This window comes from Osmerus mordax, chromosome 2 (genome assembly GCF_038355195.1).
Source record: "Osmerus mordax isolate fOsmMor3 chromosome 2, fOsmMor3.pri, whole genome shotgun sequence".
NCBI lineage: Eukaryota > Metazoa > Chordata > Actinopteri > Osmeriformes > Osmeridae > Osmerus > Osmerus mordax.
This window is the reverse complement of record NC_090051.1, coordinates 6,892,483-6,964,571: the sequence shown is the minus strand read 5'-3', so window position 1 is coordinate 6,964,571 and position 72,089 is coordinate 6,892,483. Positions and strand designations below refer to the sequence as shown.

Genomic DNA, 72,089 nt, shown 5'->3' with positions numbered 1-72,089 from the left:
TACCGCATGTTCACTTTCTGAAGAACTTGTTCAGTCACAAGGCTGACAGAGCCTTAGTACCTCAGGCTGAGACAATTATGAACCACAGGAAAAAAGGCCCTCTCCATGCAAAGTTTTCACTGGACTTCACCTTTAACTGTAATCTCTCTCTATATGTCTTTTTATAGCCACTGAGCACTTTATCACCAATTTCAGACACTTAAAAGTTCAAATAGAAAGGCACAAAAAGAACTTGATGAACACCAATCTGAAGAGCACAGGGTTGACTTGAACAATCATCCAGTAGGCTTGATAATTACAGAGGAGAATGTCCCCACCAATTTGGAGGACCAGAGAGAGGGGAGGGGGGAGGCCAGGAGCCAGCGGGCCCTTGTTGTCTACTCCCACAGTGGGCCTGATTACTCAGAATGGAGGGTGACCAGGGCAACTCCGGCAGATAGAGCCCAGAACGTGTACCCCCATGTCTGCTGGCTGGACCCAATCACAAGACAAAGACAGGGGGGCAGAGAAGGGCCCTTCTCATAAGGAAGGCATTGTTTCTCAAGGCCCCCTGAATCTCCAACTCTGTCTTTCAAGTCCTAGCAACCAGTTGTGTTCCGGTTCTTTGCATAACGGCATGACTCTCCGACAACAAAAAGATATTACTCTTCTAGAGACCCGTTAATCAAACGTATCATACAGATTTGGTCATTTCCCAGAAAAAGGTGCATTAAAATAAGCTTAGGGTTATGTGTTGAAGGGAAGCGCTTCTGTGGTCATATCATCGAGTGCATAACAGCCCCACTAGCCCACAATTCTACAATCCAAACTATTACTGTACACACACATGCTCACACTCGTTCGTGGCCTCATAAACAAGGTGGTGTGGGTGCAAATGAGGCGTCTGCATAACGTGTCAACATCCTCCTCAAGATTCAGGCCCTGGGCCCCGGCCCCATGTTTCTAAACAGATGGTTACCACCACCACAAGAAGTGGGAGAATGATTTTAGCAGCAGGCGACTGGAGCAATTAACAACTGGCGTGATGTGTTGATTAAAATCCACTCAGTCTCAATGAAGAGAGAAACTGTCTCATTTTCCACTTAGGCATCGACGCTGGCCAGCGTCTTGAAGAAGCGCCGGGCGTAGACCTAGGCGCTGGTGTCACAGCTGCTGTTTGTGAAGAGCAGGGGAGAACGACTGCTGCAGGCACAGCCTGCAAGACTTATGCTTACACAGAGCTCCTCTTCCAGAGGACAACAGTTGGTTCTGATTCAATCAGAGAGAAATCATAAACGACATTTTCCATTTTATTTAATCCATCAGATGCTTTCATCTAAAGGCACGTACAAATGGTGCATAAAGAAAGTACAGCAGAAGATCAAGGAACAGATCAAACCACATTTAAGTGGTCAAGGAACGGTTTGTATTGACTAGGTGTGATGCAAGCATCTCAGCTACCAGGCACAGTGAACAACTCAAATAAATATATCTAAACTACACTGCAACATTATCATCTCCCAACACAACAATCACTCGCACTATTACAGTAGTCCATTATACCGTGCAGAAAGAACAACTTCAAATATATAAAACTATTTGTGGGTGCAGTCACTTCCTGTATCGGTCAGCTGGGCTCTTCTGCAATTGACTCTGTACTTTGTGTGTCAAATGATGAAAATATCCCAGAGTGTTACTGTTGATGTGGTGAGGAAGAGGAGGATTCAGTCCCCAGTGTTGTGAATGATCTAGACGCTTCACACAGACAGGCTACTACCACCACAACAGAAGTTTGAATTAATCCACCTACCATGATTGCTTGTATTTAGAACAAGTAGTCTAAAAAGAAAGAATAGCTGCAAGTATCCATTGTTTGTGTGGGGTTAACTTCAGGTATTTCAACATGGTTTAATTATGTGATCATGACTTGTGATTATACACAAAGAAACAATGAACAGCCTCAACAATCAGCTTGATTGACAAACACTTAAGTCCAAAGAACAGTCTGGAAACTGGCACACAGTTAAAACCCCTTCACTTCTTCCCATTTTCATACAAGCATTTTATAAATGTATTATATTCAAAATGCCCATTGAATTCCCCTCACTTACTTGTTTCTTTGTGAAACCACTGAATAGTGGAAATGACTTCAAGGCCTTGTTCTCTCATCAGCTGTAGTCAATTGCCACCTCATTGGCCAGTGAGCACCTGATGAGATTGCACTTTGTCTTTGAGCCAGAAATCCTCATTTTCACTAAACACCTAATCAGTCCCATTCATCCTCCTCAGGTCCACCCCCCCCCCCTCCCCCCTTCTCTGCCTGGCACACCTGGCCTCTCCCTTCTTTAATTAGTCTGAAAAAAGCTCATTCTCTCAGATCTGAAGCTAGTGGAGGTGGTACAAGCAGTGTATTATAAAGGAAAATCACACAGGCTCCAACCAATTCAATTACCCGACAATCAGAGTTGAAAGGGTTCTAATTGCAGCAATGCAAGCGGGGAGTGCCGGCGTGGTTAGGAATAGCTGTGTGAGTCAGGCGCAGGGCACAAAGATGAACTGCAGGGGGTGCTAAGCTCAAGCTAATAAAGCACTCCAAAGATGTGGGGGAAGGGGGAGGAGGAGGAGGGAGGGAGGAAGGAGAGGGGGGGTGGATCAACACCCCGGCAGGTCACAGCAACCACGTGTCTCTCTGACGTTCACAGGGTATATTTCGTTTTTACTTTTCTGGTTCTGTCACTGTGCCATTATGAAAAAGTGGCCTGATATGCCGTAGAACTGCAGGCACGGAATTGTGTTTGCATGTGAGGGTGGATGATGGTCATCGTAAAAATGTGGAGTATTCAGACTGTAGATATACTGTGTGTAAGTAACACACAAGGTTTCATATTTGATTAAATCATATTTTAAATATGAAGCAAATTTTACGTACAGACAGTACATCCCACCATACCAAGCTGTTACAGTTGTACACACTGCAGTGCATTTTTATCGTCACCTTGGTGAAGTTCCATGCCTCAATGAAGTGTCTGATCTCATCTCCATCTGCCTCGGCCCTCACCACAACTCAGACATCAGGTCACGGCGTTCTGGGAGTTTTGTTTCCATCAATAGTGTCTTTGAAACAAACAAACAAACAAACGAACAGCACAACTACTAGACAAACAACACAGCACACTGCAAAGGTCAACCACAAGGTTTTTTTATTTTTTTTACGAGGTGTGTCATTCTTACCGACAGTCTGTCACTATGACAGACTGTCGTCCCCCCCGCCCCCAACTCAATAGGCATTCAAACAGGCCCCTGGTCCTGCACAGTAGATCAAAGATAGTCTTTTATCTCTGCCCCCCTCCCCCCAGCCCCCGCCCACATCCAACCGCCACCACCCACCCATGTTGAAATGGCAGCCGATTGTAATATATGTATCCGTCAAGCCCCCCTGCTGGGCCCGGACTAGTTGCTGACCGGACACAGGGGGGTGTGAAAGCATCCAGGTAGGCATGGAGCTGGGGCACACACGGAGGGTGGGGAAGAAGAGAAGGAGAGGGACATTGAGAGACAGAGAAAGAGAGAGGGGGGGGGGGGATTGAGAGACAGAGAGAGAGAAAGAGAGACAGAAAGACAAAGATACTCTTGATAGAGACAGAGACTGAGAGAGTAGGTGAGAGACAGAAAGATGGAGCCAGAGAGGAGGCTGCATAGAACTGAAAAAAAAACCCACTGGCTACAGAATGGGATAGTTTGAGAGAACTCAGGTGCAAACTTTGATTTTAAAATTTTCTTTTGAGATATATTTTTTCTTCTGGTTTGGGCCTTCTTCTGAAGTTTGGAGATTGAAAATATGCAAGAGCATGCACTTGTCATGGAGTTTGTTTAAAAACATGTCAACATTTGCTGTTTGGCAGTCACTACAATTCTCTTCTAGTCACTCCCCTCTTCAACACAGAATGAAGCACACACTACGCACACACAGAAAGAGACAGACACACAAGCAAACAGAATCAAACAAAGTCAGGAATGGGAACGGGTGCCCTTCATGCATGGTGTGCAGCTTCAGACTGATGTAGCTGGCTTGGCACAATCGCAGGCAGGGCTCAGAAAAATAACACAATGGAAGTGTTGAATAGCAATTTCACAGAGACAACACCACACCAGACACACACTCATCGCCATCCTCTCTCACAGGGATTCATGTGCACACTTATGCCAGCTGACCCATGTTGATTATAAGAAGAGAAGCAGGACTGGTAGAGATAGTGATGTATTGCCATGGTAACATGTCTACCTGCTCTTTGATAGACTTAGACACCTCTAGGTGACCTGCTGCAAATAGGCTGAGTTTGATTGGTTGAACTCACTCCTCAGAATAAATACCGGCCAGGCGCCCACCCATGCCATCAAATTGATTGGAATTTTTTTTATAAGTCAAATGGTCAGTTTCATGTGTGAATGAGAGGACCGGAGCTCTAATCCCAGAAAGGGCACTTTGTCTGAACTTTTTAATCCAACATTACAATTACAATTTTGAGATATTTTGCGGCACTGTATGTTGAAGCAGTGTGAAAGCACCGTTAACCAAGAGCCACGCCAGGGGACAAACTTGGGCCTGCAAATCCACCGCCTCCTGAATGGGAGCTAATGGCTCATACAGAAATCACTTGCCTCCTCAACTTGACAAATGACAAATGTCAGCCCCATATTCAATCTCCTGATAGGCATAATTTTGTGAAATGCAAAATATCAAAGGTCTCCTTAGGAGACAGTGAGGAAAGGTTAACCCAGACAGGGCCCAGAGCTGAGGGATGCACGGGCAGTGGAGCGTGAGAGGGAACACGCAATAAGAAGGGCTGCATTGGATGAGAAAGATCATGTTTATTTAAAAGCCGGGGACATGTCGAATAGCCTAATGGTGGGAGAGAGCGGGGGAAAGAGTAGTGGATAAACAGAGATGAAGTACATAAGGCCAGATTATTTTGCTCTTTTATTGGCTGAAGTCATTTGTTGATTTACTCATCCGTGTAGGGTCTTTATGTTTAATGCAGGCTTCCAGAGGGGGGAGAGAGAGACAGAGGGGAAAGGAGAGGGGGGCAATGGGGGGGGGGGGGGGGTTCTCACCCATTTTCAGCTCAGTTTTTGTTTAGGCGGGGCAAAACCCAACCTACTATCTCCATCAGATCACAGACGGTTTATATAACCTGCATTCTGTTACTCAGCTGGTACGATGCAAAGACAAAGTAATTAATACATAAAACACCCAGAGACTGCAGGTAGGTCTGTTCTGATATCTGCAATTGATTTAGCTTTTTTTTTTTTCAATCGAATTTGGATGGGTTGTTTTGTTAACAATTTTTCTGAGGTGTGATGAACTTAAAACTCATTTTCAGTTCTACTTTACAGCGTCTTTAAAGTCTTTAAAATCAGATGCAGTCTAATTATCAGTGGACCATGTAGCTGAACACGAGTTGTTGTAGTGGTTGCTTTGTACGCAGCTAAATGTTGTTTGGCCCCACCAAATCTCACTCCAAGATTTTTTTTTAAGTTGGCAGCCCTGGAACTTCCCTCTGTATGCCTGCGCCGTTATCCCTTACTTCAGTGTGAGAAATTGCCTACAAGCAGTAGTCCCTGTTACTAGTAGCAAAGAGTATAAAGCTCCGGGAGTTGACGTCACGCGATCCCAGCATGCACCGGTTATCGCCATTTTGGCAGGAAAGTGGAGAGCCAAGTGGAGCGCCAGAGTGTACATACACTTACATACATATTATACATAGTTTAATTTGCTGCCTATTTCAATAAACGTTTATTCAACATGGTGGATAGCTGCTGTGCGCCGGGATGCCTGAACCATCGGGGAAAAGATAGAGGGAGAGAATTTTATAGGATTCCTAAGATCCAGAGAGAAGAACCCCATAATTCCTGACAACCACCCATGGCTTCAACTGAGGATCATTCAGTCTCTTGGAATGACTTATCTGTAATAAATATGTAATAGCTAGCTATACAAGTTATAAAACTGACTGCATTAACGTTACACATAGCAATTTGTAGCCGGTAGACTTTAAAGCTGAATATTCATCACTAATCCAGCTGATTGCGTCCATTTATATCCCTCCAGCCTTTTGTAGGCTTTCAAAGACTCTCCAGAGTAGGACGAATGAAAGTTGATATAGAGTTGTAAATATCTGGATACAGAAGGTCAGGGAAGCCTTCCGTTTCACTCGTAAAGGTCGTAAAAATAACTCCGGGAGCATTATATGGATCACTGTTTAATCCATCAAGTTTTGCTTTATAGCTGCCTATGTCTTTTGAATTAAAGTGCGCAGTGAACTCGGACAGGTTGAAATCCGTGCTGGCGCCGTTCATTTTCGCCCCTACTTCCCTGCCAAAATGGCGACGTAAACAGTAAAGTCACGTGACGTCTCGAGCTCTATAGAAGACTGCTACCCTCTTTGCTACTATTCTGCTTACTCATCAGCGGACGGTTCATCAAGGAGAGCGGGAATTTTTTTCACCGTCAAGTAAGATTGAATTTCTCGAACAATAGGAAATCTAATTGACCGAAGATTCATTTTAATTAATTCAGAGTTGTATAAATGATAATAGTTTGTGTTGGCTAACGTTAAATGACTAACTGTAAGTGTAAACAGCAGCTGGTGCTGTAGTCAGCGCTAGCTTGCTAGCTAACCATTGCAAAGGTGGTTAGGTTTTGAGCCATGCCCATGATGAGGATCAATCGCCCACTGAATTGCATAGTAAACAAACATGAATGTAATACACATACTAATTGATGTCTGACTTCACAGAATAACAACATGAGTCCAACGTATTATATTACATAAAACTAAAACTAAATATTGTGAAAAAACAATTTCGAGTGTAGCCGGTGTATATCGGTTAAACTCCTCAGGCTACAGACCACCCGCGCCAGCGAAAAGCTAGTTCAACTAGAGAGGGTACAATTTCTGGGGAAATTGTAGGGTGTGCTTGCTTGCGTCGGTTGCACAGGGGTCTGTATATTTTATATAAAAATGCATCGGGCCTACTTATTATTTATAAAGATTACATAGATTTAAAAGCATCTTTTTTTTGCTGCTCATTTACAACTCAAAATACGAGTGAAGTGTCGAATGAAATATGATGTCTTCTCATTTCCCCTGCAAGAGGCAGCTAACAGGCTGAATCAAAACGAATACATTTGGCAGACCGGTGTAAAAATTGACCTAATCTCTATGACTTAAACGTCCTTTTAAGTTGTCCCTTCTCGTGATATTTTCAGGCATTTAGCCTACTCATATTGCATTCATTCATTAATAAAGAACCCCCTTTGAAGATTATTCTACCACGTTACCGGCAGAAGATAGAATCGCGATTCAAACAGTACCATCTGCTAACTGAAAATATGCCCCCAAAAACGTAAATAAGCTTGACATTTATTTAGTAGAAAATCGCTCATTCATAAAAAGCTCACTGGTAGCGATCATTGTCAGTAACAACGCAAAATGCGATATAGCCCTGTGTGGAGAAGCTGCCCCGGTAAATTATACTACTACAGTACAGTACTAGACTACTGCTGTGTTGGTCTTGGTAGCGATTGCGTTGGTTGAATTCGATTTAACGTTCCGTTGTACGGTTAAGGCTGAAATTAATTATTTTCATGAACAGATTGACAAAGTTTAGGCTGTGGCAATGAAGTTCAGGTTAGTAGTCAGATTGTTTCAACTATTGAAAGACTTTTGAGTAAGGGGAGTGCCGAACATGTTCTGTCACCGTTTGACTTGAACAGCTGAGGAGTTTTTGTTAGCTACTCACACTAGTGTCTCGGGTAGGCTACAGCGTTGCAGTGAGCTACACTGGTTTGAAACCACAGGTAATGGTAATTTCACCAACAAATCGTTTACTAATGTCAGAATAAATCATATAACGAAAATGTATATGTGAGGAATGTTTATTTTAACGATTGAAAACAGATACATCATAGACCACTGTAGTATGTGTTGCCCGGGCAACACAGGCTAATGTCATGATGCTAATACTTCAGTGAAATAGTAGACTACTGTTTCCGAAAGTAGATGTACTTCCTTAATAATATCAGCTTATATTGTACATTACACATCACAATTGTGTGTCATATCACAAAGTAAAATGAGTAAATAGTTATCACCCTGGCCTCTTTTCTTGTGGCGTTTCTGCAGCTGCCTTACAGTAAAGCTATAGTTAGCCTAGCTATCCCCCAAGTTAACAGATGCGAAACGAATGTTCTGCCAAAGGTAGTCACTCGTGTTTTCGTGACATTAGTGCAGACCGGTGTAAAAATTGACCTAATCTCTATGATTTAAACGTCATTTTAAGTTTTTCCCTTCTCATGATATTTTCAGGCATTTAGCCTACTCATATTGCATTCATTCATGAATAAACAACCCATTTGAAGATTATTCTACGACGTTACCAGGCAGTAGAAGATGGAATCGCGATTCACGGTACCATCTGCTAACTGAAAATATGCCCCCCAAAACGTAAATAAGCTTGACATTTATTTAGTGGAAAATCGCTCATTCATAAAAAGCTCACTGGTAGCGATCATTGTCAGTAAAAACGCAAAATGCGATATAGCCCTGTGTGGAGAAGCTGCCCCGGTAAATTGTACTACTACGGTACAGTACTGGACTACTGCTGTGTTCGTCTTGGTAGCGATTGCGTTGGTTGAATTGGATTTAACGTTCCGTTGTACGGTTTGGGCTGAAATTAATTATTTTCATGAACAGATTGACAACGTTTAGGCTGTGGCAATGAAGTTCAGGTTAGTAGTTAGATAGACTTTTGATTTAAGTACCGAACATTTTCTGTCGCCGTTTGACTTCCTAAACAGCTGTGTACTGTAGCTAGATGTTTTTGTAGTGTGTCTCGCGTAAGCTACAGCGTTGCAGTGAGCTACACTGGTTTGAAACCACAGGTAATGGTAATTTCACCAACAAATCGTTTTCTAATGTCAGAATAAATCCTACAACGAAAATGTATATGTGAGGAATGTTTATTTTAACGATTGAAAACAGATAACGCTACATCATAGACCACTGTAGTATGTGTTGCCCGGGAAACACAGGCTAATGTCATGATGCTAATACTTAAGTGAAATAGTAGACTACTGTTTCCGAAAGTAGATGTACTTCCTTAATAATATCAGCTTATATTGTACATTACACATCACAATTGTGTGTCATATCACAAAGTAAAATGAGTAAATAGTTATCACCCTGGCCTCTTTTCTTGTGGCGTTTCTGCAGCTGCCTTGCAGTAAAGCTATAGTTAGCCTAGCTATCCCCCAAGTTAACAGATGTGAAACGAATGTTCTGGCAAAGGTAGTCACGCGTGTTTTCGTGACGTTAGTGACGTAAGTAGCGTCATTGACTGTGGCTAGCAAATTAGCCACCGTTAGCTTCACTTTTCGCCACAAACACTTAATTTCCACTTAAACCATGCAACGGAACGTAAATTCCAATAGAAGCAACTCAATCGCTACCAAGACGAAACTTTTGACACCTACGTTGTCTATGTAGGCCAAATATTGACTGAGTTTTAGGGGGGCAAAAAGAATAAAAACTAGAGAGGATACAATTTCTGGGGAAATTGTAGGGTGTGCTTGCTTGCGTCGGTTGCACAGGGGTCTGTATATTTTATATAAAAATGCATCGGGCCTACTTATTATTTATAAAGATTACATAGATTTAAAAGCATCTTTTTTTTGCTGCTCATTTACAACTCAAAATACGAGTGAAGTGTAGAATGAAATATGATGTCTTCTCATTTCCCCTGCAAGAGGCAGCTGACAGGCTGAATCAAAACGAATACATTTGGCAGACCGGTGTACAAATGGACCTAATCTCTATGACTTAAACGTCCTTTTAAGTTGTCCCTTCTCGTGATATTTTCAGGCATTTAGCCTACTCATATTGCATTCATTCATTAATAAAGAACCCCCTTTGAAGATTATTCTACGACTTTACCGGCAGAAGATAGAATCGCGATTCAAACAGTACCATCTGCTAACTGAAAATATGCCCCCAAAAACGTAAATAAGCTTGACATTTATTTAGTGGAAAATAGCTCATTCATAAAAAGCTCACTGGTAGCGATCATTGTCAGTAACAACTCAAAATGCGATATAGCCCTGTGTGGAGAAGCTGCCCCGGTAAATTCTACTACTACAGTACAGTACTGTACTAGACTACTGCTGTGTTCGTCTTGATAGCGATTGCGTTGGTTGAATTCGATTAAACGTTCCGTTGAACGGTTTAGGCTGAAATTAATTATTTTCATGAACAGATTGACAAAGTTTAGGCTGTGGCAATGAAGTTCAGGTTAGTAGTCAGATAGTTTCCCTACTGAAAGACTTTTGAGTAAGGGGAGTGCCGAACATGTTCTGTTGCCGTTTGACTTAAACAGCTGAGGAGTTGTTGTTAGCTACTCACACTAGTTTCTCGGGTACAGTAGGCTACAGCGTTGCAGTGAGCTACACTGGTTTGAAACCACAGGTAATGGTAATTTCACCAACAAATCGTTTACTAATGTCAGAATAAATCCTACAACGAAAATGTATATGTGAGGAATGTTTATTTTAACGATTGAAAACAGATACATCATAGACCACTGTAGTATGTGTTGCCCGGGCAACGCAGGCTAATGTCATGATGCTAATATGTCAGTGAAATAGTAGACTACTGTTTCCGAAAGTAGATGTACTTCCTTAATAATATCAGCTTATATTGTACATTACACATCACAATTGTGTGTCATATCACAAAGTAAAATGAGTAAATATGTATCACCCTGGCCTCTTTGTTTGTGGCGTTTCTGCAGCTGCCTTGCAGTAAAGCTATAGTTAGCCTAGCTATCCCCCAAGTTAACAGATGCGAAACGAATGTTCTGCCAAAGGTAGTCACGCGTGTTTTCGTGACATTATTGCAGACCGGTGTAAAAATTGACCTAATCTCTATGATTTAAACGTAATTTTAAGTTTTTCTCTTCTCATGATATTTTCAGGCATTTAGCCTACTCATATTGCATTCATTCATGAATAAACAACCCCTTTGAAGATTATTCTACGACGTTACCCGGCAGTAGAAGATGGAATCGCAATTCAAACGGTACCATCTGCTAACTGAAAATATGCCCCCCAAAACGTAAATAAGCTTGACATTTATTTAGTGGAAAATTGCTCATTCATAAAAAGCTCACTGGTAGCGATCATTGTCAGTAACAACGCAAAATGCGATATAGCCCTGTGTTGAGAAGCTGCCCCGGTAAATTGTACTACTACGGTACAGTACTAGGCTACTGCTGTGTTCGTCTTGGTAGCGATTGCGTTGGTTGAATTGGATTTAACGTTCCGTTGTACGGTTTAGGCTGAAATTAATTATTTTCATGAACAGATTGACAACGTTTAGGCTGTGGCAATGAAGTTCAGGTTAGTAGTTAGATAGACTTTTGATTTAAGTAAGGGGAGTGCCGAACATTTTCTGTCGCCGTTTGACTTCCTAAACAGCTGTGTACTGTAGCTAGATGTTTTTGTAGTGTGTCTCGCGTAAGCTACAGCGTTGCAGTGAGCTACACTGGTTTGAAACCACAGGTAATGGTAATTTCACCAACAAATCGTTTTCTAATGTCAGAATAAATCCTACAACGAAAATGTATATGTGAGGAATGTTTATTTTAACGATTGAAAACAGATAACGCTACATCATAGACCACTGTAGTATGTGTTGCCCGGGAAACACAGGCTAATGTCATGATGCTAATACTTCAGTGAAATAGTAGACTACTGTTTCCGAAAGTAGATGTACTTCCTTAATAATATCAGCTTATATTGTACATTACACATCACAATTGTGTGTCATATCACAAAGTAAAATGAGTAAATAGTTATCACCCTGGCCTCTTTTCTTGTGGCGTTTCTGCAGCTGCCTTGCAGTAAAGCTATAGTTAGCCTAGCTATCCCCCAAGTTAACAGATGCTAAACGAATGTTCTGGCAAAGGTAGTCACGCGTGTTTTCGTGACGTTAGTGACGCAGTGACGTTAGTAATGTCAGTGACTGTGGCTAGCAAATTAGCCACCGTTAGCTTCACTTTTCGCCACAAAAACTTAATTTAAGCTTAAACCATGCAACGGAACGTAAATTCCAATAGAAGCAACTCAATCGCTACCAAGACGAAACGTTTGACACCTACGTTGTCTATGTAGGCCAAGTATTTACTGAGTTTTAGGGGGGCAAAAAGAAATAAAAATAATAATAATAATAATAATAATAATATATATGTGAGAGAACTAAGGTTGTGCTCTCGCCGAAGGCTTGAGCACACCCAATAATAATAATATATATGTGAGAGAACAAAGGTTGTGCCCTTGCCGAAGGCAAAGCACACCCAATTATGGAGAACTGGCCAGTATAGGCTACAAAGTAAAATTGGGGGCAGGTGTATTGCTCAAGACCCGATGACATGGAATGTTGCGTGTGAAGTTGTTAAAGGGGTCATTGATTGCAAAACCGAATTTACCTTGTCACAGTTGAATAACGACAGTTCAGTGGGTAAAATGGACATACATTGAACCTTAAAGTCCATTGACACCTCTTTCCTATGCAAATCTCACAATAAAAAAATGTAGCTGTAAAATGGTAGGTTTTGAAAAAGCCTTTTTTGGCTCTGGTCTGTACCTTTGTCACGCCCCAAAATTTGGACTTCCGTGGACTGTGTACTTCCACGGAATTACAAAGAAGAACGTTTTTCAAGGATATTGAAAATGAACTACGGTCATAAATGCAGTGTTCCAGGCTGTACAGGGAATGCTGACACTTTTCAGTCTTCCCAAGGAACCAAACACTCGACGGGCTGTGATGTTCGTCTATGAGAAGATCCCTGTGCAGTTCGACCCTCAGTTACACATTCGCTCGAACCATTTCACCAAGGACAGTTTTGAAAACCTGGGACAATGTAAAGCAGGATTTCCTATTAAGCTGTTGCTAAAAAGAGATGCTGTTCCGACCTTATGTTTATCACAACCGCAAGCTGTAGTATGATGTTGTCGCTAACAGTTATTAGCAATGCTAACGTATCCTGCCTGTATCTAGAATCGGTAGAATGTGTGATGATTTAGTTTATTGGCAATGGGGCTAATGTTATTTCATGTTCCTGACTGTGTTTCATTCAAATAAATAACCTGTGTTGTCATGTAAATCTACAATTCAAGATGCATGTTTGTCCAGATCAAGTTTTAAGCAAGATAGCTAGAGCTAACTGAAGCTGAGTTGAATCACGATAGTTTATTTGCTAAGCTGTAGTGCTAACGTTACCCATCTAAGTCGATCCCATTTGCTTCGACAACAGAAGTGGAAACAACTAACGTAATCACTTCAAATTATATCTAGTCAATCTGTTGAAAACAGTGTTGTGTAGACACAATAGATTTATTTGTAGATTTTAATTTCAAGTCTCCACCTTCAATGTTGCCCTCGTCCTCCTGGGGGACTTCAATGCTCATGTGGGCAATGACAGTGAGACCTGGAGGGGCGTGATTGGGAGGAACGGCCCCCCCGATCTGAACCCGAGCGGTGTTTTGTTGTTGGACTTCTGTGCTAGACACGGCTTGTCCATAACGAACACCATGTGCAAGCATAAGGGTGTCCATATGTGCACTTGGCACCAGGACACCCGAGGTTTCAGTTCGATGATAGACTTTGTAGTCGTGTCGTCGGATCTGAGGCCGAATGTCTTGGACACTCGGGTGAGGAGAGGGGCGGAGCTGTCAACTGATCACCACCTGGTGGTGAGTTGGCTACGATGGTGGGGAAAGACGCCGGTCAGGCCTTGCAGGCCCAAACGTAATGTGAGGGTCTGCTGGGAACGGCTGGCAGAATCCCCTGTCAGAAGGAGCTTCAACTCCCACCTCTGGGAGAGCTTCGATCATGTCTCGGAGGGGGGCGGGGACATTGAGTCCGAATGGGCCATGTTCCGGGCCTCCATTGTTGAGTCGGCTGACCGGAGCTGCGGACGCAAGGCGGTCGGTGCATGTCGCGGCGGTAACCCTCGGACTCGGTGGTGGACACCGGAGGTGAGGGATGCCGTCAAGCTGAAGAAGGAGGCCTATCGGACTTTATTGGCTGGTAGGACTCCAGAGGCAGCTGATGTGTACCAGCAGGCCAAGCGGAATGCGGCTTTGGCGGTCGTGGAGGCAAAAACCCGGGCGTGGGAGGAGTTCGGCGAGGCCATGGAGAATGACTTCCGAACGCCTTCGAAAAGGTTCTGTCCACCATCCGGCGACTCAGGAGGGGGAAGCAGTGCAATGTCACCGCTGTATATGGTGGGGATGGTGCGCTGCTGACCTCGATGGGGGACGTCCTGGATCGGTGGAAGGAATACTTTGAAAACCTCCTTAATTCCACCAACACGCTTTCCGACGTGGAGGAAGATTCTGGGGACATCGGGGGGGGCCCTTCTTTCTCTGGGGCTGAGGTTGCCGAGGTGGTTGAAAAGCTCTGCGGTGGCAGGGCCCCTGGGGTGGATGAGGTCCGCCCGGAGTTCCTTAAGGCTCTGGATGTTGTAGGGCTGTCTTGGTTGACACGACTCTGCAACATCGCGTGGACATCGGGGACAGTGCCTCTGGACTGGCAGACCGGGGTGGTGGTTCCCCTCTTTAAAAAGGGGGACCGGAGGGTGTGCTCCATCTTTAGGGGGATCACACTCCTCAGCCTCCCTGGGAAAGTCTATTCAGGGGTTCTGGAAAGGAGGGTCCGTCGGATTGTCGAACCTCGGATTCAGGAGGAGCAATGTGGTTTTCGTCCTGGCCGTGGAACTGTGGACCAGCTCTACACCCTCGGCAGGGTCCTGGAGGGTGCATGGGAGTTCGCCCAACCAGTCTACACATGTTTTGTGGATTTGGAAAAGGCGTTCGACCGTGTCCCTCAGGGGCTCATGTGGGGGGTGCTCCGGGAGTACGGGGTACCGGATTCCCTGATCGGGGATGTCCGGTCCCTGTAAGACCGGTGCCAGAGTTTGGTCCGCATTGCTGGCAGTAAGTCGAACTTGTTCCCGGTGAGGGTTGGACTCCGCCAGGGCTGCCCTTTGTCACCGATTCTGTTCATAACTTATATGGACAGGATTTCTAGGCGCAGCCAGGGCGTTGAGGGGTTCCGGTTTGGTGACCTCAGGATCGGGTCGCTGCTTTTTGCGGATGATGTGGTCCAGATGGCTTCATCGGGCCGTGACCTTCAGCTCTCACTGGAGAGGTTCGCAACCGAATGCGAAGCGGCTGGGATGGGAATAAGCACCTCCAAATCTGAGGCCATGGTTATCGACCGGAAAAGGGTGGAGTGCAATCTCCGGGTCGGGGAGGAGATCTTGTCCCAAGCGGAGGAGTTCAAGTATCTCAGGGTCTTGTTCACGAGTGAGGGAAGAATGGAGCGCGAGATCGACAGGCGGATCGGTGCGGCGTCCGCAGTGATGCAGGCTCTGCATCGGTCCGTCGTGGTGAAGAAGGAGCTGAGTCGAAAGGCGAAGCTCTCTATTTACCAGTCGATCTACGTTCCTACCCTCACCTATGGTCACGAACTGTGGGTAGTGACTGAAAGAATGAGATCGCGAATACAAGCGGCCGAAATGAGTTTTCTCCGCAGGGTGTCCGTCCCATTTTCAGCCCAACTAATGTTACATACACTATTCGGAGACCTAAAGGAACAGTGTGAAATACCCAAAAAACCCTGTCTATGACCCCTTTAAATGAGCGGTTTTGCGACAAAAGGAATAAAACGGCTATGCTGCCAACAGGCACTTCACTACCAAGGTTATTCAGTGAATTTCAATGTGATCAGAAATAGGGAAATGTCCAAGAGAACGCACATTCTCTCTGTTAACGAGCAAACCAGACAGTCTGAAATACACCATTCTTAATTGAGCTAACAACTAATTGGCTGAACTGTACTAATCGATGGAGCCAAAGATCACTCACACTGGCACTTCACCAGAGGCTTTGAATTTAAAATCAGTTTACTGCAGGCTACATAGGGAAGATATACATTTACATTTAGTCATTTAGCAGACGCTCTTATCCAGAGCGACTTACAGTAAGTACAGGGACATTCCCCCGAGGCAAGTAGGGTGAAGTGCCTTGCCCAAGGACACAACGTCATTTGACACGGCCGGGAATCAAACTGGCAACCTTCAGATTACTAGCCCGATTCCCTAACCGCTCAGCCACCTGACTCCTCAGATATAAAGAAATTTAATAAGTATATCGTTGCTGGTACAAACATTTTTATGGCTGCTACATTTAGTTTCTCATACAAAGGGAGAGGAGCTGAATCCCATTTAGTAGACAAAAAGTCTTGTACAATCTTCTCCTCAATGTACATCTCTGAACTGTTGTCAGCTGTCAGGTGCGTGTCTGAGCTTTGAAGCGTGTCACACATCACCCACACCCTCATGTTATTGACACACCACCCTCACCCGCCTTGCCCACCTCACCCCAGCCTCCGACAGGGCCAGGGCCTGTGTGGTCAAACAATGGTGGCCCCACTGCGTGAGTTCAATCCTCTGCAGGCCCAGCGCTGTCCTGTCGGCTCAGGGTCCAGGGGACAGCCAGCCTGCCCTAACAGCCAGTGACTGGTCCAGCGAGGAGCAGGTCACAGATAGAGCCACAGGGCTGACCTTACAGCGGGATGGTGGTTGGAGGGGCAGGGAGGGGGTAGATAAGACTTACTCTACTTTCTGGTCTGATGTTTACAAGTCATTGTAAGCAAGTCAAATGTGTGAGTCCAAGCCAAATATCAAGTCTTTAAAAAAAACGAGTCTCTTTTGCCAGTGTCTGTCTGTCAGACCTCCACTTCACATAGAAAGACAGGGGACGTTGTTGAACCAGACATCATAGGAGTTCACCATCTAGAAGGACAATGTGAACAACTATCCCCCCCTCACTTGAGAGCTGATGAATGGTGTAGACTTATTGGTGTAGATATTTGCGTAGCTCCACCTGGTCTGGCCCTCACAGCAGACCAGCCATGAGGAGTGAGTCAACGTCTGGATATCTCACCACACACTGTGACAGACGTTCCCTCAGGTGAGAACTGACCAAGCCACATGAATAAATGAAGGGCCTCCAGTTACTGTAAATCAAGATACACTGAAACTGATATTTAGTCCACTGAGAATATGTGTGTGTGTGTATGCGTGTGTGTGAGAGAGAGCTGTGTATCCGGCTGCCTGAAATAGCAGGTCTCAGGAGCCGTATACACACAACGTGTGAAACATCTGCGTCCTTCTGCTCATCTTCCCCAGTGTGAGGAAGATCCTTCCCCTGGAGCGCCCACACACTCACAGACTCACTCACACACACACACTCACATACACACAATCACCACTACCAGTACAGCAGCACCCAGGAGCATGCAGCTGGCGTGTGTTGGAGGATCTCCTAAGGGTGAGAGTGTGTGTGTGTGTGTGCGCATGTCCCCAGCCACTTCTCAGTATCACTCCTCTGCACGCTCTCCGCCAGCGCTGTCACAAGATAATGTGATGAGGTGTCAATCATTCCAGGGCCTGGGGTGGCATGGCGACCAGAGGGATGGTGGCAGAACGCCATCGTGGGCAACACCGGGGAGAAGGCAGCAGCAGGGACCATACCTCATGTACACACACACCAGTCGTCTTCTCCCCCCCCCCCCAACAAAAATAACTCTCCAGGGGTCCAAGTCCAAACAAAGTGATCGCCCCCTCACCCTACCCGCCCTAAGAGACCCATCCCTGGCATTCAGCACATGATCTGAGTCGGTGCCCTTCTCCCCTGTGCGTCCCTGGGGGGGCCTGGCTCCGCCTGGGTTCTGCCACTCGACCAGCCAGCGTTGTGATGTGTTGTGATGGGGCCGTCACTCTGCCAGGCAGGCCCCAGACACCTGTGGAGGATGTGTAACCTTGATGAAGACAGACAGACCCTCTCTGTTTCTGGGTATGTATACTTGTAGCGTGTGTGAGTGTACATGTGTGTACAGTATTGTACATGCGTGTGTATGAGTATGTCCAAATGCAGGTCTATGTTTGTGTTTGTGAATGTATATGTTTTGACATATTTTGTAATCTCACATGCCTAAATTATACATACCTAAATATACCAATGAGCTGGTTGGGAGACTAAACAGTAAACCAAAAACAACCTTAAGATGAACCCATTTCAAAGGTACTATTTTGAAAACCTAATGTTTCCCATACTCCAACCCTGCCCAGCAACAGAAAAGCTGTCTCTCACTTTCTAGAGTTCTATCTATTGTGTTGTGGGTTTTTTCTCTCACGTGAAGATCCCTCATATGCTCCTAATCAATTTCCTGGATAAACCCCACCAACACTCCTGGTGGTACTATTCTACAGTTGTGTTGTTCCCTGGATAAAACACCCCACACACTTACATGTTTAGTATACATTAGGAATACTTCTACTTACGAAGAATGAAGGCAATGTTTCATTATTGGATGACCAATATTAGGTCCTTAAATTATTATATTGCATCTATTCGACCAACAGATTTGATGTGCTATTGTTGACGGTACATCCCAACCATCATATCATCGTATCTTCATCATATCATCCACTCAATTCTAGCTTCTTGAGCTGTCTCCTGCAAGTGCTGTCCCCTGAGGCCACTTGTGTCACAAGCAGCCATGGAACAGATCTAAATAGCTGGCCAGTGAGCACACAAGACTGCATAGAATATCAAGACTGCTGCAGTGATTGGATCGCAGGTGTGTATCATACACACACATACACACACACACACATACACATGACTATTGGAAGGAACCTGTATGCAGGGGAATAGCAACACTTGAGACAGAGGGATAATATAAGTTTAAATACTTGCTGGAGATATCTTTTATTCTTTACTTCTTTATTCTATCTTTCAGCTCAATCTCATGTAGACCACTCTAAATTAGAAACATCAGTTTTCTAAGACAGTCATAGAAACAATATTGTTCTTTAATGGGAATGTCCTTACATTGCCTTGAGCTCCAAGTTTTTAAACATTCTTTGACTAACTTCCAGGAACAGCAGCTGAAACAAAGACATCAATAACACATCTCATCTGTGTACCCAAAACCGGAGAAAACATATTAGGATATGCTGAATTAGCTTTTAAACAAACACGTCTCATTAAGAGGGTAGATCAACGATAGTGTCTTTGTTCTACCTGACAAGTCTAGAGGTACAGAAGTGACCTCAGACCAGATCTTAGACTTTGTTTCAGTTGCGTTTCTTTGCTTTTCATTTTACTTCAGAAAGTTTGGAGAGAAAATTGACAGACTTTAAAATGCTTACTAGGCAGTTATGCATCATTATCATATTAGCAGCCATCTTGGATCTTTAAGTGGTAGTTTCGTCTACCTCACCTGCTGTGTGTGTCCTCATTTATCCAGTCCGGGCTCCATCAAACATCTTGACGCTGTGGCGACTGTGCACAGGATAGAGCGCTGACAAGGTAGACTTACCGTTAGTTTTCAGGGCTGATTAGCGGCTAACTGTAAGAGAAGAGATCATACACTCTACACTTAGTCAGTGTAAGGACAGAATTCTATTACAGGGCAAGGTATTGGTATAGCTTGCTGTGGCATATTGACTCTCCTGAGTCTGTTTAAGAACAATTGCAGGAGAATGTTTCCTGTTGGCTGGGTAGAAACTGACCATGGTCCTCGTCAGGATGGTCTCTAGGGAGTCCTACAACTGCTTCTGTCATGCACACCCACAGATTAAGCAGGTCTTGGAAGAGGTAAAAACCCAGCAGAACATTAGCTTGTTTGCCATTTAAAATACATTTGAGAGCCGTGTAGCAGGCGTGAGAATAATTCAATTTGATTTATATTGCACAATTTAAAAACCACACCATTTGACCAATGTGCTGAACAACGTGTTCGCAGAAACCCCAAATACAATAAAACACACAATTAAACATAATAATATACCCAAAAAACATGAAATAAACAACAGAGAACATCACAAGTTGTTAGCTAGAGAGAAAACATTTGTTTTTAACTTATATTTCAAAATATGTAATGTTGGAACAGTTCTGATGAAAGTCTGTTCCAAAGTTTAGGTGTGGCTATGGCGAACGTTGGAACACCCCTAGTTTTTAGCTTTGACAGGAACAGTTAGAGCATTTCTGGTTGGCAGACCTAACAGCCAGAGGTGCTGCTAGGGTTTCTGGGCCCCCTGGCTAATTGGCACTCTGGGCACCAACATCATACAGGAAAGTATGGAGTTCTGCTGGGCCCCTAGTCTAACCAGGGCCCTTAGAATCCTCCTAATCTCCCCCCCACGTTACAGCGCCCCTGCTAAAAGTTCTTCCTGGAAGGTAAGGTCAGAGAGGTAAGCAGGGGCTCGGCCATTATAGGATTTAAATACAAGCAAGAGGGGAAGCCAATGTAAAGACACTCATGTTTACGGACACATATTAAAAGTATTGCAGCTGCATTTTGAACCATCTGTAATCTAGATGGGGAACAATTGTTTATTCACAAATATAGTACAATCTAGAGGTGATAACTGCATGTATCACTGTTTCGCAGAGCTTATGGACAGAAAGGATTTCACTTTAGTAAGTACTCTTAGTAAAAAACAGTTAAAGATCTTGATAGCAACCAATACGGTAAGGTTTGGTCCTCCATAAGAGATAGGTGCATATTGCGCATTCTGATTGCGTCTGGGGGGGGGGGGGCGGGGGGGGGGGGGTTAGGGTTAGGATGGGATTGGGATGTCTGACAATATTGTTATGGTCGTTATATTCTTAGAACTTTATGTCAGTTAACACCACAACGATGGCATTAACAATAAGCTAGTAATAGTAGGCTAGCATCACTCATCATCATTATAATAGTAACATAGGCTTAATTTAGCTTGCTTTGCCGAGCTAGAACAACGACGGAGCCAGATATTCAAGTTTACAGTTTCTTTAATCCGACACAATACTTAAGTAGTCAAACAAAAAAAAACACAAAGCAAAAAGAACAACGTATAAGCCCTGCACGTATAATACTACAATACTAATAGTATTGATTTTCGTTCACATGTTCTGCTTCTTGATCAGACTTGTACCACATTCTGACAGTTTTCTGCAATGCCTTAGCTCCAGCTCACAAGCTCGCGACTGGTTGTCGCAATATAAGTATGACGTGTACAGCTAGTTGCAAGTAGTGATGTGTCGTTCGTGAACGATTCGTTCATTTTGAACGAATCCTTACAAGGACTCGGGAGTAACGAGTCCTCTCAAAGAGTGATTCGTTCATTTTCTCGTGGCCGCGCATTGGGACTGTTGCATAGGCTCGTCCAAGTAAACAGAAATGATTCGTTCATTTCCCGACTCGGTCTTCGGGTATGAGTATTTGGATAATTTTTCACGTGACCTGCATAGGCTCTGTAGTGGTAGCTAGAGGAAACGGTAGAGGGAACGATTCGTTCATTTCCCGACTCGGTCTTTCTACGAGTCTTTGGATCATTTTTCACGTGACCTGCATAGGCTCTGTAGTGGTAGCTAGAGGAAACGAACGATTCGTTCATTTCCCGACTCGGTCTTTCTACGAGTCTTTGGATCATTTTTTCACTTGACCCGCATTGTATGGAATGAGGAAACAATGACTCGAAAAAAGATTTGTTCATTTTACTGAACGAGATTCAAAGAACCGAATCAGTAAAATGATCCGAACTTCCCATCACTAGTTGCAAGCATGCACGAGTTTCGGAGCTAGGAACAAGCTTCTGCGCAAGACCGGTCGAGTCAGTCTTGAAAGATGGCGCGGTCCATTTCGCGCTCTCGCTTGCCTCACTGCGCCACTGAGCACTTTTCATAGAAATGAATGGGGACGCCATCTTGGAAGAAAAATCTAGCTATGTCCATTAATATATAAGTCTATGGGAGTAACTAGACTAGTGATGTCTCGGTACGGTGTTACTTTTAGGACATCCTCAGATCTCAGACTCATGTGTCAGACTCAAACGAAAAGGCGTGAAGTCTCAGACCAAAAGTCGTCAGACTCAGGCGAAACGGCTTCAGTCTCAGAAAAACCTCTGTCATTCTCACACAAAACGCCCTCAAACTAAACACCATCAGAAAAACCTCTGAAAAGACCATTTGACTTACTGCACATTTGAGTGGCAGATTATATATTTTTTTGAAAACCTCCTCTAGTAAATACAGTACAACATGACAGTTTGTATGGTTTTAAATGGTCATTTATTATCACACTGGCATTTAATGATCACTGCAAACAATTACCCTGCACTAAACTGCAAGTGTAAATGTAAAGTGAAAATAACAAAAACAGTCAGTATGACTTGTGAACAAATATCATTCACGTCTTACTATACTGAACACAGCCGTCACGCGAAAGGGAATAAACAAACCTATGCAGGTCAAAACCTATCAAAACCTTGTTTTTGTCTTGTTGTTTGCAGTGATAATTAAATGCCAGTGTGATAATTACAATTACAATTTAAAACCATACAAACTGTCATGTTGTACTGTATTTAATAGAGGGGGTTTTCTTAAAAAAATATGATCTGCCACTCAAATGTGCAATAAGTCAAATGGTCTTAGATTATAAGATTATTATAACACTGGCATTTAATTATCATGGCAAACAATTTCACTGCTCTGAACTGTAAGCAAAGTAAAAAAAAAAGTACAAATAACAAAACCTTGTGCACCGGAGGTTGTGCTCTAACTTTAGGGGGATCACAGTCCTCAACCTCCCTGGGAAAGTCTATTCAGGGGTTCTGGAGAAGAGGGTCAGTCGGATTGTCGAACCTCGGATTCAGGAGGAGCAATGTGGTTTTCGTCCTGGCCAAGGAACTGTGGACCAGCTCTACACCCTCGGCAGGGTCCTGGAGGGTGCATGGGAGTTTGCCCAACCAGTCTACACATGTTTTGTGGATTTTTTGGGGGAAAAGGCGTTCGACCGTGTCCCTCGGGGGCTCATGTGGGGGGTGCTCCGGGAGTACGGGGTACGGGATTCCCTGATCGGGGCTGTCCGGTCCCTGTACGACCGGTGCCAGAGTTTGGTCCGCATTGCTGGTAGTAAGTCTAACTTGTTCCCGGTGAGGGTTGGACTCCGCCAGGGGTGCCCTTTGTCACCGATTCTGTTCATAACTTATATTCACAGAATTTCTAGGCGCAGCCAGGGCGTTGAGGGGGTCCGGTTTGGTGACCTCAGGATCGGGCCGCTGCTTTTTGCGGATGATGTGGTCCCGATGGCTTCATCGGGCCGTGACCTTCAGCTCTCACTGGAGCGGTTCGCAACCTAATGCGAAGCGGCTGGGATGGGAATAAGCACCTCCAAATCTGAGGCCATGGTTATCGACCGGAAAAGGGTGGAGTGCAATCTCCGGGTCGGGGAGGAGATCTTGTCCCAAGCGGAGGAGTTCAAGTATCTCAGGGTCTTGTTCACGAGTGAGGGAAGAATGGAGCGCGAGATCGACAGGCGGATCGGTGCGGCGTCCGCAGTGATGCAGGCTCTGCATCGGTCCGTCGTGGTGAAGAATCAGAATCAGAATTAGAATCAGAAAGGGATTTATTCGCCATGAAAGTTTGCACAGACAAGGAATTTGCTTTGGCAGGAAGGTGCATACAATAAACATATACCTAAAATTTAAATATGTGGACTAACTATACTAAGGGTACATAAATTAGCAGTACTAAGTGGGATTAGAATAGAATTAAATATACAATAAAATATAAGTTGCCGTAAATTACAATATAAAAATACAAAATACAAATATTACAAAAAATACAAATGTACAAGATACCATGTTGTGGTGCAGTGCAAAAGCAGAGTGTTTTAAGCAATAAGACATTTGAGTCAGTGTGGTCCCTTGGCCTTGTTGAAGAGGCCAACAGCGGAAGGGAAGAAACTGTTTTTGTGGCGTGAGGTATTGGTCCTGATAGACCGCAGCCTTCTGCCGGAGGGGAGTGACTGAAACAGGGAGTGTCCAGGGTGGGAGGAGTCGGCCACAATCTTCCTTGCTCGCCTCAGGGTCCTCGAGGTGTGTAGGTCCTCGAGGGTAGGCAGATTGCAGCCAATCACCTTCTCAGCAGTACGGATGATACGCTGCAGTCTGCTCTTGTCCTTGGCAGTGGCAGCAGCGTACCAGATGGTGATGGAGGAGGTGAGGATGGACTCAATGATGGCTAAGTAGAAGTGCACCATCATTGTCTTTGGCAGGTTGAACTTCTTCAGCTGCCGAAGGAAGTACATCCTCTGTTGTGCTGAGAAGGAGCTGAGTCAAAAGGCGAAGCTCTCTATTTACCAGTCGATCTACGTTCCTACCCTCACCTATGGTCACGAACTGTGGGTAGTGGCCGAAAGAATGAGATTGCGAATACAAGCGGCCAAAATTAGTTTTCTCCGCAGGGTGTCCGGGCTCTCACTTAGAGATAGGTTGAGAAGCTCGGTCATCCGGGAGGGGCTCAGAGTAGAACCGCCGCTCCTCCGCATCGAGAGGAGTCAGTTAAGGTGGCTCGGGCATTTGATCAGGATGCCTCCTGGACGCCTCCCTGGTGAGGTGTTCTGGGCACGTCCCACTGGGAAGAGGCCCCGGGGAAGATCCAGCACACGCTGGAGGGACTATGTATCTCGGCTGGCCTGGGAACGCCTCGGGGTCCCCCAGGAAGAGCTGGTGGAAGTGGCCGGGGAGAGGGAAGTCTGCTTAGGTTGCTGCCCCCGCGACCCGACCCCCGGATACGCGGCAGATGATGACGACGACAAATAACAAAACCTGTAATTATCACTTGTGAACAAATTTCATGCACGTCTTACTATACTAAACCTAGCAATCACGCGAAAGTGAAGGAGGTAAACAAATCCTTTCTGTTTCCTCTTCTGAGCCTATGTAGAACACTTGAAAAATTATCCAAAGACTCGTACCCGAAGACACGGTCGGGAAATGAACAAATCTTTAACCCAAAGACACGGTAAGGGGAACAATTACTTCGTTCAGGAACGAGTCTTTGGAACATTTTACACGTGACCTGCATAGGCTCAGTACTGGTAGAGGAAACCAAAACCAAGAGAAACCACGACTGTGTCTTAGGATACGAGTCTTTGGATCATTTTTCATGTGATTTGAATATACGCTCCGAAATGAAAACAAAAAGGATTTGTTTTCGTCATTCACTTTCGCGTGACTGCTAGGTTTAGCAGTAAGACGTGAATGATATTCGTTCTTTGATTACAGGTTACATCAATCTTTGATTTGAATACAGGTTTTGTTATTTTTAACAAACTTTTTAACAAACACATTGTTTGTTAAACTTTTGTTTAACTTTACTTACAGTTCAGTGCGGTGTAATTGTGTGGCGTGGTAATTAAATGCTAGTGTGATAATGAATCATTTCAAATCATACAAAGTGTTATGATGCCTTGTATTTAATGCAGGAATTTTTATACATTTTATGTTTATCCCCCTCCCCCCTCCGTTGAAATGAACGAATGACTCGAAAAAATATTTGTTCCTTTTAATGAACGAGATTCAAAGAACCGAGTCCGTAAAATGATCTGAACTTCCCATCACTATTGACTAGTCTCTCCCGGCAGGTCTGTAGTCAGGCAGCGCGTTCATGTGTTTGTGGGAGTGGTTTTGAAAGGAGGGGTGGGATATTATAGTTTGAATCATTTGGAATAGAAGCTAAAATAGCTATCGTTGCAAAACTTGCCTACACTAACTTGCTTGTCAAATTTAAGGCCACTATAAAAAAAGACCACCAAATAACCAAGACAGGGAAACAAAGACCTGAGAAAATATATCTGCAGTTAAATGTGTTTGTGTTTTTGTGTGTGGTTAAGTGTGTATGTCTATGTCCTGTGTGTGCATGTGTGGGTATATGTGTGTGTGCATATCTGTACACCGTTCATGTGTGTATGCCTTGGCGCACCACCACAGGTGAGTGTATGGTTGCATGCAGTTGGAACCAGAAGAGGTCACCTGAACAACTTCTGATGAAGGTCTTGGGAAGTGCTTGAAGCACCGTTTGATTTTCCAGCTCACTCCCTCGGCTCAGCTCCGTTGTGTCGAGGTTGGGATTCTGCACCCTGGAGGTGAACGTTTCAAAAGTTAAAGCAAAGCACTTTGGAGGAGATGAGGTGAGGGAAAACGATACTGTAGCCTACTACTCTCTCTGCACCACAGAAGCTTTTGATAGAACGTGATGATGATCACAGATAACAGTTTGAACTAAAGCTAAAAAAAGATCTGGACTGATTAAGAAAGTGTTTTGTCCTTCTGTAGGGGGTTTAATATTGGCCAAACAACCATAACGAATTCCCCTATGTTTGAAGGAAAATGAGAAACTGAACTGTGTATTAACATGAACCAAATAATGCAAATACCAATGGTATTACAGTTATTTGACTCTATGGGTTAAATCAGAGCAAGAATGGTCAAAGTAAGGTTAAATGAAATATACTTTTAATAACATTGCAAATGAATGTACTCAATTACAAGGCAAACATGTTACAAAATGAATGTTAACTCTTTCCTACTCTACCATGATTATTGTAAACCAGAGATAGAAAGCAAGAGGTGAGGAAGAAGAGGGACAAGCCAGAGCTGAGGAGAAGGTATCAGGAGATGAAGAATCCATCAAGAACAATTCTTCACAATTCCCTTTATAGCCAAGAACATCCAATCACACCACATATTGACCCTTACTTATCAACATATGACTAGCAATGCGACAGTAAGTTGAGATGTGAGAGCCATCATGTAGAGACTCCGTCCAGCTACTCCAGATTTTAGCATATAAGTGGTGGGGGCAGGGTGACACCCAGCCTCACAATCCTTCTCTTCATTAACTGTGACTAAGTTCAGTTGAGTTCTGGATTTTAATAAGTATTATCAGTCTGAAGATTGGGAGAGAAAACCAGACCTCTGACAATAAATGACAACACAACACCAGGCTTAGGTCTCAATCATGTCTCTCTCAGCTCTGAAGGCCGGACGACCATCTTTTATAGGGCACAAGAAGGTAAACATAGATAGTCAGGCAGTTATGACGTTACAACAATCTCAGAGAAAGAGATTCACAGCCCCCAACTCATGACCACTCTCAGGGCAGAGAGATCATATGTGGAGTTCTCCTTGTAGTCATGACAAGGGACGTTTACCCAGTACTTTCTCCTGACCGCGATCTATTAACCTGACACAATCTACTCTTATTAATAGCAAGCTCACATGAGAACATACTAACTAGTATCCAATGACTAGTTCTATTGATTAGTGAATAATGTAAGTACACAGGAAATCCCAATTTCTTCCACAGTGCTCATCAAGAAAGGTAAACCCAAATATATTAAAACTGTAGGGATTAAATTGCTCAGTTTCTTATCTGTCAGATGTTTCTTTGTCTTGTGGACAAATATTGAAATTGATTTTAGAGAAACGCCACACTTAGGGGTGACTGAAAACTAGTTAGATGATGCTTGATAAGAAGAAAATGTGAGTGATCTTGGCCTTATATGTTGTTGCTTGTGTGGAGAGTGGGGAAATATTTAAAAGAGGCCATACTCAGATGCAATAATGCTTTGAGTCAATTTGATCCCAAAATTATTCTATACAGGCCATATGTCCTGCCCACACATGTTTCTATGGCTATCTGTCCTGTCCACACCTGTCTCTATGGCTATCTGTCCTGTCCACACCTGTCTCTATGCCTATCTGTCCTGTCCACACCTGTCTCTATGCCTAACTGTCCTGTCCACACCTGTCTCTATGGCTATCTGTCCTGTCCACACCTGTCTCTATGGCTATCTGATCCAAGATGGCGCCGATGATGGCTGCCTCGGTCGTTAGGTGTGCTCTTTTTTCTGATTCTGATCTATCATATTCACACCTGTATATTAGCTGCAATTTCGTAGGCTAATATCAATCTCAATAATTAGCTAATTTACAATCTTACTACTGAAGTTGAACAGTGACATATGGTCAAAGGACTGAAATGACTGAGGATTTGAAATGGCAACACAAACAGAATACTAGTTAGAATGTCATCTGACATGTGACATCTCTCTTAATAATGCCAGGAATCTGTGTGTGTGTGTGTGTGTGTGTGTGTGTGTGTGTGTCTTGAGTATCTACCTGTGTATCTGTGTGATTGAGATTTTAGGGCAGCAAGTTTTCGACGGTTATCTCAAGAGCCAGGCATATATCATATTTCGCATGTGTCCTTTTTATAATACAACGGAGTGCGATGCCGAGATTTACATTGTTTGGATAAGTATTTCAACATTTTCAAAGAATAATTTGCCGGGAATTTGGCTTGATCTCTGCTCTCGACTCTTCCTGAGCCATCTTGAGTTGACAGAGCTGCACTCAGCTAGCTCTCACGAGCCGAAACAATATGGATATAGCTAGCCGAAAACATGCAAAGACAGGAATAATATTATATGTCAGTGCCATCCAAGACTATTTTACTGATGACATATTGGCTAGCTAACTAACTAAGCCTATATTTAAAGTAGATGTGTAGCTGGAAGGTTATTATCTAGGCTACAATTGTTGCTGTGTAGACCAGTGGTTCTCAAAGTGGGGTCTGCAAACTATAGCCAGGGGGTCTGCGAAATAATTTGCCATACATTATAAAATTGTAAAATTGTGCTGTATCATAAAAAAGTTATCAAATATATAATAATCTACAGATGGGGACCATTTACACCAATAAAACAAGAATATTGTGTCCAGTTAAGAGCACAAAGGGTATGCTGAATGGGTGTTATGATTATGGAGGGGTCCTTGGAAAATGTTCTCCCCTGTAAGGGGTCCCTGACCCCCTGGTGTAGACTACACCAGAGCCATGGTATGGACTACAACATCACAACGGTTTAGCCTAGAAAGACAACAGGGATTTAATTTTCATTACTTTAAGCATCATAATTTGCTGTACAACCTTTCAATTGACAATTCACAAATATGCTTTTGGGTATAGCTTACTGTTATTTAGAAGCAAATTCTCTTTTATAACCGATGTGGCCAGGTTAGCAGTGCTGACTGTTGGCAAATGCCATGCAGCTGCTTTCAAAGGGTTTATGGATTAAATGCTGGATAGCTAACAGAATGACAATATAAAGTGGATACTTTCAGTATACATCAGTGAATTTTGTTACATAAATCAATGTGTTTACTGATGTCAAAGCTACCTGCACATTGCAAATGTGCACAAAACTCAACACCAAATCAACCACGACATAATAATCAACAGCGTGCATTACTGACATGGGAACTGTTACTACCACATAAGCCTCCTTGGTCGGTTTTTTAAGGCATGGATGAAGCGACAGGAACAATTTTCGTACAAATCTAGTCTCTTTGGTCAGTTGTTGTGTGTTGTTATGAGAATGCGATACAGAAAACGCACAATTATTTTACAGCATCGCATAGCACAAAGGAAAATATACGAATGTCAATACAAACATAGCAAACACCCCTTTGGCTGCATAATCATCTACATGAATGTACCAGAACATTGGCAATTTGTTTGAAATAAACTGCTTTTATGACGTGCTTAGACTAGAATACATGATGTGGAAGTTGAAGAAGTACTTCAGAGATGACAGAATTTCAAATGTGATCTGAGAAATATAGGTACCAAAGCCACTGAGAAGAACTGTCATCACTAGCTGCATCACAGGCACTGCACTATCTATCTATAATTCCAGAAATCTGTGTCACCAACATCATCGTGGGCACTGTGCCATATTTATAATTCCAGGAATCTGTGTGTGCCAACAATTTTATCGGGGGCACTGTGAACCATCTATAGTTCCAGTAATCTGTATTTGTGTGTTTCAATGGCATCTTACAGTAAACACTGACTGCATCACGGGCACTGTGCACTAGTGTACAGAATGATAAAAACAGCAGTTTTCAGAGATTGGAGGCTGCATCATCTGCCCCCCTTGTCAGAAGGTTGCGTGATCCCAAGCCATTTCCTCACTTTCACGCCATTTGACCCTGACCTTTTCTTTTGTCATTAGACATTCCCCGTCAGACTGTCATTGGACATACACCGTCAGACTGAAGACAATCAATGTCTGTCACCTTCTGCATGCTCACTAGACATTAGCTCTCCCTGTCCCTCTCTGCCCAGACTGTCACCTTGCATTTGGGCCAAGAGGCCTACTTGCTAGTGATAGTGGTCCATCCTCCCTCATTAACTACTACACATGGACAGCCCCACCAACTCTCTCTCTCTCACACACACACACACAATGCTAATCAGATAACACAGACTGGATAGCTGTTGTTGGTTAGCTGGATGACCGACTGACTGACTGGCTGGCAGACTGACTGATTGGCCTATTGAAAATAAACAAAACTTCATGCATTTAGATTTTCAATTGAGTAGTGTTAGCTAAGTGCTTATTTGCTAGTGCCTTAGTGCATTGTGAGCCAATGGATGTTATTGCTGTTGAGTTGTGCTTTTTTAGTGATCCAGTTTTTGTCTGTCTCTTGCCAACCCTGCGACCTAGTTTTGGGGTGAGGATGTAAGCGATCACCCGCCCCCCGATCCTTTCTCCTTGTTCCCTTTCCTTCTCTCGTTACTTCTGCCCCCCAATCCAATCCCACCCCCCTCCCATCTACACCCTCCAACCCTTGGCCCCTAGCTTTGGCCATTAAGGAGATTCCAAGTCTTCTCCAAGCAATGACAGGTGAAATGGAGCGCAAAATCCAATAGCCTGCATGCACTAAGCCTCATCCCTCTCTCTGTTTCAATATTCGTCTCTCCGGCAACCTTTTTTGGTTCTTTCTGCCATTTTCTTGTAAATCTCTACGTCTTTTACATTTCTGTTATTTTTTTCCACAACTCAATTTGTTGTTGCTACCACAGAAACAATGTGCATTTCTTGCCTGCAGTTTTTCTGAGGCACACACACATCCTGTCAAGTTCAGAGAGCCATGCCCAGAAGTGATGGAGAATGGCATGGCAGCACACAAGCCTTATGTCCCCTGGCAGTGAACGGGGAGCTGGCTCATCAGTTTTCTGATTCATTAGACAATAATGAGATGGAGCTTGAACCTCCCGCCCACCCTCTTCCCCTCCCTCCTTCCATCCCTTTCTCGCTCCATCTTCCTCTGAAACTCACACCATTGTGGTAACCAGTCCTCTCTAACAGCTTGTTAATTCATTCAAAAAAAACCTGCAGTCAAAAATAATGAAATTTTATTATTGTCTTTGGCCATAGGGGTATTGGAGACCATCTCAGCCCCGGCTAATGAGATCTCCTAGCTGCATTCATTTTCACTACCAGGTTACACACACAGTACTGACCCTGTTACCACTGTGATTTTCTGGTCTCTCTGCCAGGGTTCCACCAGAAATCTGACATATGTGTGATACCTGCAATACATGATCCCAACATGGCTCTCATTATCTTAAGATATAGACCTAGAGTCTTTATGATTTGAATCATGGTGTAATAAGTGCTTATTGGAGTGGTTGATTAGCGGCCATTTCCGTTTAACAGAAGCAGCAAGGTTTCCGGTGTCAGAGTGCTGTTCGGTGCACTCATTTGGATAATGAGAACAATGACCTTTGAACAACCTCCTTTGTGACAGAGCAGAGGACATTTTCAATCTGGGTATCAAAGGGAGCAGAATGAAAGGAGAATCTGACTACATTACACAGTGAGAGAGAAGGAGAGAAAGATAGAAAGAAAGATGGAGATGGATGCATTTATTACATTATTTTAAAATGTCTTGTTGAACAGATTCAAGACCCTGGTACTGACCTTCCGAGCAGTGAACGGGACTGCACCCGTCTACATCAAGTCTCTCCTGCAGCCTTACACCCCCACCCGTCACCTACGGTCTTCTTCAGACAACCGCCTGGTGGTCCCACCGCTCAAGACCGCCCGGTCCCAACACAAGCTCTTCTCCTGTCTGGCCCCCCAGTGGTGGAATCAACTCCCCACCTCCATCAGAGATACTGACTGTCTCTCCACCTTCAAGAAGAGGCTCAAGACGCACTTGTTCCGGGAGTACAACGGTACTTAGGAATGGTTCGCTTGACCCGATGTTAGTTTCCTCAAGGATCACAATGACTCTTGCTTAGAGACTTGTTGCTCTTGTGGTTAGTGGTAACTGTTTAAAATGTTTGTTCTCGCTGTGATATACTGTTTTTATTACTGTTGCTTGCTTTTTTCCACAGGTACACTGCACTTATAGCGGTTCATGTTGTTTAATTGTAACTTGTTTAACTACATGCTATTATGGTTCTTCCCTTTGGCACTTACTTTGGTTGTTCACAATGTGTGCTTCATGTTTTGGCTACTCGCGATGTTTTTTGGCTATCTTGTTGTTATGATCAGTGACCTATGCACTTTGTAAAGCTCTCTCTTAGAAGTCGCTTTGGATAAAAGCGTCTGCTAAATGAATACATGTAAAATGTAAATGTGAACTAAAGTATTATACAACACCATTGTAATGTATTGCACCTAGTCTTTCAGAGTGGGACAGAAAAGGCAGTGTTAAAAACACGTTTACACAGCTACACTTAGTATGACTTACCCATGACTACTGGGACATGGCTACAGAAGTCATACCCCCTGAGTAACAAAAGCAGGAGAGTGGGGAAATGAGAAGCAGGTTGATGTCAGAGGACAAACCCACAGTGGTACATCCAATATTGCATATCCCATTAACGTTCCATGAGGTTGCTCTCTCATGTATGTTACGTGTATTATCTACGTTTGGAAACGCCCTATTGTGATGGGACTTAATGAGTGAGTGGATATTCTTTTGATGTGAGCGTAATTGTACACAGAAGAAACATTGCTTTAGCGTAAAGCAATGTCAACATATTTGTGCTCTGATTGGGCATTGAGTTTATTGTATACGTAGCCTACATAATGAGGTTTCCAATGCATTATAGCCACGGATTTAACAACGTCCTGCTTTTTGCTGGAACTAATCAATTAGTCACGTGACACCACCCGTGCAAAGTAGGAAGTGTAGCTACTGAGCGTGCATACTGTTTACACTTGCGAGCCGACACAGCAGATGTTTACCGAGTCCAGGCGGAATACATCACAGTTTTAGCAATAATTCTGTTACCTTGGTTTGCCTTTTCGGCGAAAAATTGTATAAAGAAAGAAATCAGCAGTATCGTTATTCTTCAGATCATAAGCTAATAGGCTAAGCTAGCAAATATTCTTGACAATGACATTGCAAAGCAACCCATTGACCCATCTGCAATCGATACTTGCGGAACGCGTTTTGTCTGTGGCATGACAGCAGCTGTGCATTTTCTTTAATATTTTATGCTGAAAGACAGTGAAGATGATACAGTAGCCATATATACAGTTAGCTAGCAAAAATAAAGCTACAGGAGTCATGCTTGAAAGCTCTCCCTAACAAACTCCGTCTTCCCGAATGATAAGGTATGCATGTAGTCTGCTTAAGCAACTCCAGTCTGTGTATGATGTAATCGCAAAGTATAAATTTAAATACCCTAGCAATGGCAGACTGCAGCTAGCTAAGTAGAGACATGGGCTAGTTAAGGTTTGCTATGTAGCTAGCTACGTCAGATGTACCGGTAAACTGTCATGTTACAGTTGGCCAGCTTCATTATAAAAAGTGTGTGTTTGTTCAGTGAGTACAACAGTGTCTCACTTTCCAAGCCACATATTCATGTTATCTAGAAGTTATGAGGGGGTTTCTTGTGCTACTTAAAATGTACAGAATTCCAACAGATATTGAGTTATCTTATCCGTCATCTAGGGAATAGATGGACATGCAGATAGACCAAAGGTCCCATGCGCCATGGCTCCATGTGAAGTTTATTGGGACCACCACATACCTGTGCCAACGCTGGTTCCTGTGCATGCTAAGCTGGGAGTGGCCCTACTAGCCCTCCTGTGCTTCCTAAACAGCTACGATGGGGACTTTGTTTTTGATGATTCTGAAGCTATAATCAATAACAAGGTAGGAAACACCATCTCTCTCTCTCTTACAGGCACACTACAGACTTTAATAATGATAATATGCGATACAAATTGTGATAACCTTAATAATAACTACAGACGAATAATGGTGTTACTTTGTGGTAAACTGTTTTGCTGTCATCAGTATATATTATTTTTGTTTGTGTTGGTGGCTACTGCAGGACTTGAATCCAGACACTCCCCTGAACAACATCTGGAGAAATGACTTCTGGGGAAGTAATTTGAGCAGCAACTCAAGCCACAAATCCTACAGGCCTCTCACAGTCCTCACGTTCAGGTACAGCAGGGCACACACTGCATACACACACTCACACATACGTGTAAACACGCTCACACATTCTAATGTAAACACAGATTCACACAACGTATACTTGGTGTATGGTGTCATAATCAATGTCCAGACTACATCTTAGGAGACAAACAACTATTAAAAACAAAAAAAGTATTTCAAAAAGGTTACGTGTCCATGGTCTTTACAGGCTAAACTACCTCGTGGCTGGAGGGCTGCACCCTGTGGGCTTCCATGTACTGAACATTGTCCTCCATGCTGTCATATCTGCCCTGATGATTGACGTGTTTGACATACTTATCGGTGGGCTGGCCTATGATGGTGAGGGGAGGAGACTCTACCAGGCTCCTAAGACCTCTCTATTGGCTGCTCTGCTCTTCGGCGTCCACCCTGTCCACACTGAGAGTGTAAGTGTACACGCACGCTCACACAAAAACACATTCTGTCCAGGTTCAAGTGGAAGTATGTCTACCAATGAGCCAAAACATCATCACCACATTGTCTTGTGGCGTATGCAGCACCAGGACTCGAAATAAACTTTTTTACTTGGTAGCACTAGTGCTCCTAACTTTAAAAAGTTAGGAGCACCATAAATATTGTAGGAGCACCCTCCAAAAATGTTATCATATAGTCTTTTCAGCTCTTCAGATTGTGCACGCTAGTTAGCTCCTAGTCTTGTGACAACGGAGCACAGTGACAAGGAGTGATTGATGGCTAATATTAACCAATCTAAAATCTACATTGAGGTTGATGTAAAGATGAACCTTAATTGGTTATGTAGCATTGGATAGAATGGTGGACCCGTCACTGTATCAGGTAACAGAAGGCTGTGCTGTCGGCTAATTAGCAAGCGTTTTGTAAATAAATTAAAACAGGTCACACCATAACAATTATTTGCACTCCCACAAATGCTTCCAAATATATTTTGAGGTCGCACAGATACAATTTTGGGAGCATATGTGACCAAAGTGGTCGCAATTTTGAGCCCTGAGGACCAACAGCATATTAGGCAGATGGTCATAACGTTTTGGCTCACAGATGTATATGTGTGAGCATATAGTGTGTCTGAGTGTATATATAGATAATACATACACACATGCACACACAAACACCCCATACTAACTCATACACTCACCCCAATCCACATTGAAAGTGTATGTATACACCCCACAAACTTTGTTCACACTGCAGTACACTTACACACACACACACACACACACACACACACACACACACACACACACACACACACACACACACACACACACACTTACCATCCACATTGAAAGTGTACATATACTTGTATATATAAATCAACACACACATCAACACACAATCACTGTGGTTGTGTCCACAGAGAGTTACTGACGAGAGAGAAGCCATTGTTGTCCCACAGCAGGCCGGGTTTTCATTGGATGCACTGTTGGCCATATTAAATGCCCTGGTTGCAATGTTAAAGTGGATTGTTTGATTCCTGTCATGTCGTAGTTCACTGGCACCGCCAGACATCTTTGATCCATCACCCCTTCCCCCCTCCCAGAGCTCCCCACCCCACCCGGCAAAAACAATGTGGGATACTGCGGTTGGATATTCCTGGTTGTATGCCTGGTAAACAATGACTTCTTCCTTTTAAGCCACAGCAATGCACCCTGCCACCCAGGGGTTGTGCTATTAAACATTCATTTGGGGCGCGTGAGTAGAACAAAAAGCTGTTGCCGTTTGGTTTGACAAAGGTGTGTGTTGTGGAGCATCCAGACTATTAGCAGTGTGGGTATGCTTATTGACTGGCTGTGCGTGCGTGCGTGTGTTTGTGTTTGGGAAGCAGGGCCTAGCTGGAAGGCCCCCCCCCCCCCCCCCCCCCCCAACTCTGTGCTCTTTAATCAGGCTCAGCCAGAACAGAGGGGATGGGAGCAGACAGACCACTGACTTGGACCTGCTGGATTTATCAAAGGAGCTAGCCCCATGACTCTAGCCTTACACGTATACACACACACACACACATTGTTAACAACACACACACACACACACACACACACATGTACACTCACGAGAGTCCTATAATTGGTCACTAATGTATCAGTATTGTAACAGCACAGGGCATAACAGGAGAAAGAGGATATAGTAATGTGTGTGTGGGGTATTTTATCTACAGTGGTGTGATGGTGGATCTACAGAGGTGTGGATCTACAGAGGTGTGGATCTACAGAGGTGTGGATCTACAGAGGTGTGGATCTACAGTGGTGTGGATCTACAGTGGTGTGGATCTACAGTGGTGTGATGGGGGATCTACAGTGGTGTGGATCTACAGTGGTGTGATGGGGGATCTACGGTGGTGTGATGGGGGATCTACGGTGGTGTGATGGGGGATCTACGGTGGTGTGATGGGGGATCTACGGTGGTGTGATGATGAGTATCATGGCATTAAAGCTAATTTGTCCTCTCCCTCTTTCTTTCTCGCTCTCCCTCCCACTATTACATCATCTACCTCTCCCTCCCTCCTTGTTTCTCTCTCTCTCTCCCTCTCTCTCTCAGGTGGCAGGGATAGTGGGTCGAGCAGACCTTCTGTGCGCTCTGTTCTTCCAGCTTTCCTTCCTCACCTACTGCAAAGCCTTTCACAGAGGTAGGCGTCTTCCCCTGACTTTTCCTGTCCCAAAGTTACTTTCGACAGTCTCTTGGTACCACTAGGCAAACACAGACCCCACGTGTACAGACTCCAGCTGCTCTGTGGCTGTTCTCTGCAGGGGGAGACAGGGGGGAGAAGGTGTCTGTCCAGTGGATCGCCTTCAGCCTCTCGCTGTGTGCTGCAGCCATGCTCTGTAAGGAGCAAGGCATCACTGTCCTGGTAGGGCCATACAAACCCTCTCCTCTGTTCTGCTCTGGTCTACTCTACACTAGTCTCCTCTACATTACTCTGCGATGCCGAAGTGTTGTGTCTTGTGTACTGGTTGTAACTGTGTGTCTCTCTCCCTCAGGGGGTGAATGCAGCCTTTGATGTGCTCCTCATCTGCAAAGTCAATGTGTTTGAGCTCAGCCAGAGGCTGCTGCTGAGAAGGAAGCCTGCAAGCGTGAGTTTCCCCATCGCGTTCCTCTACCCCTCCTCTTATTCCTCACCCCTCTTCTTGCCCCTCCCCCCGTGCACCTCTTCCCCCTCCTCCTCTTTCTCATCCTCTTCTTCCTCCACCTCTTCTCCCTCCTCCCTCTGCTACTCCTCCATCTCATCCACTATCGCATCCTCCTCCGATTTCCGAGGTCTCAAAATTCCCAGAAGAAGTGGTGAAGCGGTAAGACTTTACTATTTTAAGATAGCAGTATGACATATACTGCTGGCAGAATGACATATACTGCTGGCCTATCAGCTACACGGGACACTAGCAGTGGATTGGTGCTCTGTGTTACGTGGGTGGATGCTGACAGTGGATTGGTGCTCTTCGTCAGGTGGGCGGTATACTGCCAACGGGACTCCTGACTCGATTGGCTCTCCTGGCCGTGGGAGGAGCCTTACTGCTTTACTCGCGCTGGAGGATCATGGGAACGGGGCCACCAGCGTTCACTGAAGTAGACAACCCAGCCTCCTTTGAAGAGAGTGTGTTTCTCAGAGTAAGAATATCACCTGGTTAGCCTCTTTTGATCACTTAATAAACCCTTATTTTGGGTGGTAAATTGATTTTATTAACCCTAAAAAGCTAAAGCTGACTTTTTCAGTGCAGCCCCCAAACTCTGGAACAAGTTGCCTCTACAGGCCCATAGACAGGGGGTGTTCGGATAGTTCGATCTTTCCCCCCCACTGCCAAACGTCCGTTTTTTAACCTAAACCTAAATACAAAATGAGGGGAAAAAAGTGCAAAAAGGTCCATTTCCACTAGGCTTGCTACGGGCCTGTCTACATGTCAGGCCGGCAACTACACTGCATGTTTTTAAATCCTGTCCCAAGACTCATTTTTATTTGCTGGCTTCCACAGTATGACAGTTGCCTTTCTTTGTCCGTTTTGTTTGTTCAACTTGTTTTGTGTATGTATCGTGTTGTCTCATGTCTTTTGCTACTCTGACTGTACAGCACTCTGGTCGACGGCCGTTGCTTTAAAATGCGCTATATGAATAAACTTGATTTGTTTAGATTTGATTAATGTCTTAAAGAGAGATTGGACGTTTTTAACATGTCTTTCTCACCCCCCCCCCCCCCCCTTCTCTCTCTTTCTCTCCTTATCTCCACATCCCTCATGTACTTGTCTGACTGGTAGATAGTGAACTATAATTACTACTACTCTCTCAATGCCTGGCTGCTGCTCTGTCCCTGGTGGTTGTGTTTTGATTGGTCCATGGGCTGCGTGCCACTCATTAAGTCAACCGCCGATTGGAGGATGGTGTGGCCTCTGCTGCTCTGGTGCGTCCTGATAGGCTTGATAAGCCAAGCCTTATGCTCGCAGGACGGGCAGAAAAGGAGGTAAAAACACGGTCATCTCGCTCTCTCTGCTCTCCCTCTCTATCCAACTCTCCCTCTCTCTCTGCTCTGTCTATCCCTCTTTCACTCTCCCTCTCTGCTCTCTATCCCTCTCTCTCAATCCCTCTAACTCCATCTGCTCTATATCCTCTCATTCTCTCTCTCTCTAACTCTCCCTCTCTCTAACTCTCCCTCTCTCTTGCTCTCTGTACAGTAAATGAAATAAAGTACATGGATTTCTTTGTGTTGGACTCCTGATAATGAAAACGAACCATAGCCACTGTAGTGTGACCTGAACATTTTATCCTGACCGCTTCAGGGGCAACTTGAAGTTCTCTCAGTAGATTTTCAAGTGGACAGCCTGTACGTGCTGGACGAGGGAACAGTCAAAGAGTTCTGCAACAGGAACCATGGTTCTACGTGTCTGCCCCCATTTAATTTGATCCAGATCAAATCTCTGGGACTAGGCCTCAATGACCACAGTGTGGATATTCTCTCCCCTTTCACACAAGGTTGTTGTAAAGTTGATCACACGTGTGAACATTAATGAATACGACTGCGAATGTTGCAGTGTCATCCAGCCTGCTACCACATCTACTCTTGTAGAATGATCCAGAAGTGTCCATCCCAGCGACCTCTGACCTTGCCCCCCCCCACCTGCAGGACTTTGACCCTGGGCTTGGTGCTGATGGGGGTGCCCTTCCTGCCTGCCTCCAATGTCTTCTTCAGGGTGGGCTTTGTGATCGCTGAGAGGGTCCTGTACCTGTCCTCCGCTGGCTACTGTCTGCTGCTGGCCTACGCCCTAGGGGCCTGCTGCCTTCACTGGAGAGCACTCAGGGTAGGATCACCCTCAGTACATACTACACACCACATTCTACATACTACACACTACATACTACGCACTACATTCTACACACCACATACTACACACTACATACGGCGCACTGCACACTACATACTACACAATGCACACTACACACAACATACTACACACTAAATACTAGACACTAGAGCAGGTATATCTGCTGATCTACACCCTGGTGGCCTGCTGCAGCCACTGGAAGGCCTTCATGTGAAATCACGACACCAGATCGGCTTTGGACTGAATTAAACTCCATCCATCCAACCTCCTACATAACACACACTACAGTGCAGAGAACACTTAACACCATGGGCACCCAGGCTTCACTAGGTTCTGACATGGTACTGGCTGAAGCTTGCCGGATACTTAAGGAAGGACAACATGGGAATTACATAATATACAGTACTGTGCAAAAGTCTTATGCACAATCAAAATAAAACAGGTGAAGGAAAAATGCTTTAAGAAATAATGAAATTTAAATATTTAACAAAAGGTTTAGCAAAATTGCACTTTTATACTGCTGCACAAATAAAACAATTATATTACATATTTCATTGATTAAACGTTGCATTCAAATATGATACACTTAAACGAAAAAATGCAGCAACATTAAATTTAGATTTACTATAATTGGGTGTGCTTTGCCTTCGGCAAGGGCACAACCTTTGTTCTCTCACATATATATATATACACTCACTATTGTTTTCCTGTTTCTCTTTATTATTATTATATCAACTTCTTAGTTCTTCCGCAGTTTTTTGGCCTTTAACTAGTTCTGATACTTTCACCGATTCCTACAATTTTTGTATCAAAACGTTCAGCTCCTTCAGGAGATGTTGGCTATGACTTTTGGTATTTCTCACTTTTATACTTTTTAAGACATTAAGGTTTTTGTGCAAATTATTCTCCCATTAAAAGTAATGGTAAATCCTTTCAAATCATTAAAAATCTTCCTCTTTCAAACGTAACTACTTCAGCATACTTTCAGCTAGAGACACCATTCAACCTTTAAAACGTTCACAAGACATTCAGCTATTCCCAAATGGTTCAGCTTTTTCAAATATTCAGCTAATTTTGAATCATGACAGTTTGAAATACATTAAAATGTTTGCTCCTTCTTGAGTTTTATGAATGAGCACACTCTGCTGGCTGCTCTTTTTCTGAAATTCAACTAAATTGTCAAACAAATTCCTCTAACGTTCATATAGTTTAACTTACAGAAACAAGTTATACCTTAAAATGTAGGAAAAAGTGTCCTCTTTCAGCCTTTCAAATTCTCTCACTAACTTCAATGGAGAGGTGGGTAAAATTCGTCAGAGAAAGCGAAAGAAACAAGATTTTGAAACTGCCGGTAGAGTGGTATTTCTGACCGCACAGACATATAAAGGACATCTCTGGTTTCGGCAGTCTTGGGTCTCGGAAAATATCCTTATATTTTGGATTGGACGTATAGTTTTGCGTCTAGGTTAACTTGTTTGAGGTGTGGATTCTAGCTACATTAGTTATTCTCTCTGCCCAGCTCGTTAGCGATCACAGCTGCTCCATCGCCGTGGCAACCAAACAAACACGCAGAAGGAACATGTTTTTGAAACTGCAGGTAGAGTCGTATTTCTGACTTCACAGACATAAAGAATATCTCTGGTTTCGGCAGAGTCTTGGGTCTCGGAAAATATCCTTATTTTTTGGATTGGACGTACAGTTTTGCGTCTCGGTTAACGTGTTTGAGGTGTGAATTCTAGCTACATTTCTGTTATTCTCTACCCTCAGCGCGTTAGCAATCATAGCTGCACCATCACAGTAACTACAGACACGCACCACTTAGTCTCTCACACAGGTGATTGGTGCGTTTACTTGACCATGAGAAACCCGATTACTAGCAATTGTCGGTTTATGCCAATTATAGATTACTCCGTTTAGATGTGTAATTAGTTATGCGATTACTTAATAAACGCGTCTACATGATTCTTTTTATTAATGGTTGTATGCTCCACGGACAAAACTTGCACCATCATCCTTCTGCAACCAAGTGTCGCCGTGTCTTCCTGTATCGGCTCTACTGCTGTATGTTTCATTCCATCAACACATTGAATCCTACTAAGAAAGCCGAGTAAACGCACTCAATGTTAGGCTACATCTGCTACTGCTATTACTATCCCAACTATAATTTCAGCTGTTAAAACGATAATATTCTTGTTACGACTAGCTAGCCTACTTCTTCTTCTGTTTAACAGTTCAGCTTTCAGCTTCTCCCGCATTGTAGGCTGTTTTATCTGTTAGCTTTGTTTGATGATGCAGTTCAGCTTCCACACTGCCTCTTTTGTGTGACCCACACATTTTTAAAATTCATTTCAGCTTTCAGCTTGCGGGTATTTTCTCATTTCTCACTTTTATACTTCTTAAAATATTAAGGTTTTTGTGCAAATTATTCTCCCTTTAAAAGTAATGGTAAATCCTTTCAAATCATTGTTGGAATGCTGCTCCAGCCCCTTTCAAAAATACCTTTCAGTTGCTTTGAAGCTTCAGCGTATAACTTTCTCCAAAATTTTCACTTTTCAGCTTTTTTAGCATGGTCAGCTATCCCCATTCAGGTTTTCAGCATTCTCACTGCTGTTTCGCAGGAACAGCTTTTTCTAGTATTATTATTGGGTGTGCTTTGACTTCGGCAAGGGCACAACCTTTGTTCTCTCACATATATATTATTTTATTTTTTATTTTTACCCCTCTAAAACTCAGTCAATATTTGGCCTACATAGACAACGTAGGTGTCAAAAGTTTCGTCTTGGTAGCGATTGAGTTGCTTCTATTGGAATTTACGTTCCGTTGCATGGTTTAGGCTCAAGTTAAGTTTTTGTGGCAAAAAGTGAAGCTAACGGTGGCTAATTTGCTAGCCACAGTCACTGACGTTACTAACGTCACTAACGTCACGAAAACACGCGTTACTACCTTTGGCAGAACATTCGTTTCGCATCTGTTAACTTGGGGGATAGCTAGGCTAACTATAGCTTTACTGCAAGGCAGCTGCAGAAACGCCACAAGCAAAGAGGCCAGGGTGATAACTATTTACTCATTTTACTTTACTAGGATTTATTATGACATTACATTACAAGTAAACGATTTGTTGGTGAAATTATCATTACCTGTGGTTTCAAACCAGTGTTTCTCACTGCAACGCTGTAGCTTACGCGAGACACTACAAAAACATCTACAGTACACAGCTGTTTAGGAAATCAAACGGTGACAGAACATGTTCGGCACTCCCCTTACTTAGCGTCACTGTGTCCAATCCCGACCGGTTTTTAGCTAACATTCTGAGAAAATGCCACTTCAAATATTGATAAAAATAATCGTATCACGTTTTCAGCTGATTTACTGATTTCACGTTAAGCTTTAACTTCTTACCTTTCGAGCTAAATATTGTTTAAAAATTTTGAGTTAGCTTAAACTTTACTAGAGCCGGTCAAAAGACGCTGGCGCCGGTAAATTAGCCGTGCGCTACCCTTGTCCAAACCCGACCGCACTTCTAAACACTGGCCGCTGCTGTTTTTCTGGGGATATTAACTTGATCCAGGGTCACCAAACTGACCATCAATGCTGTCAACATATCCGGGGACATAGTTATGTCCTCCACAATAAGATATCACGCTTCAACATCTCCAAACTATGCGATAAAATCTCAATTTGACTGTATACCACCACCTGCTGGATGTTTTGTTGAACTCTTCTCAAAGTTTGCTAGCCCCCATCCCTTCCTCCCCTAAACTACAGATCACGTCACACATGATCGTGTATTTTCATTGGCAAGACAAAGTAGTGTTAAGCTAGCATTGAAATACACTCATATGCTAACACATAGTAGCAGTACGATGACAACAAAGACACACTTGTCAGAGTGAAGATCGTCGCCCAAGCGTCGCCCGAGTGTCGCAGAGTGGTCTTTCGGCCAAAGTAACTTTCCTATATTATTTACACATGTAAACGTCCATATATGTTCATGAAATTTCACACGTAGATTGTTTGGTATGCCTAAAATAATACTACTTACACTTTGCAGGCGATAGCAAAAGAAAATGCTGGCAAAAAGACCGGAAACTGAGTGTCCAAACCCCGTTCGGGTTTGGACAATAGTAGTTTACAGCGGTCGGGATTGGACACAGTGACGTTAAATCAAAAGTCTCTGACCACTAACCTGAACTTCATTGCCACAGCCTAAACTTTGTCAATCTGTTCATGAAAATAATTAATTTCAGCCTAAACCGTACAACGGAACGTTAAATCGAATTCAACCAACGCAATCGCTACCAAGACCAACACAGCAGTAGTCTAGTACTGTACCGTAGTAGAATTTACCGGGGCAGCTTCTCCACACAGGGCTATATCGCATTTTGCATTGTTACTGACAATGATCGCTACCAGTGAGCTTTTTATGAATGAGCGATTTTCCACTAAATAAATGTCAAGCTTATTTACGTTTTTGGGGGCATTTTTCAGTTAGCAGATGGTAATGTTTGAATCGCGATTCCATCTTCTACTGCCGGTAACGTCATAGAATAATCTTCAAAGGGGGTTCTTTATTAATGAATGAATGCAATATGAGTAGGCTAAATGCCTGAAAATATCACGAGAAGGGAAAACTTAAAAGGACGTTTAAGTCATAGAGAGTAGGTCAATTTTTACACCGTTCTGCCAAATTGATTCAGCTATGAGGCTGCCTCTTGCAGGGGAAATGAGAAGACGTCATATTTCATTCTACACTTAACTCGTATTTTGAGTTGTAAATGAGCAGCAAAAAAAAGATGCTTTTAAATCTATGTAATCTTTATAAATAATAAGTAGGCCCTATGCACTTTTATATAAAATATACAGAAATATTAGTTGTAAAAATGTCATTAAAAAATTTACCCCTGTGCAACCGACACAAGCAAGCACACCCTACAATTTCCCCAGAAATTGTACCCTCTCTAGTTCTAATTTACTTTTACTACAAATAGGTAAGGTACAAAACTTTCTGCATCACTATTAGTATCCTCATCTGCCTCCTTACCTGACGAGACACCAGAGATGTCGCCTACTAATTAATAAACTGCTTTGCGCAATTCCTGTGTTGTTCTTAATTACGAATTAAATAATAATAATAAAAGCTGCCCTCGTGTATACACCGCCCTCATCGAAACATATAATTCAAGAAAAGCTGTAGCATTTAATTGAAGAAATACAGTATAACACATTATTTGTGTAAAAGGTCTTGGGTGCCCAAGACTTATGCACAGTACTGTATGTCTGTTATTGTTGTGTGTGTTTGTGTGTGCGTGTGCAGAAGCCGTTCCGAGGTTGTTTGCTGGCTCTGCTGTGTGTGCATGTGGCTCGCTGTGCGCTGCGCAGTCACCAGTGGAGGTCTGAGGAAAGCCTCTTCAGCAGCGCACTGTCTGTCTGCCCGCTCAACGCCAAGGTGAGATGCGCGCGTGCGCAGTATGGGAATGCGCGCGTCTGTGCGCGTCTGTGTGCGTGTCAGTGTTCATTTTTGTCTGTCGGTCTCTTTGTCTGTCTGTGTTTGCTTTTTTGTGCTTTTGTGCTGGTCTCTGTGTATTTGAGTGTGTAACCTCGCTGTGTTCTCTAGGTCCATTACAACGTAGGGAAAAACCTGGCTGACAGGGGAAACAGCTCGGGTGCCATAAAGTACTATAGAGAAGCCGTCAGGTACTGCACAACAACACACCAGAACAACAACACACCAGCACAACAACACACCAGCACAACAACAAACCAGTGCAACAACACACCAGCACAACAACAAACCAGCACAACAACACACCAGCACAACAACAAACCAGCGCAACAACACACCAGCGCAACAACACACCAGCACAACAACACACCAGCACAACAACAAACCAGCACAACAACACACCAGCACAACAACACACCAGCGCAACAACACACCAGCACAACACCAGCACAACAACACACCAGCACAACAACATACCAGCACAACAACAAACCAGCCCAACAACCCACTAGCACAACAACAAACCAGCGCAACAACACACCAGCGCAACAACACACCAGCGCAACAACACACCAGCGCAACAACACACCAGCGCAACAACACACCAGCGCAACAACACACCAGCACAACAACACACCAGCACAACAACACCTGTCTGTAACTACTTACTGCTATTAAAGACCCTCCAGTCATGTGAGTAGATATGTAGAAAAAAATAACACAGCACAACAACACACCAGGGCCCCGTTCGTCGTAAGGGTTGAAGCTAAGTTAATCAATTGTCCCTTTAGCCCGTTAACATTAGCGAGATGAGTGAGAATAGCAAATATAGGTTCGTCAACGGCTGATCCGCATCCAAATCATGTGGTTAATTTCAATCAGGCTAAACTTATCAGGGAAATTGCACGTGCACGTCCTACTTCAAAAGGCAGGAAAGGTCGATCACCAAAACCGTGATTTTCTAACGGTATGATGGCGGAAAATACGAAAGAGAGAGCGGTGATAGGCTATTCTCGCCATCCGAGCAAACTATTATAATGAGTCTCTATAAGACAATAAGCATATGTTATCATGGCTAAGTCAAACACCGCCACCGCTGCCAGAGCAAGACAAGCAGCTTGGCAAAAAATTGCCAATAAGCTAAATGCGAAAGTTTTGGGGAAATGTATAGGCTCATTTTAAGTGCCTCATTACCCCAATCAATCAGATCACATTTCTTTAAATGTGCCTGCTGGTATAGGCTTAATGGAAATTAATAATCGAATGAGATCTTGCTAGCAAAAATAATGATCTCAACTCTTCTCAGAATAAGTAGGCTAGATAAAAACAAGGCCAAAGAGTATCTAATTGATACGAATACATAGACAATTATGAGGATATACTGCGCTTATATCATGTAGGCCTACTATATATGTGCATGTAGGCCTATGTGTAAATCCCTCTTTGATTTAATTGACTGGGACATGGCCAGGAAATATGATGAATTGATTCATCAGCTGGTTAAGCGCCAAGTACACTTTTCTTACAGCAACGCATGCTGCGGCTTTGCCAATGTTTTCTGCATCGCCTATACTGTATAAAAATGTAGCCTATAGCCTACCTGACGCAAAAAACCTCAAGGCTATGCAGTCTGAAGAACAGTTAAAGTTTCAAGTAGCTTTATTGTCAATTTCTTCACATGTCAAGACATAAAAAGGAATCGATATGATGTTTCCCACTCTCCCACAGTGAAACATATAAAAAGCACAGGCACAACAGATAAGACAAGACATTTCGTAAAACATAGCGTTACATATTCACATACAGCAGCATAACCTCATAATAAAGCATAAAGCTTGCTGCGGCGTGTGATATTTGCAATGTACGGCCCGAGAAGGTCTTGCAAATAAATGAGTCCTTGTCGGCTGAATCGATATTGCTCAAACAAGAACTCATCCGTGTGAAATAAAGGATCTTGGCAATCGCGAAGAACTATATTGGTATGGAAAGCTAATCGAACTAAAATATAGCTCCTTGGTCAACTGGGTCTCTCAAAAAGGGAGCTGCCATGTTATTTTCCGGGGGTGTGGCAAGCTTATCCAGCTACACTTACGTTAGCCTGCTCTGGAGCAGGTTAGTGCTAATTGATATGTTACTATGGTGATTTATCGAAAGTTGCTTCCACGAACCAAAAAGAGGGGCGTTTTTTATCTTAGCCTGAAAATTAGCTCGCTAAACTGCTTAGCGAGCTACGACGAATACCCCCCAGCACAACAACAAACCAGCCCAACAACCCACTAGCACAACAACAAACCAGCACAACAACTAACCAGCGCAACAACACACCAGCACAACAACTAACCAGCGCAACAACACACCAGCACAACAACACACCAGCACAACAACAAACCAGCACAACAACACACCAGCGCAACAACACACCAGCGCAACAACACACCAGCGCAACAACACACCAGCACAACAACACACCAGCACAACAACACACCAACACACCAGCACAACAACACCTGTCTGTAACTACTTACTGCTATTAAAGACCCTCCAGTCATGTGAGTAGACGGGTGAATGACGGATAAGGATTTTAAAATTGAAAAAAAAAAAAATGACAATAATATCACATTTAAGGACTTTCAAAACTGTTTACAGTGTTGCGTATATAATGCAATTGCATGTTTTAATTTTAAGAATGTAATAAACCTTTTTGTTGGTGATTCACATATTTTTCCCAAAGAAAATGTAATTCCCGGGTAACTGTAATTAATTTTGAAATTAGTCATATTACTACCACTGTTGGAATATACAAATGAACTGATATTTATAATTGGAGCTCCTCAAACAATTAGTGCTCAGAAAACGACATTTTACTCCCAACTAATATAATCAATTTGGAATTTCATATAGACATGGGCTCATTTCTGGCTGTCGATAACTCAAAATTCAAAATCAAATTGTAATTTTGGGAGGAATAAAAAATAAAAAATTCCAGTAAAGAAAACAAGACTATTGATGTATCCTTAACTCAACAAATAACAGATTTGTGTAATTTAACACAAAAATATGAGTTAAATTACTTGGCTGTGTCATTGTTAGCCGGAATGATATACTGTTAGACGGAAGACATTCTGCAAACATTTTCAGGATTACCATAAAAACCATCTTTTGTATCATTTTTCTTACCAACACTCAAACTTGAAACTAAATAAGAGAAATTGACAAGTTTGTAATGATTTTAAAATGTTTTAATAAAAATGTTAATTGATTAATTTCACTTAACATTACATAACATTTTTATAAAACACTTAGGAATTAACATATTTCATATATTTTACATAGAGAATACATTTAAAGAGTAACATACTGTTTTAGTGACATTTACATTTATAACCTCATCTAACCATTTGAGTTGCCAACATTTAATCAGACGAGTTTAAATCAGTTCATGAAGAGAATATAGGAACTTTTGAACATTTCCAAATGAACTTAAAAAGACATGTTTGTGACAATATGGGCATGTGACTACCACATGTTTTGGAATGTTTCCCAGTCAGGGATACATAGTTGTGATGAGCGGTTTGTTAATGGCTCAGGCTTCGATAGGATGGCTTGCATGTCAGACACGTAATAAAATATTACATCTGGGGTTGTTGGCCACACAAAGGCATTTCTGCCCATTGTCTGTCGCATGCAGCTCACTTCAAGTTCATCACCAACCAGATTTAGGACTTGGCCGACAAATGGCTGTGCATCATATTTAACTATGACAAACCTTCCAACAATATCTGTTGTCATAGTATGATGTGGTGTTGTTGCTGGAGCACTGGTGGGTAATTCACACACATTCATGTCCACTTCATTGGGACTGAAGCAGTCACAAATGTTACCCTTCCCTCGGCTGCAGAAGCAGGACAGCTCTCTGTGACTAAACTGTCCAGGGGTAAGAGACACAATCTGGTGAATTTTCATTGTGCCCTTCACAACAGGTAGCTTCTCTGGTACAGCTTCATAATGTTTCAGGATGTCCTCTTCTGACACCCAAAAGTACTTGATAGAAGAGGCTGAGGTCTGTAAAGTTTTATAGAGCTCTTTTGGTGTCTGAATATCTGCTCCCATTTTCACCCTTTGATCAGCCATGCGCTTTACAGCACCACCCACCCCATCAGGTGCACCTTTACCATGGGCTCTCTCAGAGAAATTCCAGGTCACCTCCTTGAACCCCCAAATAAAGGGCAGCGTTGTCAGGAGATAGAAGTTGCGCTTATTTCTATATTGTGTAACAGGCCCATCACTCATGAAGTGGATGGATGTAAGAGTGGGCTTCTGCTCCTTCAAGTTCTTTAAAATTGGCTCAATGTGTGCCACACTGCTCTTTCATCATGGCGAAGGCTGTCCGAGATTGTGGCATATGATTGGCTCCCATCGGATGTGTAGACCACACTGGTGTGAATTGTAACCTGTTTACGACTTCCACCAAAATGGAAAGCTTGAATCTCGGTGTGGAGCTTGCAAGCATAGTTTTCCGAGAAATCCATGTGGACCACGACCTCTGTGTCACTGATTGTTTCTTTCACTTGTCTGCACTGCTCAACCTGGTGTATCCAGTTGTAGTGATGTTTGGCAAGCAGATCAAGTTTTTCATTCAGTATTCTTTGTAGGTCCTGCCATGTTCCACATTCAGCTTTTTTCACAAAGTTTGTGAATTCCTTCTCACCAGAGGTGGTCTTGACCCTTTCCCACTGTAGCCATGTGGTGGTGGTGTTCTGTTCTTGAGGAGCTATTTCGACATCTTTGTAACAGCACTTAACACAAACACAATACATACAATCTTTTCTAAGAGGATCACACACAATAGATGCCAACAACTGTGAAACACTTGCCACTTTTACAAAGCCACTTTGAAATAGTTTCTCCACAAGCATCTGGACGTTTTCGTGGTCAATGCAGGCGCAAGTGTTGCGATCACTTGTTTTAGGTTCTGTGATGTAGAATGGGCGCAAGCGCACAAACTGTCTATATGACAGTGTCAGTTCCTTGTGTTTCCTTATTGTAGTGTAAATGTAGTTCTTTCATGTTTTTTTGTAGGACTCTTCTTTGAACGTTCTCTTGTTTTTTTGTTACTGTCTTTTTTTCCAGGTAAAAGTCTACTATTTTCATCCCTACACAGGAAGCGAGTAACCTCTGCCTTCTTTACTGCAGAGAGTTTCTTGGCTCCACGTGGCTTGTGTTTCTCACTGACGCGTGTAGCACTTGTTTTGTTAACCCTTTGCAGACGTTTTCTTAGTTTCTCCGATTTTTGGTGGTCTGGGTTGGGGTTCTCCAAGAGTAGACCCATTCATTGAGACTGGAGTGTCGTTCATTAGATCATTGACTTGCTTTAATCTCTCCCTCCAATTCCTCTGGTTTACCCTCCACTGCTCATCAGCCGTACAGGTGTTTTGGGGACTGGCCTTGATTTGTAGTAGCTACAAACAGAAATAATAATAAAAGTATTAGATTGTAATCAATTTCACTACAATCTTATTTTCAAAATATGACAGTAAATCTGTAAAACGATATGGCTTCATAAACAATGGCCACGGGTATAGTCTGACACATTAAACTAGTAAACTAATTAGTGTGAACCTATTTTTAAGAATATTTCAAGTTTTCTTGTTACATACAATCTCTTCACTTGCTTATCACTATAATACCTTGCTCTCTTTTTCTCAAGATACTCAGCCCTAGCTTCTGCATCGGCATTTTTCCTGGCTCTGAACCGTCTCTGCCTCTCTTTATTAGACAGAGGCATCTGGAAGGACAGAATTGACCTTAAAATGTCAGAATCTATACTAAGGCTTTAATCAAATGTTGCTACATTAATAAATGATTAAATTATTCATGTTTGACTGATAACATTACAACATTCAAATAAATGATGATGACCCATGTGACCCATGGAATCATATGAAATCAAGATTAATTAAGGAAAGAATATGGGGTGAAAACATAAATATGTAAATAATGTTAATATGTTAATATAACTATGCATAAAAGTTTACAAATACTAATAAAAAACTAGATTGTTATACATGTCATTCTAGATAACGAATGACATGTCCTGGCTAACAGAGGTTTTTTGTTATCCAAGAATGACAAGCTGGAGTGTAGCGATTGCGCGGGAGCTTAACGACTGTATTTCCAGTTTTTGACATATGATGATATATGATCAGTATTAAATAAATATATTTAGTTATTCACTGTATTCTGCAGTTATTTAAAGGTAGGATATGTGATGTTATCTGCATTCCATGCATTCGGCCATTTACCCCTCCTGCACTCCGGTAGTGGACAATATGATGGTGAGACAGCGCTGAATTTTTATTTAAATGACAAGCTGTTATCCAGGAATGACAAAGCTAAATTTTTTTCTTTATAATCAGGCACTAACTTAACCACCTATGGAAAATCACTACTTAGCTATCATCACTTTGAGGTAATCTTTTAGATCAAATAGATAGTTTTTTTATATAAAAACATTATAAATGTTTTGTAAGTGTTATCCAAAAGGACACTTGCTATTGATACAAAGTGCACCAGTGACTGAAAAGGTCAAAAAATCTACATATGAAGAGACGCTTACTTACTTTGGCACATGTTTTGGGGCTCCTTTGGGTCTTCTTTTTGATACAATATGATGTCACATGACATTTCAGATTGCATTATGGTCCAAAATGGTCATCGATGTCTGTTATCCAGGACTGACATTTAAGAAATCACAGTTTGGAGACAGAAGTCTTTCTGTCATAAAATTGTTTATAAGCTTAGTATTATCACTATATGTTTAGGTATCATTGAAAACATCAGTACTATTATGCTCAAGTATATTTGAAATACTTTTATTCATATATATATATATTTTAAAATATTTTTCTGTTCAGATTTTAAGCCGGGACAGTTACCCAGAATGACATTTTGGGAGTTTTGAGCTAAATAATTCCTTAATGATATGATGTTATTTATATTGAATATTCATATGACTAATTAAGAAGGGAAGATTGAGTCATTTTATGTAGTGTATTTAAAAATGTAAATATGTTTTATATCATGAATATGGTTTGGACACCACAATTGACATGCCACGTCATTGACCCAGATATGTAGAAAAAAATATGAAATTTAATAATCAGTTTTACTATCAACACACTCTATTCTGTGTATTAAGCCATCACCTTAAAATTGAATTTTCACTTCTAAGGTCATCCTGACTGTAGCCTGTGGTGAGATCCACAGTGGGGGTGTTTCAGAAAGTGGGTTTAGTGAAAACTTAGAGAATGTTGGAATCGATGGAAACTCCGGGTTTACAGTTTCAAAGAGCCAGGGGTCTCATTTATAAAATTGTGCGTAGGATTCTTACTAAAAGTGTACGTATGCCCAAAAGCCTAAAATGGCGTACGCACACAAAAATTCAGATTTATAAAACCGTGCGTACGCACACCTGTACGCAATGTTCCCTTTATAAATCACAGATTACCCACAAGTGTGCATATGTGAATCAGCATTGTACCCCGCACTGAACACGCCCATTTTTAACCATAAATAGTCAATGCAAAGCACCTCATGAATGCTAATCTAGTATCTCATCATGACCCTGGCATGCGGTTGTTCTTTACGGTGAATCATAGCGCATGACAACTTCTCAGACACTGTTAGCCTATTGGTGGAGCCCGAAAATTTGGTGGCCGGTAGATCACCAATTAAAAAAAACTGTGCGAGTGGCGTCAACTGTGCCAGTGATACCGCGAGTCGAGATACAATTTGAAAACAAAAGCGTTTTGTTATGAACAGTAATCTATTAAAGTCTGGACTGATGACGTGGAGTGTAGCGATTGCGCGGGAGCTTAACGACTGTATTTCCAGTTTTTGACATATGATGATATATGATCAGTATTAAATAAATATATTTAGTTATTCACTGTATTCTGCAGTTATTTAAAGGTAGGATATGTGATGTTATCTGCATTCCATGCTTTCGGGCATTTACCCCTCCTGCACTCCGGTAGTGGACAATATGATGGTGAGACAGCGCTGAATTTTTATTTAAAATTTGAGTTGGATTGTACAAGGTGTTTATGGAACAATTATCACTCAGTACAAACACAAATAACACTGCTGGATTTAATCTTCATGATAATGATGAAATCGAGTGAAAAAAACGTGTGTGAGGAAAACAAAATATATAAATATTACGAGTAATGTTCTTCCCACATTCACTTTCTGCAGTCTGACTACAGTACGGTCATCTGCGTCGCCAATTTCAACTGTTTCCAAAATGTGCGTAGGCCTATGGAAGGTTCAGAGTTTGCGTGGAGGACCGCACATTCTCCCGTCAAGTTTGTTTTTTATAAATCACAACCTGTGGAAAGTGGCGTACGCACATTTTCAGCCCCGTTTTGTGCGTACGCAAGCTTTATAAATGAGACCCCAGTTCAGTGTTTCTCTGAGTAAGTAACTACGGCAACATACTCTGTGAAGCTAACCTTCTTGCTAGTAGGTTTGAATTAACTAACCCTGAGTTTGTCCAGTTCTACTCTTTAACTGAAACCTTCCATCTGAATGTGTCAGGCATGGCATGTCATTTTCTAAAAGAGCTAGGCTAAATGGTTTTAAAGCAGAAATGCTCTGCAGAAATATCAGTCGGGAGAGGGTGATCAGGCCCCGATTGCATGTTTTATCATTCCCAGATTAATATATTTTCGAGCCTTACCATTTTTCTGCAGAATCAGTTATCTGAACAATATTCTCAGCCCTCATTCATATGACACAACGTGGACATGCTCTCAGTCAGGAACACTTAACATGGAACCAGATGAGTGAGAAGTCAAGAGATACGATATGCCACAATCATTAACAATTGATCCATCACTTCCCCTGTGTCATATAATAGCCTATGCCTTTCATTTTGTGAAGTGTTCTTTATTCCCTGTAAGTAAAAAATCTGTCTTCCTATTGGCTATAATGTCAAGTGTGAATATTTCCAGTGAGCTCACATTTTGAGACTTGTATGGAAAAAAGCATTTACTTTCAAATGGATACAATTAAATACTCGTAGTGTGGAGATGGCTGACAATTAAATAAGATATTGCTTAGATGTAGCCACTGAATGTTGTTTAGTGAAGATCACCAACATCGCAATTGCTTGTATTGCAATTATACCCCACTCGTTTAAAGTAAATTTTTGTATTTCATCTTCAGTTGCTTCCAAGTGCATTTAGTGCCTGTTGGTTTGCAGGTAAATAATTATACAAAATCTGCTCACTCACCCACACATTTAAGAGTTGAAGAAGGGGAACACAAGATTAAAACAAGCCACACTCTGTAGCCACAAGCCAACTCACTTTCTTTTGCTGCTGCTATAGTATTGCTTTTTTATATATGAAATATTGGATACGGCATAAGCTGTCCTTAATATTTTGAGTGGTGAGAAATAGGCGGTTTGAGTAATTGATTTCTCCTGTTGCCATGATGAATAGTGCTATATGTGTTCCATTGATGAGGGGGCTCTTTATATCCTTGTGCGCAAGCTTTACTCAGGGTTGATTAGAGTTGAAGAAACACATTTTTACCACTTGTTCTGAAGCCGTCAACTCTTGAATTTCACAGCCCAGAGTCAGTCATGTTCACCCTGCTTTCTGAAATACCCCCCATTGTCCACCCCGGGGATTGACCTAACCCTGCTGTCTCTGGCCAGGCTCCACCCTACCTACGTCCATGCCATGAACAACCTGGGCAACATCCTGAAGGAGAGGGAGCAGCTGGACGAGGCCGAGCGACTGCTGGCCAAGGCCGTCTCCATACAGTAGGTGGCGCTGTCCCTCCCCAGAGCACCGGCTGGGTCCCCTCCTTCGCAGAGCCCAGGGAACACCAGCGGTACTGTGGCTAGGAAGGCCTGTGTTTTCGGCCCCCGATCCATCGGCAAACTTTGGTCGGACAGAAATGAGGGTTGCGTATGATGGTGAAGGTGTATCTGCAACGTTAACTGCAGTGTGTGTGTGTGTTGTTCCCAGACCGGACTTTGCCGCAGCCTGGATGAACCTGGGTATCGTTCAGAACAGCCTGGGGAAGTTCCAGGAGGCAGAGCAGAGCTACTGGAACGCCATCCGTTTCCGGAGGAAGTACCCTGACTGCTACTACAACCTGGGACGCCTGGTGGGTCGTCACACACCGCCTAGTCACGCACCGCCTAGTCACGCACCGCCTAGTCACGCACCGCCTAGTCACGCATCTGTGGGTAATGTGTCCTACAGTATGCTGACCTAAACAGACACCTGGACGCTCTCAACGCTTGGAGGAACGCCACTGTGCTCAAACCTGACCACAGCCTGGCCTGGAACAACATGATCATCCTTCTGGACAACACAGGTACACACACACACACGCAGGTACACACACACACACACACACACACACACAGGTACACATGCAGCCTGGCCTGGAACAACATGATCATGTTTCTGGACAACACAGGTACACACACACAAGCAGGTACACACACACACACGCAGGTACACACACACACACACACAGGTACACATGCAGCCTGGCCTGGAACAACATGATCATCCTTCTGGACAACACAGGTACACACACACACACACAGGTACACATGCAGCCTGGCCTGGAACAACATGATCATGTTTCTGGACAACACAGGTACACACACACACACACACACACACACACAGGTACACATGCAGCCTGGCCTGGAACAACATGATCATGTTTCTGAACAACACAGGTACACACACACACACAAGCAGGTACACACACACACACAGGTACACATGCAGCCTGGCCTGGAACATTATGATCATCCTTCTGAACAGCACATACAATCAGGAGCAGCATCATGACTGTGTGTGTGTGTGTCCTACATGCACACTGACTGATCATATATTCTGGATCGCCAGTGAGAGAGCTTCGTATTCATGCTTCCTCACTCTTGTCATTTCTTCAAAGTCTCACGGGTAGGCATTGTTCCAACATTAACAGTGAAGAGACAGAAAGCTCTACTTAGGGAGGGGGGGAACAGGGAGGAAATTTGATCTCAGCGTCCAACATGATTAGAGCGGAAGAGCGGGAATCAGCAATGCTTGAAATTTATGTATTAAAGCTTTTGTGCGCCGAGTGTTAAAGGCAGTCTTCCCTGCCGTGTGGAGAATGCTCTGATTTCTAGACGCCGCCGCCGTTTTGTCAGAACCCTCTCCCAAGGGGGCGGAGTCTCCCAGGAGGCCCCGGGAACCGTCCAATCAGGGCCCAGCGTGTCCCCGATCAAACGCGGGTGGACACAGGCAGGAGAGCGCCCCCTTGGAGCGCCCCACCCCCTCCCCTACCCATTTGTTCCCCCAAAAATCTGACAGACAGGGAGAGTGTGCACCCCTCCCACCCCCCAAAAAGTGAGGAAGAACAGAGGATGTCATTTCAAAAAGACAAGAGGAGATGGGTGTTTTTTGTTTGTTTGTTGTTGTTGTGTTACTCCCCTCCTCTCTTCTTTGTGCGAACCTTCCTCTTGAGACAGAGCTGAGGAAATGTAGACTCATGGACACACACACACCAAGAGACACCCACACACTCATAGGAATACACTCGCCCGTAGAGACTTAAGGGCACAGGGTATGATTGAGTCCCCCCCTCCCCCCCTCTCTATCTGCCTTCTCTCTCTTTCTGCCTCTCTCTCCCTTTCCTTCCCTCTGTCTGTCTCCCTCTCTCCCCACAGACATCAGACAGGTCACTGACAGAGATCAATAACTCAGTGGTCCTTGTGTTCAGCTCTAATTAGGAGACTAAAGTGCTCATCCATGCGCAGAGAGGAAAAACTCTGCTCTAGACACCACTGACTAGGTCAGCACACGCGTGCACACACACCACACACTCTCTCTCGACAACACTTTCTAGGCCAGCGCGCGCACACACACACACTCTCTCTCTATCTTTCTCTCTCTCTCTCTCTAAACACCACTGAGTAGACCAGCACACACCACACACACACTTTCTATTTCTCTCTCTCTGTCTAAACACCACCGACTTGGCCAGCAGACACCATATACACACACAGACACACTCTCTCAAAACACTACTGATTAGACCAGCACCCACCCCACACACTCTCTAAGCACTACAGACTCATCCAGCACACACGCCGCACACTCAAACTCTAGACGCCAGTAGCTGGTCCAACACATACGAACACGCTCTTTATACACCATCGGAGTTAACGTCATGTACAAATTGGCACTGCATCATTTGGCCAATATATATATTTTTTGGGGGGGGGATTTTTGATATCGCTGGCATCACATGTCATATGTCTATGTAAGACCAGGGTCATTCACAGTAGTTTCACCTCTGTATTGTTTCCATCTGTGCTGACGCCAGTCTTGCTGGGGTCTGGATCTCCACCTTCCACACTCCTCTTCAGCCCTCCATTTGTCTTCTGTGTCCTGTCGTCTAGGCAACCTGGCCCAAGCTGAGATGATAGGCCGGGAGGCGCTGAAGCTCCTCCCTAACGACCACACCATCATGTTCTCATTGGCCAACGTCCTTGGCAAAACCCAGAAGTACCAGGTCAGCCTCCACCAATAGGGCAAGGTTTTATCAGAGCTTTACACCAGCAAAACACACACCTGGTTTATGAATGGATCAGTATTGACAGTAATTACTCAAGTTTATATTCACTTACAGTAAGTGTATATTCACCATGAGTTTAGAGATTGTGTGTTTGGGATGGGTTCACTGTGTGTGTGTGTATATATTCAGTATGAGTTCATGTGTGTGTGTCTGTCTTGCAGGAGTCTGAGGGATTCTTTCTCCAAGCTCTCCGGATCAACCCAAATGCTGCTAGTTGCCATGGAAATCTAGGTAAGACATTACTGCTCAAAGTCAGTATCAATAATGCTACTTTGATACTTCGCAATAAATGTTTACATTTTGAGTAACCCCACTCTCTTTGGGAGTTAGATGGGTCACTTTATTTGTATAATATACAAATAAAATATTTTTTTTCAGCATGAAACGCAGAGACACAAACAAGATCAATACACAGTCTGAAAAATCTGTGTAATTAAAGTCTCTCTGTTTCCCCCCCCCCTCATCTTCCCCTCCCTCTCTCTCTCTCCCTCTGTCTTGCTCTGCCAGCGGTGTTGTACCATCGCTGGGGCAGACTGGAGCAGGCTAAGAGGCACTATGAGCTATCTCTGAACCTGGACCCAAACGCTCCCGGCACCAGGGACAACTACAACATGCTGCGACGCAAGCTGGACCAGCAGCAACGCACCGCACCATGACCACGGCAAACTGGACCGCACCGTGACCACAGCAAACTGGACCACACCATGACCACAGCAACTGGACCATACCGTGACCACTGCAAACTGGCCCATAGCATTACCGCTGCTAAATGGGCCACATCGTAATCACTGCCAACTCAATCGGCTACAACAAGTCAAACCACAAAACGGCCCGGCCGCAATGGACCGCTCCATGACCGCTTCAAACAAGATACAAGGAAGACTGCCCAAACAGACTGCTCCCTGAGGAACAGAAACACTGCAAAGCAGAGCAGGTTGACGACCGCGACCACTGCGGAACGGCCCTGGTCACATGCCTGGTCCTGGGGGCCAGAGCGGAGCTGACTCCACCACTGCATGCTGCAACACACACACTTATATTCATCCTTTTTTTTTCAATTTCATTCCAACTTTGTACTACTTTCATTATTTAAAAAAAGGAAATAAAGACCATGATTTGTTTAAACAAGCTTTATTGTCATTCTCTGTGATGGCCAATGCAGTCCAAAATGATTTACTGCATCATACATAAAGAGTCTTTGAGGAGGTTTTTGACCAGCTATGACCAGCTGAGTTGTATGTTTTGAGTTCATGTGTCCTTGTTTACAGCAGGGTCTGCGTTGGCAGGTGTTCCTCAATCCTGGCTCCTCAGCCACATGTCTGTCCAGGGCTCCTCAGGGTTCTCTGTCCTGTATCATGTGGAACCCATCCGCAATGAACCCTCTACTCTTTCATCTCTGACCCTGTGTTGTGTCAGCTGGCCGTGTGTGTGTGCGCGCGTGTGTGTGCGTGTGTGCAAGCGCCTGCATTCGCACGTGTGTCTGGGACCGTCCCAGAAAGCCCTTGTTTGACTTGTCTCTCCAAGGGCCTCGTGTTCTGGAAACACTGGGTTCTTATACTGCTGCCTACACTGTGTGTTTGAGAGAACGAGAGAAAACGAGACAGTTTCTACACTGCTTGCTCCTCTGAAGCCAGAATGCATTTTGAATCAATTCCAGTTGTTTACCATAAAAGAGACAGGGCCCAGCGAATGAGGGCTGGTCTGGGGGACTGGTCTGGGTTAGTATGTTTGTTTACTCTAATGCACCTCTATGAACCAGGGAGGGGTGTCATCGGGCCAGGATCAGGACCCTCCGTAGCCCCCCCTCAGCTTAATGGGAGAAAGGTGTCTTGAGGGGGCATGGATCTGAGGGTGGGGGGGGGCGTATGGGTCAGCCCTGACAGGAAACTTGTGGCCGGTGCTATATGAAAACAGCCTCTATAGCATAGAGGCTTCAAAGAGCAGCTCTCCCCGGAGACTACGCTCACACACACACACACATTCAAATGCACACACGCGGACTCCTCTTTAAGGATACCGCCGAGAGAAGAGGGCGACCCCAATGTGAAACATCAGTCAACAAGTGTGCGCCCAGGGTTGAAAGGTCACGGCGCTTCTATTTTTTCACCTGCTTCCTGCACCGAGCAGGAAGCGTTTGAAGGCGCGACGGGTTGGTATGGCTCTGCTTGGTTTGTTTGCACATACAGTACAATACGCGAGCTGGCGCTTTGATGCTTTGAAGATGTTACTGATCCACTCATTGGGGGGTGACACGACACATGGCTGTCCAGTTCTTCTTCTCGAAGCCCTGCCTCTCTCCCCTAAATATACCACTAATGTCCAATAATGAAATTTCCTTGTTATGCAATTCCCTGTTTTTTATTTGCTCGGCTTTGATGTACGAAAAAACACAATGATGGCCCTGATTAGAACAACAATAAATAGGCCGTACACAGACGCAGGGGCTGGCGTCTTATTGAAGGCTGGTCTGTCTCAGCTAGCAGGCTAGCAGGTCACTGAGGTCACATCGCTCAGCCATGGATACATCATCTCCACACGAGACACATGACATGGAGGACCAGCACATCATGATTGTAGGATTTTTCCAGTGCCTGATTTTGTATGTTTATAATTGTTCTTTGTTCTGTGTTGGTCATTTGGATTTCTGTTTTCACACAGAGTCAGTGTGCATTGTGAAATAACCTGGAACATCCAGAATGTTGGGTTTCGTATATGTGCCTCCTGTGTTGTCTCGGTGGAAGAATGCTTTCATCCACCCCCCCTCCCTCCCTCTCCCCCCCTCCCTCTCCCCCTTCAGACCTGGAGCAGATTTCCCTATCTGGGTTTTCCTGTCCACTCATCAGTAGGGGAGAACCCTTTCATCATCAGCGCTTTTAAAGTACCTCACATTAGCATAAACTACGTGAGGGGGACCTGTCTATGGCAACCATGTCTTCATTAGGCTCTCTGACTGACTGACTCCAACACAGAGACTAGCATTAATTACACGTCAAGTCCCCTCCAGTCTTATCTATCAAGAACAATGCCAGGATTTGAGCTGGAACGTCATTTCCAAATATGTTTTTGTCCGTCATCACGTCAGCCATCTTTGATTGTCGACCTAAGCTCTACGTTCATGCTTCTGTTTGTTCCTCTCTCATTGAGATGGGAATAAAAGAACAGCAAAGGTAAATAGGACAAAAACCTTTGCATTCGAATGGCCTTGCTTTTTTGTAGTCGTCCATCCTGCGTGTATTTTATTCTGTGTTTTGGTTATGCCTAACAAAAGGTGAGTGAATGTGGTTGTGCTCATTTGGGCTGGCTGACGGTGTTTGAAAACAGCGTGGGCTCTGTTGTGCGTCTTGATGAGCGGCGATCGCCTGGCCGCTGCCTCTGAACAAACAAGCAACACACAGAGAGACACGGTGAGGCGACCAGAAATCAGGAGAGCTTCACAATGTCCTCTCAGAGGTGACAGGCGGGGCAGTGGGAGGGGAGCAGTAGAGCTCCTGTGATCCGGTACCCATCTAGTGGGGGCGGGGGGTGAGTTGGTGCACGCGGTGTGTGTGTGTATATGGAGGGGGGGCAAACATCTAGCTTGGGTCAGAGAACCATGCCTCCACTCAACAATGGAGCTCCACACCCCAGATCCTAGCCTTGCCCACTGTACAGACATCCTACCTCTCCTCCTCTGACAGCAGAGGTCACGGGGTCATGTCCACTGTTCAGTCGTGAGACTGGCGCTCCTTGCGAGAGGGAAGCTCGTCTCCCAGTCGCCCTCCCCTCCCCCGTCTACGCCTTTATGAAGATCACATGCTTCCGGGTGGAGAGGAAGAGGGGGGTGGGGAGGGTCGCGGGCCGTGGAGAGAGTTGGCGGGTGCAGTGCTCTGGGACACGGTGGCATCTTGCGAGGACTCTCCCAGCCTGTCCTGTCTGTCAGCCGGGCCTCCCTCCCTGGCCTTCGAGGGAGGGGCCCGTCCGGGGGGGCCTGGGACGGTGGTGTTGGTGCTGCCGCTGGCATTTTTCCTTCGGTGAACTTTGTCTCAGACTATCCTGCCACCCCTCGCAGAGTCCCGCTTGACCTCTGGGTGTGATGGATAGTCTGAGATGGGCCATAAAGCACCGGGGTTGGCCAGATGCTGCCCGTGTGTGTGTGTGTGTGTGTGTGTGTGATGGTCTCGGTGAAGTGACATACGTTGCCAATTTGGCCCCTTTACAAAGTCTGGAAGTTTCCCTGGATTGATTCAGTGTCTTCTACAGTATGCGGTGGGGTCGTGTGTCTCCATTGTGTCTGTCTCGACTGTAGCATGGAAATACTGATTACCAACGTCGGCTAAGATCATGGAAATTATGAGTGGCAGACAAAGGAATTAGCAAATTGTAAATACGAAATGAAACTGAAAATGTGAACAGATTGGCTTTCTGTCAGCTGTTTGTTTTTGGTGTTGAGAAGATGGAGAGTGATGTTGGCCCCAGTGTAGAGGGGTGGGGGAGAGGGGGGTAGAACTGGGGTCGTTTTCCTGCAGGAGCCCTCCCAGGCTGTTTTGCAAAACAAAACGAAGCAGCCAGACCCCCTTATTGAAAAAATATAGCTCAGTGAGACGGAAATTTATTAACTGGCACCAGTTAATGCCTGCATTATTCATTTCTGGCGAGCATGAAGAATGATCTAAAGAGGTCTGAAATTGCGGGCGAGCAGGCTGACTGCACAGAGGCTGGGGAGCGTTGGCTCGATTCATCCTTCTGGAGGGGTGTGTGCATGGGTGGAGGGGGGCAGGGGGGCGGGGGAGGAGGGGGGTGGGTGGGTGGGGGGTTGCGGGGCTGGCGGAGGGGAGGTGCGCCCTCCCCTCTCTGGACAGGGCGATCTGGTAACAGCTGTGCTCCTCTCATGAGGGGGCGGCTGGGATCCAGAGAGAGAGGGCCTAACTGGGACAGATGGACCAGCACAGCAACACCACTCTTATTAAAATACAATATCTAAGGATCGTAGCGTGTGTGTGCGTGCCTGTGTGTGCATGTGTGCACTGTTGAATGTGTTTATGTGTGTGAGTGTGTGCGTGGAGGGGGGGGGGGTTAGGGTAGTTGCAGCACGATCAACAGAATGCAGGGAGAACGTTTATTTTAATGTATTTGTTGTCTGTGTGTGATTGTATTGTATTGTACACATCTAGACTTCTCGTTGCAGCGGTTCAATGTCCCTGTCTCACTCACATCACTTTCTTTGTCTCTCTCATGTAATGTTTGCTTTTCAAGCCCATCTCCCCCACCATCCCTCCTTCTTTCCCCCCTCGTTCTGCTAGTCTCAGGCAGGGAGTAGGAGGTGCTGGGCAGGACTCGGTGCCAGTGGCATATGGCTTTCCACTGCGCTAAACATTCATACAACAGACAGGCCCATCAGTTAGGGCAGGGGCCGGAGGAGGGGAGAGAGCAGGGCTCTGATGAATGGAGTTTAGGACTTACCTGCTGCTAAAACATTACCTCTGAAAACACACGCGCTCCCAAAAGCCCACATGACATTTTGGAATCGCAAGACCATGAAACACCGACCCTCACAAGCACACATCATGTACGCCAGGTTACGGCAAAAAAGAAATACCTTTTTTAAGGGGGGGGGGACGGACGACTCTCAACAAGGCACCCAGGGTCAGGTCTTCATAGGCCAATTAATGCACAGCATCTGCTGTATGGAGAGAACATCGTAGAGAACTTCCGAACCACTTTAGGCAATTAAAGGGGGGTGGGGGGGTGGGGGTAAGGGGGGGGGTAGTGGTGGAAGGGGTGAAGGGGGGGGGGGGAGGCTTCCTGCTCCTTCAAATACCTCTCATTGCTGGAGTAAGCATCAAATGGATGGGCTAGATTAGACCAAATTAAGCCATTCTTCTGGGAGTCTTTCTCTGGTCCTCCATCTCGGAGCCGACTTGCCTTTGTTCTTTCTCAGGACCCCGGTGTTCTTCTGCCAAATTGAACAGAAGGCTGGGAGGGTGACGGGGGTCCGGGCCGGAGACACACCAGTGCAGAGACACAATCAGTCTAAACCCTGCTGTCTGCAGCACAAAGTGAAAAGACTCTAATTGGGCTTTTTTACGCTGCATTTTGCTGCAGGATCGCTGGATTATGAAAAAGCAATTACACCTTTACAGCAAGGACTTTAATTTGCTTTTTCATCGGTCGGTAGCGCTGTAAAAAATGAGTTTTGATAGTTTTTATATTGGTTTGTTGTCTGTAGAACTGTGATGAGGGGCTTTATTTGACGTAGCCCTAATTTGTTGTACTGTAGTTTTCCTCTGAAACAGGATTCAAACATTTTCTACAGTATATATAAACTAGGTTACACACCGCCTAAAGGCTAATGACTTCAGACATACAATGAAGAAGCATGTGAAGGATACACAGAAAGGGGTGTACACTGAACAACAAGCCTCACAAGGCAAAACAATCATTGTGTGGATAGAACCTGGAGCCTCAGGGGCTGTTATTATCAGAATATCCCCTTGGGGCAGTGTTGCCTAAAAAACCTCTTCTTAATGCCCGCTCACTAACAAGTATGGGTTTAAGTTTGGTGCAGGAATGTATGAGTTCCTAATATTTCAATAAAATGTTATTGAAAAAAGTTTTTAAAGGAATAACATGAGAGTTTATGTGAGATTTTTATCTGAAACATGTTGGAGACATTTTTTTACGCACAAGATTTCAATTGAATATGTTAGGGAACTGTGCTCGTTATTCTCGTAATATCCAAATCAAAATGTGCAAAATTCAAACATTTGATGAGCCAGATGAAAGAATAAAATGACTGCTTCTATCAAGACCAGCTATCGTAGTGTCTCCGATGGAACTGAATGTAATGGATGCACTTCACCACATATTTGTGTATTTGAATGTGATTTGCAGAGAAAGCATTCTAAATAAACAATTATTTACAGTGTTAAATAAAAGAGTTAATAAACATTTGGTATAAATAACCAATTTTCTATCATAACATCCTTGTAATCCTAGCCTTAAGACAATTCTTATTAGTGTTAATATAGTGGTTAATTTTGACACAATTCAAAGGAGATTTAATTACTGTGTCACTTGCTGTGTTTTAATTTTTTTAATAAGCAATCAGCCAGATGAGCATCCTTCGTGTTTCTGCATCTAAAAGCAAAATCAAAATCTAATTTTCTAAATGACTGTTTTTCTCCATAGCATCTGTTGGCATTAAAGCTGAAGCAGACCAGGGTTAGCATTCTAGAAAATGAGCCAATCTAACTCAAATAGAGCATAGAAGAGCCAGGAGGCGGGTGGAAACACCATGCCAAGATTAAGAAACTTTTTAATCTTGGTTGATAACTCCCCTATCAGCTGAAATAAATCCATACAAAAAAAAAACTTTGAATTCAAACACTTACATTTCTTAGAAGATGAGCCAATATTAATAATACATAAATTCATAGAGAACTAAAAACTAACAACATTTTGGTAAGGATATAACATAGATATAGTTTATTTTAAACATCCTCAAAATAGCCACCTCAGTTTAGAATACTTTGCACAAGAGACAGGAACATTTGTCTGGGTTCTTTCTCATCACTGGTCCCATGTAGCCTCCCATTTGTTGATCATAACTCAGTGCAGGGGATGCTTGTTTGTTTGCCCTCACATTTCATTTGCTAATCGGCCCAGTAATAAGTCATAATTAGAGAGACTCTACATAACCGACATAACTGATTTGCACCAATTGCACGCCGAGCATTGTTAACCAAGCGCTAAACAGTGTCATAACTGACAACGTTCCAGTCGGCAGAGTCCATACATTGTAAATTAGGTCTGTTAATATACTCCCTGTCTTCTACAAGGCAGAGAGGGGAAACCAGGAGGGTGTAACCACACACACAAACCCACACACACATACACACACAGGGTGAGAATCACAAGACCCTGTTGGGCCTTTTGTGCTGTTGGGTTAGCTTTGCGCCCACCATTGTTTTGCCACCATGCAGAGAGTGATCAACTCTCATGCGTGGACAGGGGACATGGCAACATCAAATACCTTCATTTGCATGAAGCTTTACAAAGTCCCTGATACTCTTTCATGCCAGGGACCCACCAGTGTCTCCATAAAATTCACTTTAGCTATGGGGGGTCCAGGACCTTGCTAAATACTGCCCCAATACTGCTGTCAACAGCCTGTCAATCAAGTGACAAATCCCTCCGATTTAAAATAGCGCTGCTTGCTTGCTGTCTACGAAGGGCCTAGAATGAAACACAGACATCTTACAGTAAGTGTAATAAATTGCTGGATTACTGATATCCATTAAAATATGTAAAGTACACTAAATTGTTTGGCATTCATCTCTGATTGTAGATAGCATTGTCTCACTCTTATTTTGATAATGTGTTTTCCATTTTGACAGTTCCATTTAAAACATTTAGACAAACTAAAATTTGAATATTGTAGCCAGAGGTGTATTTCATAAAATAAAATAAACTGCATTTATTATCAACAAACTTCTGAAAAGGTAGATTAAATCAAGTTGTTGTCTCTGATACAGTTGGCTGAATGATTTAGTCAATGTACTAATACTAAGTGGCTAGAACATTTCTAGACAGCTCAGTTTCACTGAGTCAGTCAGTCTGTGTTCACAGTCCATTAAATAATCAACCTGAAAGGATTTTCTTTTCAAAACAGCCTGGACGTGAAGCACTGCAATCAGATAACCATATGTATCTGCAGGCAAACAGGCAGGCAGGCAGGTAGACAAGCATTCAGACGGGCAGGCAGGTAGACAGACAGGTAGACAGACAGGTAGACAGACAGGCAGACCCTGGGCAGGAGACCAGACGGACATTAAAAAAACACATAGACGGACAGAAAGACATACAGACATTTGGACGGACGGACATGCAGGCAGACTTGCAGACGGACAGGCTTGCTGAACTCTTAGCCACTGGACAGACAAGGCATGGGCAGATAAGACATCTTAAGAGCCAGCGAGCGTCTAATCTATTCTAGATGGCTGATACTGGCCTTGTCGCTCAGACCTTCCAAATCCTGGAGGTTTGGTCTGAGAGGAAGGATTTAACTTAAACCCCTTTCAACGTGTTAAATGTGTTTTTGTAATTAAACCCATAGAATTAACACTGACAAGCGGAGGTCAACGAGAGCACAGCTCCTCTGTTCAAATGGTGCTCTTCAACTCAGAGAGAAAGAGAGAGAAAGAGAGAGAGAGCGTAAGAGCACAGTTGTACACCACAAAGCTTCAACGGCTGCCAAAAAGAGAGACAGAGAGAGAGAGAGAGAGAGGGAGGGAGAGAATGTATAGAGACCCAGAAACTTTGCCAAAGCCAACTCAGTATGGATGTCAATGTTCAGGGTATGTCCTGCTCTGTGAGTTAACCTCAGAACCACACTGTTTTCTTAGAAACTTAGAAAAGATTTGGGAGGGTATCCAATTATGCAACTTCAAAGGGCGGGAGCTGTTGGAGCAAAGCTTTGAGTTACCCCTAAACCCCCTAAAATCAAATAAACAGAAACATCTGTTACAGTGTGTAACAATTGGTTAGGATTAAATGTATAGTGCCAGTCTGCTTTTATAATACAACCACTTAGCCTTCCGTTGCAATATCAGTCGTAATGTTTAAATATGTATTATTTACCATGTCTTTGAAACTAAAACAATTTAAAATAAAATAAACAATATATATGTATTTGTAAAAATAAACTTAAATAAAGCTGTCCAATAATAATGTGTTAACTGAACAGAGGTAATCAAAGAGACGTGTAATTTCATATCTTGGACAACATCATGGGTTTTGGTTGATGGCCACACAACACATGCGATAATGGACTTTGAATACTTTTTTCTGTTAGTCAGACAGAGAACTTTCACCGTCAGATACAACAATTGAAAAAAATCTCCTTGAAATACAAATATGATTTACTTACAGCTGCATTTGTAAGTTAATAATTTTAGTTTCTGAAAGTATAAATGGAAAAACATAAAATTCGAATTTAATAATGTGTTAGAAACAATGTTAAACATGTAATTTTAAATATACAGTGGTAATTATTGTGAGTAAAGAGATACTTAAATAACCTACATATATTTGCAACCTTTTTGTGTGCTCATCTAAATGTTATTTAGCAGGCCAAAACTGAATACATTTGAATTCAACTATCATCTATCTAAATGTAACTATTTCAATATGCAAATAAACAATGCTGTAACTCGGTATAAGGTTTATTATAATTTAAACATTTTTTATTGTCATTATACTATTTTTATTTTAATAAAATAAAAAGAGTACCTGCTCTCTACATGCAAATCCGTGATATATTTCTCCTTTACTTTATCATTGCCACAGACTGAAACATCTTCCTCCATTTCATTTAAGCTTGTGCTGAACGGAGTGAAAAAGCAGTATTCAGGTAATAATAAGTGAAATGGACAAAGCCTTAAAAGAGAAGCACTGTTCCTTTCTATCCAACCAGCCATGAAATCATAATGGATCTCTTTCAACCTCCGACACCACTGGCCGCTTGGCCTGGGCCTCTCATTATACAGGAGGGGAGTGGAGAGCTGGTGCTCCTGCAGACCACAGCTCCACTTGAAAGCTTTTGATAGACTGAACTGAGGCCCGCTAATTGAACGTGAATAAAAAAGGAAAACAGAACATTTCAGAAATGTACGAGACACCGATGCAACAAAGCAGATTCTAGACATCTTGTTTACAGTCTACAACAGAACCTGGACTTTTAAATGACAATATCACGTTACAAAGAATTGGAATTTGAAATAAGTGTATTAAAAGAAAAACTGAAATTATAATAATTACTGAACACACTACCAAATCTTTACAATTATTTATGATTTTTTTATTTTTATTGGTTTCATCATCATTGTACACAGCACACTAAACACAATAAACCCTATTATCTTATTTTAATAATGTATTTGTAATCCAATCAAATGACAACAAAGAACCATACAAACATATTCACTAGATGGAAGAAAACTAGATATGAATTAAAAGAGATTAAAATTAGTTGCTCACAGTTTGTACCTGAAACTCTGGTCCCAGACAACGACATACAGGGACATGGGAGCTGGGGGGAGACGGCCTGTTGGTATCATGTTCTTAGCATGTTCTTAGCATGTCCTGCCTGTGTCTAAGAAGCATGGATGAAGACTGTTCTGGTGTCATGTAGAGAGAGCAGGACAAGAAAGATGGGTTGATAGAGAGTCTAAAGAGCAGAAATTAGAGAAAAACAGGAAGAGAGAGAGAGACTAAGCGAGCTAGAAAGAAAGATAGGCTTGGTGTTAGTGTCCACTGGCACTTTCTGGGGCATGTGCCCACTCAACGTGGCATCCCGCTTGCTCAGCGTCCCTCAACGGACCCACACAACACACACAAACACACACACACCTAACCATGGACAAAAGTATAACACACACACACTCTCTCTTTCAACTCCGAATAACACAACAGCAAGAGATATAAAATACAAACTATGGGATATTTACAAACCACCACAAAGCTAACTGACACAAGGCTAACTGACACACAACTAACTGACTTGTAGTTTACTTTCAGACGGACAAACAGCAACAGTTACTGACATACAGTCACACAGAGGTAACTGACACAAAGACACACAAGGGTGAGTAACACACAGACAGACAAGGGTAAAGTGACAGCCGCACATGACTAACCGACAGCACAGCTAGCACATGACAGAGCGTGGATGGCCTGAGATGGGGAGACAGAGACAGAGGACAAAGACAAGTTAGATATCTTACGCTCATCAGATCGATACACACTGCCTAAAAGAATGACCTCTCAGTCTCGCACAGGAGAACACAGAAGAGAGGTGCACATCTCTGTATTGTCCAGTAACACTGTCAATTCACTGACTTGTCAGTTGTAAGTGGGGCCTCTCCTCAGGCTGTGACAGAGATGGCCCGAAGGAGCTGGAAGGACCCAGGTCACATGTCAGGAACTGAGGAGATTTGAGTACAGTGAATCAAATATTCAAACAAGACTGACCGTCTGGTGAAGATGGACACACACCTGCCGCTACCACATACTGACTGCCACACACACACACGGACACGCACGGAAACACATACAAACTCATGCATACACTAACACGCACCCACACACAAACGTACATGCCACATACATACACAGACAAACACGTGAATACAAACAGTCTAACCAATGAACACTTTTCCAGAAAACAGACCAGTCAGTAAAGCACCTGTGAAATGGGCAAAAACACCATAAACCATGTCATGACCAAACCACATAAAAAACTATGTCCAAAAACACCAGAGTATGTGCTCAGAAACAGCACATAGCACTGTTACCTAATGTGTTTACATTTTCCTAGTCATAGATTCTAATGTTTGTATACAAATACAGAAATAAACATATGCAGTAAACTGTATAAACACATGTTGTTTATTTCACAGTACTAGAAAACATTACTTTTAGTTAATACATGAGAAAAGGACAAGACTAAAGAAAACGTTTTGAGAGAAAGGTCTGTCAGCAACCCTCAACTGGCCTGAAGTTATACAGAAAATCCAGAAGATGGCAACATATCTCTGGCTCAAACCCACTCTCACTGCACCCACCCTCTCTCCCCCTCTCCCTCTCTCCCCCTCTCCCTCTCTCCCTCCCGCCGTCTCAATTGCTCTGTTCATTTTATTCACATGTCTAACTATACTCTATATTTAATTATTTATTAATTCACTTCTTTGCCTGGCCATACTAACATTTGCATGAGGAGAGGAAAGGGTGTGTTTGTGAGGGGAGGTGTTGGGGGTTAGGGAGTTGGGGGGTGCAGGTAAACACTGTGAATTATTCACAAGGTGTCTTTTTTCCACTATTGGTGCTTGGACAAGCTAAAAGACAGGCAGTAGGATGCCCCTGGTAGCGTGTGTATTTCTGTGTGTGCGTAGCTTCACATGTGGACTGGATATTCAATCTGAGTGGGGAGAGGGTTTGGTGGTGGGTAGATGAACCGATAGCCACAGGACACGACAAACACATCTCTGAAACACCCGAAAATGCACGAAAAACACTCCACCTCCTCGATCTCCATCTCCTCTTCTCTACCTCTTCCTCTGGTTTTCTACATCGTTCCTATTGCATAAGTTGAAGAGAGAGAGAGACCTCACCAGGACACTAACATTCCACCCAGAGAGACCACTCCAGGGGTTGATACACAATCTTCCAAGTAGGTGCAGCAATGTTGATACAGAGCTGTGGTGAGGGAGTGGAGGATAGAATGATGGAGCGTTACATCTCTCCCTGCTGTACGTCCCTCCTCTACTGGAGCGACTGTCACTTCAAACACCCTCCGCCAAGACGGCCCTATTTGCCATGGTAAACATCTTAATATTTGATGTACTGTACTGTACTCACATCCCTTTGGCACATTTGTTCTGTGTGTTAGGATGCGTGTTTCTCCGTTGATGTGTATGTCTGCTAGTGCGTGTGTGTGTGTGTGTGTGTGTGTGTATGTGTGCACAAATTCAAGTTTGGGTGCAAGACAATAATTGAAAGAAATTTCCTTTCAACATATTTACACTCCATAATATTTTTAGCAATGATGAATAAATTATTAACCGTACTGCAGAGATCGTTTATTTTATTTCCACTGAATTAAACAGACACTCACCAATCCAGAATTTACTTTATTTACTTTGGAAATGAAATTCACAAATTACAGTATACTCAATTGTTATTTTAAATGTACAGTAGATTTATCCATAGTCAATCATACCGTAAATGTAACAAATCTGAACATTTTAGAGGATACCATTCCCTAAATATGGTAATAGCCTGTCATAGAGTTTATTTTCCCTGAATGTGCAATGGTCCCTCTTGTCCCAGGCTGCTGTGGCTCCGGGTCTGTGCCAAGCCTGCCAGCCTGAGGAGTGCCAAGGAGACCAATCGGACTGAGGTGGGCATAGGGTGGAAGTGACACGCCAGACACGACAACAATTAGATGAGTCACTTCCTGTCCTGTCATAGTGTTTGGTCAGAAAAGGCCTGTGAGAAAGACTTACCCTGTTAGCATTCAACACAAATGAACAATCTTTTTAATAAAACAAAATCTTTGTTTGTCAAAATAACATGAGACTATCTGGATATTTCCTGGTATTTTTTCTTTGATCAACAGGATATATATCTTTGATCAATATTTCAACAGGATACCTATAACTAATTGTAATGCAAAAATCAATTCTTATCAATTTCAGTTCATTCTGAACTGTCAAACAATTAAATACAATTCAACAACATTTCCATAGCTGCTATGCACATAAAGGAAAGCAGGTGAAGCTGAGGCTGAGATAAACAGGAAGAGGAACTAGGTG

The 72,089-nt window shown here is 43.4% G+C and overlaps 1 protein-coding gene across 3 annotated transcripts; it reads left to right on the top strand.

Moving 5' to 3' along the window:
* Window positions 1-32,997: 32,997 nt before the first annotated feature.
* tmtc4 (transmembrane O-mannosyltransferase targeting cadherins 4) lies at window positions 32,998-58,854 on the top strand. 3 transcript variants are annotated; one of them, XM_067255148.1, is made up of 18 exons: window positions 32,998-33,422; window positions 33,763-33,966; window positions 34,148-34,263; window positions 34,466-34,682; window positions 36,808-36,895; window positions 37,017-37,117; window positions 37,248-37,340; window positions 37,711-37,872; window positions 38,514-38,716; window positions 39,377-39,551; window positions 44,890-45,021; window positions 45,190-45,269; window positions 54,803-54,910; window positions 55,119-55,260; window positions 55,359-55,473; window positions 57,563-57,675; window positions 57,900-57,969; window positions 58,246-58,854. In XM_067255148.1, the coding sequence occupies exons 2-18, from the start codon at window positions 33,805-33,807 to the stop codon at window positions 58,392-58,394; spliced, it is 2,226 nt and encodes a 741-aa protein (XP_067111249.1). In that variant the 5' UTR covers window positions 32,998-33,422; window positions 33,763-33,804; the 3' UTR covers window positions 58,395-58,854. The 3 variants fall into 3 exon arrangements, with proteins under 3 accessions (XP_067111249.1, XP_067111247.1, XP_067111248.1); XM_067255146.1 differs by having other exon boundaries at window positions 37,248-37,556; XM_067255147.1 differs by lacking the exon at window positions 44,890-45,021 and having other exon boundaries at window positions 37,248-37,556.
* The last annotated feature ends 13,235 nt before the right edge of the window (window positions 58,855-72,089 follow it).

Bases quoted from the DNA above. Each gene is read 5' to 3' on its own strand.
- tmtc4 (XM_067255146.1), top strand. From the start codon at position 33,805: ATGGCTCCATGTGAAGTTTATTGGGACCACCACATACCTGTGCCAACG. The intron at 45,270-54,802 runs GTACTGCACAAC...GTCTCTGGCCAG, and splicing joins TACTATAGAGAAGCCGTCAG to GCTCCACCCTACCTACGTCC. The intron at 57,676-57,899 runs GTCAGCCTCCAC...TCTGTCTTGCAG, and splicing joins GCAAAACCCAGAAGTACCAG to GAGTCTGAGGGATTCTTTCT.